The sequence below is a fragment of the Zea mays genome, chromosome 7 (genome assembly GCF_902167145.1).
Source record: "Zea mays cultivar B73 chromosome 7, Zm-B73-REFERENCE-NAM-5.0, whole genome shotgun sequence".
Taxonomy (NCBI): Eukaryota; Viridiplantae; Streptophyta; class Magnoliopsida; order Poales; family Poaceae; genus Zea; species Zea mays.
Window position 1 is genome coordinate 133025245 of NC_050102.1, and position 72089 is coordinate 133097333.

The 72089-nt window shown below is 46.0% G+C and overlaps 3 protein-coding genes and 1 long non-coding RNA gene across 6 annotated transcripts; 1 reads left to right on the plus strand and 3 right to left on the minus strand.

Moving 5' to 3' along the window:
- Positions 1–10126: 10126 nt before the first annotated feature.
- Positions 10127–11456, plus strand: LOC103632871 (uncharacterized). The gene is made up of 3 exons (XR_004851519.1): positions 10127–10786; positions 10918–10991; positions 11201–11456. It is a non-coding gene; the product is annotated as an uncharacterized lncRNA (long non-coding RNA).
- Positions 11457–13821: 2365 nt separating this feature from the next.
- Positions 13822–15869, minus strand: LOC100286078 (uncharacterized). 2 transcript variants are annotated; one of them, XM_008653364.3, is made up of 2 exons: positions 15452–15869; positions 13822–15293 (listed from the first exon to the last, which is right to left on the minus strand). In XM_008653364.3, the coding sequence occupies exon 2, from the start codon at positions 15238–15240 to the stop codon at positions 14185–14187; it is 1056 nt and encodes a 351-aa protein (XP_008651586.1). In that variant the 5' UTR covers positions 15241–15293; positions 15452–15869; the 3' UTR covers positions 13822–14184. The 2 variants fall into 2 exon arrangements, with proteins under 2 accessions (XP_008651586.1, NP_001152438.1); NM_001158966.1 differs by lacking the exon at positions 15452–15869 and having other exon boundaries at positions 13900–15429.
- Positions 15870–16853: 984 nt separating this feature from the next.
- On the minus strand, positions 16854–38801 carry LOC103634170 (ubiquitin carboxyl-terminal hydrolase 18). Of its 2 annotated transcripts, none has more exons than XM_020541292.3 (12): positions 38036–38801; positions 33919–34510; positions 33746–33834; positions 30113–30198; positions 29870–30032; positions 23824–23944; positions 23556–23713; positions 23147–23231; positions 22772–22984; positions 22413–22474; positions 21766–22304; positions 16854–17216 (listed from the first exon to the last, which is right to left on the minus strand). In XM_020541292.3, the coding sequence occupies exons 1-12, from the start codon at positions 38425–38427 to the stop codon at positions 17161–17163; spliced, it is 2556 nt and encodes an 851-aa protein (XP_020396881.1). In that variant the 5' UTR covers positions 38428–38801; the 3' UTR covers positions 16854–17160. The 2 variants fall into 2 exon arrangements, with proteins under 2 accessions (XP_020396881.1, XP_020396882.1); XM_020541293.2 differs by having other exon boundaries at positions 22198–22304; positions 38036–38759.
- LOC109940916 (uncharacterized) lies at positions 30212–33739 on the minus strand. The gene has a single exon (XM_020541294.1). The coding sequence runs from the start codon at positions 31376–31378 to the stop codon at positions 30860–30862; it is 519 nt and encodes a 172-aa protein (XP_020396883.1). The 5' UTR covers positions 31379–33739; the 3' UTR covers positions 30212–30859.
- Positions 38802–72089: the final 33288 nt, after the last annotated feature.

Sequence of the window (72089 nt, forward strand, 5' to 3'; positions counted from 1 at the left end):
CAAACTCTTCACCTTCGGGTTTCTCCAGGCGCACTCCGCTATAATTCACCGGACTGTCCGGTGTGCCACCGGACTGTCCAATGTACCAAGCGGAGCAACGGCTATTCGCGCAACGGTCGACTGCACAGTGCCTTGACAGAGCTATAGTTCGCGGCAGAAGTCAAAGCAGGCGCCAGAGGCACACCGCACAAATGAACAGTGCCTGTCCGGTGAGGCACCGGACTGTCCGGTGCACCAAGATGTCAGAGCTCCAACGGTCGAAACCGTCAGAACCCTAACGGTTGGGTGACGTGGATGGCACACCGGACAGTGTCCGGTGGCGCACCAGACTGTCCGGTGCGCCCATCGACAGCAGCCCTCCCCAACGGCTGTTTTGGTGGTTGGAGCTATAAATACCCCAAACCACCACACTTCAATGCATCCAAGTTTTCAGCTATTTGCATTCAATACAAGAGCTCTAGACTTCACTCCAAGACACAAACAAGAGATCAAATCCTCTCCCAAGTCCAAAATCACTCCAAACACTTAGTGACTAGTGAGAGAGAGATTTTCGTGTTCTTTTGAGTTCTTGTCGCTTGGATCGCTTTTCTTCTTCCCATTCTTGTTTTCAAGACACTTGTAATCAAAGCAAGAGACACCAATTGTGTGGTGGTCCTTGTGGGGTCTAAGTGACCCATTTGATTGAGGAGAAAAGCTCACTCGGTCTAGGTGACCGTTTGAGAGAGGGAAATGGTTGAAAGAGACCCGGTCTTTGTGACCACCTCAACGGGGAGTAGGTTTGCAAGAACCGAACCTCGGTAAAAACAAATCACCGTATCATCCACTTCATTTGCTTGTGATTTGTTTTCGCCCTCTCTTTCGGACTCGATTATATTTCTAATGCTAACCCGGCTTGTAGTTGTGCTTAAAGTTCATAAATTTCAGATTTGCCTATTCACCCCCCCCCCCTCTAGGCGACTTTCACCGCCGCGCTCGACGCCACCACGCCCTTGCCCGCCACGCCCTCGCCCTCGCCCGCCCGCCGCGCCCTCGCTCATCGCCGCGCCCTCGTCCGACGCCACCACGCCCTCGCCCGCCGCGCCCCTGCCCTCCGCTGCCGTGCACCCTCCACGTCGCCGTGCCTCGACCACCGCTGCCCCCACGCCGCCGGCGCCCTCGACCGCCGCGCCCTCGACCACTCTCCACCCTCCACGCTGCCACGCCTCGGCCGCCGCTGCCCCCACGCTGCCGGCACCCTCAACCACTGTCCACCCTCCACGCCGCCCCCTGCCCCCGCCTCCACCCGCCCGCGACCCGACCTCCAAGGTGATTGCTTGCTTCCGTTTTGTGATATTGTAATTAAAAACTTCTATGTTCTACGTGTATGATTTATATGAAATGATTAGGTTTGATATTGAGTCAAATTTATATACGTGTATGATTAGGTTAATATGTAGTCTTGTTGTGTTATCTCTCATGGATTGAATATATATATATATATATGTGATTGTCGGCCATCGTGCCGTTGATATATGCGTGGATGTCAGTCATCGTGCTGATACTTTTATTCGCAGGATTTCGAAACTTCCCCGTGCAGGGGAGGTACTGCCGAAATTTTCTATTGATAGGCTTCTGTTAGAGGATGGATGACCGTGAGTGGATGTACTGATACATCTTTTTATATGTGCTTATTTGTTTACTCTTAATTGCAGGTTGTTGGACAAATATTGTGGGCAGTTGGCTGAGGAGGAGGAGGGGGAGGAGGAGCAGGACGGCAGACGAGGCAGAGTAGGACGAGGCACAGCAGGACGACCTTGTCCAGCAACAGGCGGCGCAGCAGGACGACAACGACCAGCAGCAGGCCGACGACGAAGCTCAGCAGGCCGCCTCAGGTTCTGGCGCCTCAGGTTCGAGGAACGTCTACCTGCGAGGTCCCGCGAGTCTCCCTCAGCGTCCCATACTTTGGGACAGGCGGCCGCTGATTCGACCGAATGGGGAGAGGCATGTAACTTTATGTTCTTCATTCTTGTTCATATTATGTGTTCAAAAATCATAATATAAACTAATACTTTTTATTTATCACTTGGACAGGTCTTGGACGGTTGTGGATTATGCTAGGGGTCATCGTTGCAACCCCAATGGCATCCTCGGCCTGCTGTGCTGGGAACACTTCCCTGGACTGGTTGAGTATGCCGGAGTGACGGGCCCAGCCTACAGCTTCGACCACTACGTCGCCGCCCTCGATGCAGTAGACCGGGACGACCGGGAATTCAATAACAAGGCGGAGCGGGTGAAGCAAGAGCTATGGGTAAGTCTTAGTATAATGTAAAATATGTCACATTCGTTGCACATTCTTGAAATAATGTATGGATACATCGTTTTTATATGCATGATTTCTTCAGATGCGAGGCTGGATACGAGGGTAGGGCGGATGTGGTGGCCACCACGAGCTTTAAGAAGCTCGTCGTGGACATGCACTATGAGGCTCGAATCCAGGCCATCGTCAGCTACCACGGCTCCGTCCTTGGGGAGAAGGTGACCAAGCAGCAAGCCCGAACCATTTCGTTGACAAGGGACTAGTACCTGCAGGTAAAGTCATGCATGTTTGGTACCAGTACTCCATGCATGAATTTTATTTTATCTTCTCATGTGCACTTTACGTGTTTACTTTGTAGATGATTCCACAATGGTGCGTCGCACATCCTCTGTGCTGGGAGCAGATGGTGGATAGGTGGTGCTCGCCTGAGTGGGACGAGGCGCAAACGCTAGCCGGGAACGACGTCTGATGATGCAAGGTCCCTCCCACCACCAAGGCAGCCATAGCCTAGGCCAATATGCAGAAGCATGGGTAAGCCCTCTTTTTTATTTAGGTACATAGCACTGGATTAGATATTATTTCTAACTATCTCGTTGGTTTTCTTGCAGTCGGCGTCACATGGTGGCCAGCCTTGCTCCATCTTCTCGGCCTATGCTATGGCCCATAAGGGCAAGGCAACGTCCGACGTCACCTACAACCCGGATGACGGGCCCGAGGCCTACAACAACCCTGCCGTCTACAACCGCCTTTATGACTACACCGCCATGGCACGGGAGGTCCATGGCCCAGAATATGATCCGAGCACTGAGCAGATCGGCCCTGATTTGCTCATGAGGGTCGGAGGAGGCAAGAGACATGGGCGGTACTGGATTGCCGACAGGGCAATTGACTCGTCCTCCACTCCCACTCTGTCTCAGGTGCGGGCTCGAATCCAGCCATACGACCTCTGTGCAGGGACAATCTGGGGCGGCATCCAACAACCCTCATGGATCGCCCAGTCCATCGCCGCACCAGTCCAGTCGCCCACCTCGATGAGACTTATGTTATGACTTCAAAGACGTGAGAACTTATGAGATACTTGTGAGATACTTATGAGATACTTGTGACTTAAAAACTTCTTGGTAATGTTGTGTTTGGATACTTATGTTTGTGTTGGATACTTATGTGAGAACTTGATACTTATGTTTGATTTATGGTCTTTGTGTGATATGTGATGTATATGTGATGATATTTGTGATGTATACGTGATATCTGTGATGTATATGTGATATCTTTTGTTTGTTTGGATGGAATACAAAAAACAAATAAAAAGGGTGTATACTGGTCACTTTGTCGAGTGTCAGGGCCATAGCACTCGGCAAAGTACCAGTACCTAGGCACCGGTACATCTTCTTTGCCAAGTGTGGTGACCGTGGCACTCGGCAAAGAGACAAACTTTGCCGAGTGCCACAGAGAGCACTCGGCAAAGAAGCTGACAAAGGGACCCGCTGACGGATCCTTTGTCGACTGCTGGTCAGCAGACACTCGGGAAAGGTTACTTCTTTGCCGAGTGTTACCTAGGGCACTCGGCAAAGACGCCGTCTCCGTCACCCCGTCGTCGTGACGACGACTTTTCTTTACCGAATACTGCCTGACACTCGGCAAAGTCTGTGCCGAGTGCCCGAAAAAAGTACTTGTCAAAGAAGGCCTTGCCGATGTACTGTTTGTTGAGCCCTCTTTGCCGAGTGCGACACTCGGCAAAGCCTGAGCCAAGTGTTTTTTAGGCTTTACCGAGTGCTTCAGGCACTCGGCAAAGAGGTCGATTCCGGTAGTGAAGCATGTTGTAACATCAGGTCATGTCGTCGCTCATGAGTTCATCTCATGTTCTTTTGGGTAGTGAATTCATGTTTTTTTCTTGGGTGAGAGCTTTGGGCCGCAACAAGGTGGCCATGGTCTCTTGAAAATTTAGGACCGGGTCAGAGGATCGCGTGAAGGAGCTGCCGACTTTGTTGACATGGTCCTTACACGGTTGTACCACCCATGGTAGACACCCTGCCCTCTTTTAACCACGAGCAATGTGACAGCCTCGCCGCCGTTCCACGTAACCGCTGTCTAGCCCGTTATACCGCAGTAAATGTCCCTCACTAAAAAAACACCTCTAGTTTATGAGTCAGAAAACTAAAGAGAATTAGATAAAAATTATACTTATTTAATTTTAAATAAAAGAGGATTTTAATCTCTTTGGTTTCGTGGCTCTTAAATTAGCTCTTATTTTTACAATCATAACTCTTTTCTTCGTCCTCCTTGGTAAACAGCGTAGGGATACATTGACCGAGTAGACGAATATGAGACCCATAACATAACGTGACAAAGTTACAAAAAATTTGGTCATGTTCGAGACCCAAGAGTTAATTATTAGTCAGATAATAAATTGTTAACTATTTTTAGCTGAGTTAGAACAGTTAACAACTAATTAATAGTATTTAGGATAACTTGGTCCATTAGCTGATGTGTTCTAAACCTCTCAGTTAATTTTAGCCGCTAACTATTAATTTTAGATCATGTTCCAAACCTCTAGAATTAATTGTTAGTCACTTAATAAGTTGGTAGCTCGTTTTAGCTGAATTTAAGCAACTAACTACTAATCTCTACTACTAATTATGTCTCTATTGTAGGCGTCCACAATTTGCATGGCGCACGGTTCTGCCATCTCCCTCCGCGCTCCATCCGCGCTGCATCAACGCCCGCGGGTTCTGCCTCTCCCTCTCACTGCGCCGCCTGCCCCCGCCGCACCCCTCCACCTCGACCCTTCCCCGCCATGGATCCACCGTACCCCTCGCCCTGGCACCGCGGTTCCCCGCCATGGACGCCTTGGATCCACCTCCTCCTCTCCCCATCAATACGCCGCACACCTCCACCGCGCCCCCGTCCCCGTCTCCGGCGCCGGTTGTGGGGCCCACGCCGGCGGCAGTGAGGTCCGGGAGCGAGACCCCCACGGCGTCCCCGTCCCCGTCCCCATCCGCGCCCGGGACGCCCACGGCCGCGGCAGCGGCTCCCTCGAATCCCGCCCGTGGATCCCGATCCGGACGCGGAGGATGACCTCGATCCCGCGCCCGGCCGCGGACGCGGCAGACGCCCGCGTCGACGCATCGACCTCCAGATCCCGCCGAGCCTCGGCCGGCAGTGAGGTCCGGGAGCGAGACCCCCACGGCGGCAGAGAGGCCCGCGTCGGCAGTAAGGTCTGGGAGGGAGACCCACACGGTGTCCCCGTCCCCATTCGCGCCCGGGACGCCCACGGCCGCGGCAGCGGCTCCCTCGGCGCCGGTCTCACACACCGTCCCGCAGCGGATCCAATCACGCCTCCTCACCCTCTGCTGCCTCCTCACATCCCCTCTCCCATCGAATCCGCGATTCTGCGGCCTGGTGTCCACCCAGTTCCCCGCTCGCCGCCGATGAAGGGCGGCCGCCTGCACCCACCGGAGCCGTCGCAGACCCACCTCGCCATGGCAGCGGCGGCCGCGGCGCCTCCCATCCCCGCCCCTAACCACGCTCCCCTTCCATCCTCGCTCACTTCCAGCCGCCCCCATTCCCAGTTGAAGGAGCCGTCCAGGAACCGGGAACCCCATCACCGGATCAAGAGCAGCCGTGTCGCGAGGATGGTCGTTGCTGAGCTCTCGATGACCACCGATGGTGTCGGACCCCGCACCGTCGTCGGCACCGCGCTACTTGGCGTACTCGCTGCCGTCGAACCACCTCCCCGGAGAGGACATCCTCTTCTGCATCAACGTCGACCTCGAGGTCCACGCCAAGATGAAGTCTGCTGTCGTAGCGTCCTCGGATCCATGTCCACCACGTCGCAGACCAAGGCCGACCGGGCCAAGCTCGACGGCATGTACGAGTGCATCCTCTGCGCCTGCTGCTCCACCTCCTGCCCGTCCTACTGGTGGAACCCGGAGGAGTACCTCGGCCTGGCCGCGCTGCTCCACGCCAACAGGTATACCACCATCACCGCCACATCGCATCCTTTGTACTATGATGGATGACTGCTGGGTGGTGTATGCTAGATCTGTTTGTTGGTGCTGAATGATGTGTGATTGATTGATTGCATGTCATCCTCTGAATGTCTTGACGAACTGTTTGGTCCTTAGATGTGATGTTCCTATGTTGTATATCTTGCTAGCAGTAACACTCATGACAAGTGGTATCATGATTGAGTGGCTGCTGTGTGACTCTGATTTCATGATCTTAGTATCACAGATGAAGGAAATGTGTTGAATAGATAGATTACTTAGACATATTTAAAGGCATCATGGTTTTGATTGTTCTTCTGGTATCTAGCTTATGAGTAACAAATACATCACACTGGAACGTAGAGTCTTAAATTTATAGTGGATGTTTTGGTGAATCTATTCCTCTGATATTTTTTGGCAGTGGTGTGTTGAACTACTAGCACTGTCTGCTGATCTCATACAGTTATACTCCAACTTATGATTTATTCTGTGATGTACTGGCGTGGGAAACGAAACCATTAATTCTTGAGCGCCCAGTTCTAGGCATGAGAGGACCTACGGGAGGGTATTTTGTTTAGGTTGAGTTTAAGTTAAAGAGTTGAGTAGGATATTCGCCCCCAAATTTCCCCAATCATCATGTATTGTTGCTTTATAATTTGCTCTTAGAGTTATTGGTCAAGCTGCTTCTTGTATCTTGGAATGTGATATTATATTGGTTAATATAACAACCTACCCCTTTGAATTTTAAGGTGAACAGGGCTTCAGCAGGGACACTGGTTTAGCAAAGGAGGCGATACATTCCTTGTCTGCTTCAAAATCAAGTTATCCAATGGTTGATCTCACCCAACTCTTCATGACAGCTACCCAGGAAGGGAAAATATTAGAATCACAAGGTCAGATTCTCAGGGTGGTAAGCCTTTTTGTAACTTTGTCTCCTAACTTTGTCCCTTGTGTCTGGTAACCAATTGGACATCAAGCACTTAGGAGTTAGAAATATTTTGACGCAAAGGGCTCTCGTTGTTAATTATGGTGCTCTAGAAATATTAGATTATTTTCAATATATGTAGAATGCAAGACCACTCTAAATTATCGTGGTGCTAAGTTTCATCAGATCACTATCTATCCTTCTGTACAAGTGTATTACCCTGTTGTTCCTTATTAAATGAAATTGCAATATTCGCAACTAAAGTCAGTTATTTCTTCTTTGTCTTCGTGAATGCTATAGCTTAATGCCCTAATCTTTATCTGCCTCTTCTTAGATCTGCACTTCCATGGGCACCCGACGACACTAAATTCACAAGAATAAGAAACCCCCTCCACCTTAAGGGGTAAGACCATAGCTTCCATCGCTCTTTACGTTATGTAATATATTTGCATTATGCTAATTTGATTCACCATAATGCTTACCATTCATACTATTATGCTTGTTTTTTCTCTTTTGTAATCATCGAAATGGTCCACTTTTCAAAGTTCAAGCCCAACTTAATTTTAAAGCAAAAATGTAGCAGTACTTAAGGTTTCATCTGTAATTTATCAATGGATAAGTGAGTTCTATTGTTCCAGTTTAGAGAGACTCTAAACAATTTTAAGTATTTTGAAATTCTAGATGAGCTATAAATTTCCTACAAGATTATTGGGTTAGAACTTAGAAGTTCATGTGTAGGCATCACATCGGTGTGCTTTTGGGTTACCCACTTAGATGGATTGTCTGAGTCACTCATGAAAAATTATTGTGTACCATCGCAACACAGGATTTCTAAGTGTGCAAGCAAGCTAACTTGATCTATTTCTAAGCAAAATATTCTCCACGTCGGTCCGGTCGAGTGGGACTCACTGCAGGCATGCACGTTCCTATATGGCTCGGCGTCCGTGCCCAGGTGGCGGCGACTGCACCAATACTGGCAGAGTGGGCCAGAAGCCCTGCGCACACGTTGGTGATGCTTGCCGTGGACGTCGGCACCGGGTGCGGCCCCACAGTCGGGCTGGTGGTATGATGGCCGGGCCAAACGACGACTTCGACTAGCTTAGCGCCATGGTCTCTCGCGCCCCCTCCCTCGCGCCTCGATTGCCACGCCGCGGCATCCATCTCCACCTCGCCGTGGCATCCATGGCACTTCGCGCATCTTCGTCACCCTAACCATGCCCTTCCATCGTTGCGGCCACCTTCAATCCACAGCGCGGTTAGTCCTCGGCGAAACCAAGGAACCTATGGCTATTAAAGAAATCTGAAGAGACCACACAGACTACCCGTAGACTCCACCCCCATCCTCCTCGCATGTTCACCCTTCTCTGATCCAGTTGAGTGCACCAATCCTCAGTTTCTTGCATGTTCTGTCAGTTTCTTGTTCTATCAGTTTGGAGCATAGATTACAGATTCTGTCAGTTTCTTGTTCATATTTTCGTACTTGTTCGGGTGTTCTGTCAGTTTATTATTCATATTTTCATAATGTCTATGTTACAGATTACAGATTGGAGCACAAAGTTCTGATTGATTTCCCCACTTAAGGTGCATGAACTCTGTAATCCTTGGTTTCGTGATGCAGCTATAGTTTCGGGGTGCTGCCCTTGAACAATTCACACAGCTGCTCCTGTTTCGGGTGTTGTAGTATTGCTTGTCGACCTCCCTGTTTTAGATTTCATTTTTCCGACCATGAATCAGCTGAATTGTTATTTTTTTTGTTTGATCATGTATTGTTAGGTAAAGTAATCATGCCCATACCATTTAGGTTATTCTTAGCATGTAAGGAGCTTGTTGTTATTCTTAGCATAGCTGCTATGTCCCTTTTTATTTTCATTTCATTTACGCGCTCTTATTTTTCATTACCGTAGGTTCCTTTTACTTCCAATGACCCTAACCCGCAATTTAGAATTTTAGACTATGCTTCTAAACAGTTGTTTTGGTACTGATTCAACTATGGTCTGTGTTGTGGCCTCCATGGCCCTGCAGCCCTATCATGCGTACTTTGGATCTCTACAAATTTTGGATTTAGTCTGCTAGCTAACTGCTTGAACTTTATATATTGGGAGAAATAACGATAGCGCCATAGGTAAAGTAATCATGCAATTAGCTGGCAGTGTTTGTCGACCTCGCTGTTTTAGATTTCATTTTTTCGACCATGATTCAGCTGAATTTTCCTAATAAAACTAACACGATGGCTTTAATCAAAGAGATCGTTATTTTTGTTTATCATGTAGTGTTCAGTATATTCTGTAGGTTAGTACCAACTTTTTGTGTAAATGTGCTCCAGGTCTCTGGGTTTTTCTTGATATGTCATTTGTTGTTTTATATATAGGGTGTTAATGTCATTCATCCATTTCCCTGTTATAGAAACTTAGTGAATTGTTGTTACTCTTAGCATGTCTCTTTCTAATGTGACGATTGTTACTAATGTGACGACAATAATGAAATAACATGTCTTTTTCTAAACTATTTCTGATCCAGGAGAAGTTCTTCCCCTTCTCACAAAATCGCCCTCCCTGATGTGCCAAACCTTCTAATTTTGTATAACTTCTATGAATCCTTGAAAAAGCATTGTTGCTTTGTAACTGGTTGCATACACCTCATATTTTTTGGTCTTGGGTGCAGGACTGACAACTTCTGCGTTTGTTGGTCTTTATTTTCAGATCAAAGAAACTTCGTGCGTTTGTTGGCTGATGAAGGTTGTGCTGCTCTTGGTAAATTGTTGGAGCCACAAGATTGTGTAGCTCACATTCTTCTATTCATTGTCAATTTCTCTCAGGTACATTTCTCAGAGTCGCCTCTTAGTTTTGCAACTTGTTTTCTGTGCTTTTACATACATAACATATTCCCGATTGAGCTGTTACAGATGTGATCTAGGCTCATTTGCTCATTACTTTTTTATTTTGCTTGATCTGTTAATGAAATAAAAAGTACCCTGTCCTTAAGGTGCGTGAACTCTGTAATCCTTGTTGATTTCCGACCATGAATCAGCTGAATTGTTATTTTTTTTATCATGTATTGTTAGGTACAGAGTTCATGCCCATACCATTTATATTATTCTTAGCCTGCCCATACCACTTTGATTTCATTTTTCGTCCATGTTTTAGTTGAATTTTCCTAACAAACTATGGTGTTAATGCCATGGATGCTTGTGTGTATTGGTGGTTTGCTATTCTCACGTGTGGTTTCCTTGTGGTGTTGTTCTGAGGTCTACTTAACACTTTTGTCGTGGTTGTATGGTGTTGGGATTCACTAGGAGGTCTACTTAACACTTTTGTCGTGGTTGTATGGTGTTGGGATTCACTAGGAATGCGATCGTAGCGGGTCGGGCTCTTCATCACCAAGAGGAACACAAACAGAGCTCAAGTTTTTTTATTTTGCTCTGCATTATCTACTGCTTCTCCATTTGATAAGTAACCGATCAATTTTTTGAATATTTCGAGGAGTATTTCGAGCACATCGGAGGTGTAGGAGTTGGTGAACACCCATGATCTGGAGATGTTGCAGTTGGAAGGGTCCGGGAAGATTTATGCACAGGGAGTAAGTGACAAGCAATTGTTTTAGATGCTCCTGTGTTTTTTGCCTTCAGTTTCTTGATGTAGTTGTTGCCTAAATTTTTGTACCTTGTTCATCGTACTGGATATGCTACTTCATGTGGAGTTGGTATGTAGGATGATTATCACGAGTACTTCAAGCGCTCATTTGAGGAAGACATCGCTGCGCAAGTGCCTCAAGGAGTGGAATGGTGAGCCCCTGTCCATCTGCTGAACAGAGAAAATATGAGGAGCAAATGACTGCATTTTTAGTTAACCATTTTATTCCTAAATGACTGCATACTTCTCCCTTATCCATGTATTTAGACGTTTCTGCAATCATTATGCATACTCTCTCTTGTCTAATCTCTTGTAAAGAACAAGTTCCTTTGTGCCTGACATATTGGGTTTTGATTCTTAGGGGTTACAACTATTGATGGGGGGAAATCAGGCAGAGGAGGGCATGTTGACGGACCAAGTGGCGAAGCAAAATTTTCTAATGATTTTGAAGTTCACTATATTGGCAGTAGCTGATGATCCCTTCTGTGATAGACCGAGTAAACCAAGCAATTCGGGATATTCAACTCCACTTTGATGACTGTGTGTACCAGCATAAGATGTTGATTACAATTCACGACATATTTATTGTTGTTTATTTTTTATTTTTTTATTTTTCATATTATAGTGATGTTTGTTGTTCCGTATCTATGTTTTATACTCCCTCCGTTTCGTTTTAGTTGTCACTGGATAGTGCAAAATTGAACTATCCAGCGACAACAAAAAAGAAACGGAGGGAGTACTAACTTTTTTACTTCCGTTGCAACGCACGGGCATATACCTAGTAGTTGTTTAAGATGTATAGCTAACAATTAGCTAGTCTATTAGCTGACCTATTCTAAACCTTTCAGATAATTTTAGCGGCTAACTATTTAGTTATAGAGGTATGGAACAAAGCTTTCACCTAGTTTCTTTAAAAGATATTAATATTTATATATTAAATGTAAATGGTATGAAAAATATATTTTTTGTGAATCAGATAACGATTTCCTGTTATATAAATATTCATTTTTGTAGACTTTGTTGAAATTAGAATGGTCGTTTGACTCGGTATTAGTACAACTCTGATGTTTCCGGCACAATCACGACATGAAGTACTGTGATTTAATTTATTTTTATCACATATTATATAATACATAGTCTATAAAAATTCGACCGAAAACCGCAACCGACGCAATGGCCTAGATTCATTGTGATTTCTACAAGGTTCCAAGTTCCAACCAAACAGTACGACGATAACACATCAGTGTTCTGCTGGCATCGCCACCGGTCTGTGGCCCCAAGAGAATGGGTTTATGCACCAAAGCAGACCTGATAGCTATACCAAGGTATGAACAGCTATAAAAGTTAGGCCAACAACTATGGAGAAAACTGCTCTGCACATGACTATACAAAGACCGTGTTAAGCTATACATGCTCGTCTCTAAGATCTTGTTTAAATGCACTAAACTTGATAGTTGCTAAATCACTATTAGCTGCTTTTTTTAGCGGGTGATTCAAATATCCTTACATAATAGTTCAGCTAACTATTAGCTACACCATCATGATTATTAAAATGTCGTTTAAACGACGATTAAGCGTCGTTTAAACGCTAAAACATGATTAGCGGCTAAAACGTCCGCTGTTTTACAAAAAAACGCGTAGAACGTCTGTCCTAGACGTTTAAACGCCGTTTACACGTCGGAACGTCCGTTCTGGACATTTTCGCTGTTATTTGGACGTTCTGCGCGCATATCCACTAGTGGGCCTTAATGGACCTTTACCTAGCTGCCAGGCGCCAGCCATCGCGCGCTCCAGCTATCGCGCCCAGACAGCCGCCATCACGCGCTCCAGGCCAGGAGCCGCCATCGCGCCAGACGCCGTCGGCTGCCCTCCAGGCTCCAGGTATGCTGCCGCCCGTTGGGCCCCCTCCTCCCTCCTTAGTCCTCCCTCCGCCCTCCAGGACCCAGGTATGCTGTCGCCCGTCGGCCGCCAGCCCGCCCTCCAGATCCAGTGAATGTCCTCCCTCCGCCCTCCAGGACCCAGGTATGCTGTCGCCCGTCGACCGCCAGCCCGCCCTCCAGATCCAGTGAATGTGTGATAAACTGCTTGGTATATGGAGCAGCTCATATGATCCCTTGGCTGCTGATGTTCATAATCCCACTCATATTGAATAATCCCACTGACCACTCCTAATCCCTTGCTGCTGATGTTCATAATCCCTTGGCTCCTATGATCCACTCCTAATCCCTTGCTGCTGATGTTCATAATCCCTTGGCTCATATTGAATAATCACCACCACTCCTAAGTCCTAATCCCTTGGCTGCTGATGTTCATAAACTGCTTAGCTTAGTATAACCAGTGTGATAACTGAATAATCAGCACCATTCTACTGTGTGTTGCAGGCTAAAGTGTGGCAGTGAACTCAACTTATGTATGAACTTATTCTATATTTGAAATTCTATATCAAGTCTGAAAAGACGTTTCAACGTTCGTTTAAACTTTTAAACTTTGAAAAGTTGGTTCATAACGTTTTAACGTTTTAATAACCATGTACACCATCAGTTATTTATTTCTCGTCTATTAGCTGTTTCAATCCAACTAAAATTAGCTACTGGTTAGCTAGCTAATTCTACTAGCTTTTTAAATCATCTAACTATTAACTCTTTCACATTCAAACATGCCCTAAATAGAGTGCATTCTCTTGTTCATAGTCTTCAAAGATAACTTCTAAAATCTTTTTTAACTATAGAGTCATTTTCTCTTCTATTTATTTTTTATATTACTTTTTATACTTTAGTTAATGGCATAAGCAAAAACTATTATATATATATATATATATATATATATATAAAATATTTGAGAGTATTTCAAATGAGTACGGAAAATGGAGTAAAATATGTCTTTAATATGGTCATTTGACGTACAGAGTATGTGCGGTGTTGAAAATAATGACATATATATAACGTACAAAATTTTTAAAGAGGTAAAGAACGGATATAGATGAGCGGTATGTTACTTATCGCCTAGTTTTAATTCAGAAGTGAGTGAAAAAACATCAAATAGTCGCACGTTGACACTAAATTTCACTGTCCCAGTCCGGTTAATTAGATTTCAATCACCGAAAAAGATCACAAAAACTCACGCGCTGCTTGTTACAACTTACAAATACTACGGAGCAGTTTGAAAGAAACCAATAGCAGCAGTGTGCGATCTTGTTGTAATGTAGAACAACGAGCAAAGAGAGTGTTAAACCCTAGGAGCAGCTAAGGTCAATGTAGATGGAGCGCGGGAGCGCGCACCGTCGAGTCACTAACCTGCTTACATGTAGTGAATGCAGTGGTAGACGCGTGATCACCGGGCGCGCGCTCAGTAAGGCGGCGGCGGCGGATGCGGCGCGCGGTTCGGCGGCGGCCACATCACGTCTTGCGGCTGCGGGTGGCAAGCGGCGTAGATGGGTGCAGCCGGTGGGCCGCACGGCTCCACAGACGGCGCTGCGGAGGCAAGGTGCGGCGCGGGCTTGCGTCGTACGACGTGAGGGCGATGACGCTCTCGCGGCGGCGGCTCCACGGGGACGGGGTGCTGGTGGCCACCTCGGTGCTCGTCCGCCGGGTCGCCGCTGCCGGCGGAGAGCGAGACGGAGACGGAGACAGACGCGTCGTCGTCCGCTGGGAGGCGGTGGAAGGTGGGGTTCGTGAAGGCGGCCGCGACGACGACGACGGTGGACGCGGCGTACAGCGGGCCCGCCACGGCGCCGCCGACGATCTGCCCGTGCGGCCCAGCCAGCGAGATAGAGAGGCACGCGGCGGCGGCGGCGGCCTGCGGCGCCACGGCGGAGATGGCGGGGGGAAGGAACGTGGCGGAGATGGAGAGGATCTCGTACTGCCCGTGCAACATGATGGCGGTCGGGGCGCCGCCCCCGCCGCAGGGCATCGGATGGCGGAGCGACACGTTAGCGACGGCGCCCGTGCCCGCGAGCACGCAGATCCCGAGGTTCCGCCGTGCCGCGAAGCGCGCGAGCGCGTCGGCCACGTCGCAGCCGCAAGGGATCTCGATCACGTGGGGCCGCATGGCGGCGGCGGGTTCCGCCTCCCGCGTGATCACCACGGGTGGCTTCGGCTTGTTCTTGGACCCCGGGGGGCGGCCCCTCCGCTTCTTGGACAACTCGATGCTCGCCCCGTCGCCGCCACCCGACACCGACACCACCAGTGCCCCACCACTGGCGGGCTCCTTCTGCTCGGCGCTCAAGCGGCTATCAACCTCATCGGAGAAGCGCTCCAGCTTCTGTTGCTCACCGTGTCCGCCGTGCTGCTGCTGCTGCTGGCATGGCGGCGGCGGCGGCGTGCTGAAGTGGACGGGCGGCACGTCCATGCGGTCTTGGTGGTACAGGCGCTCCTGACTCATGTCTGTTTTGCCAAGCGACATGAGGAGCTTGGTCGCTAGAAAGAGAGACAACACCAGCAATCGAGCGGTACAAGCTGGAAAGATGTGGCCGCGATAGTGAGAGATGGAGATATGAAGAACACGGGCGGCGGTAAGTGGCGATGGCAGCTGCGAGATGAGAGAGGTCTCTGGACTTCGGTAGGGGGGCGGGATAAGAAAGCGATGGGAGAGAAAGATGAGGATGGCACGGTACCTGGAACAGAAACAGGATGAGCAGGGGCGTCGACGTCGAGGACGAAGGGTAGGCGGTGCCTGCTGCTGCTGCTAGTGAGAGCGTGATCCTTTTATCCTCTTGTCCTTTCATGTATGCCCTCTATTTGCCTGGACCGGACTACCCTAGGGCCTAGTCCCTCTATTGTCCTTTCATGTCTGCCGCTCTGCCCTCTATTTTCAAAATCCTAATTTACACACCTTAAGTTAATTTGAAAACTTAAATCGAGTGGATTTGAGTTTCTAAACCGACCCTTAGAATTGCAGATGCTGTGTGCAACAGGAAACAGACGGAGCAGGGGCCAGGAGGGCAGGCCGCAGAGCCCCACTGGCCACGGCCGGCCACCGCAACGTCCGCTCCGCCCACCCGCAGGTCGCAGGCGCTGGCCCCGACGTCGTCAGTTTCCGGCGGCAATGCAATGCAATGCAACCGGAGCGTGCCTCGAGGTCGAGGGAGGGATTCATGGCGTTGTTGCCCTGCGGCGCATCGGTTCTTGCACCAGGGACCCGCTGCCCGAGACGATACGTACCCGGCGTGGAGATTCGTCAAGGCGTGGGCCTGACGCAGGCGGGATCCGGTCTGGGCTGCCGCCCATGCCCATCGCGTTGATTCATAGTCCGAGGCCCGAGGGGGGTGGCTGGAACGCGCGCGCGCCGGCGTGTATCATGCGGTGCAAGTGCAACAAGCAGCTGGGGCCGCTGGGCGGTCGATCGATACGCAGCCGGGCGGCGGAGACATGACATGGTCCACGTCCATCTGTTCTGAACACACGCTCTGGCCGGCTACAGCGGCGCCGCCGTACGCTGCAGCGGGCTCACGCACGCACGCGACGACCGAGCCAGCAACCAAACAGTACTAGAGGGGCCCGCCGGATGGCTGGAAACGCGCAATGCAATCATCAGGTCGGCGTGCAGGTGCACTGCACGGACACGACAGGCAACCGTCCGACCCTGAATCATGAATGCCGGCGACGGACGGGACGCGATGGATCGGCCAGCGCTAGCCGAGTGGGATTTACCGGACTGCCCATGCCGCAGGCCTACTCGCGCCGTAGCCTGCCTCGCACTGTAGCAGCTGCTTGGAGCTGGCAGTCTGTCACACAGCCACACAGTCACAGGAAGGGTCAGCACAGTGCACGGCGCGTGGAGTTGCATTTGGCATTTGCTCACCTGAACAGCCGCAGGCTGGTCTCACATGCACGTCTTCTGGCCGTCTCTCGTCATCTGGGCTGGTCCTGCTCCCTGCTCCTGTGTGTGCCACTAGCTGCCACAATGCACACAAACGGCAGGTGTCTATCTCTTGATCAGGCCTAAAAGGGGAAGGGGGGCTGAGTCGTCTACACTTCACGAATCATTCACGACATAGAATCACAGACCTCAGCTGCTGTCACGGTCAAAAGTTAACTTCCGCTTCCTCCACAAAAAAAGTTTTACAGCCAGCAACAGCAACCAGTATCTTGCCATGCACCATCAGAGAGAGAGAGAGAAACAAAGAGAAAAAGAAAGCACCACGGGCATGTCATCAAAACGTCTCGCGCTCATCAGTCTGAGCATTATTCTGCACCTGAGTTTTTTGGTATATATATATGTAAGTATGTTTATCGAGGGATTCAGTTCTCTTCAAGTTTTCTTCTTCAACCAACCGTTCGACCCTGACGACGTACGGTAGGCCTCCAGGCTCCAGCTCTCTAGCTAGTACATTGCTTCATAACTCTCCATCTGCTCCTCCCAGATTGGATAAAGCCCACCTGCAAAACATTAGGCTTATTAGCTTCATCAATTAAAAAGTTAATTAATACATTGTAATTACAGAGACATACAGCAGGATATATAGGTGGCATATCCATGAAATTTGTTCAAGTAAAAACAAGAAGAGAGAGAGAGAGAGAGATAGATAGATAGATAGATAGAGAGAGAGAGAGAGAGAGAGATGTACTATAACATAAGAAGCGCCGCCACACATGACATATAGTAGCCCCTGACGACCCCATTATTCTAACAACCCCTAACACAACCCTAGCACTCTCCGGTCGACGTACCAAAGTAGGTCAAGCCTTTTGACGTCGTACGTCTAGCTTTCTGAGCATGCAGACCATTCACGATTTTTCTTATAACAATAAACTAGTTACACAGAATAAAAACACACACAAGATGCCTTTCAAAAAAAAACACACACACACACACAAGAGAATACTATATATATGAAGACTTCTACACCCACAGATATCCACTACATGTTCATATAGTACATACTTATATCGTCCTCTAGTCTGGAGCACATGCATGTCCAGTAGTGTAATTTCAGTGTGACAGACCTAAACATATAGTATATATCCATGCATATTGGTGTGGTGGTCATAATGAAACACAAATGAAAAGCAAGATTTTTGGGTATTATAAATGGCGATGTGTGTTTCAGGAATAAAGAGACAGATAATGTCCAGTCTTTCAATAATATGATCACCTAACAAAACTAACAAAACCTTACATGCAATAAGAGGAACATGCTAGATCGATAAATAGCTAGCATTACTCAGGCAAGGGGGTTCACATGAAATAACTGGGGCTGTGAAGAACTCCATGCAACCAAGAGATCACGACTAAAGCCATGTTTGGAAGCTCGGTAATTTTGGAGTATTGGAGCGATACTATGGTATTTGGTGATACTGTGGTATTAGAAGCCAATAGACCGGTGTTTGGTTGGTACCTGCAAAACATAGTTTTAAAAACCATGGTCTACCCAAAACTATGGTATTTATGGAGTTTTGGAAACTCCACTCTGGACCTAAGTTTTCTTCTGTTCTGTCTACACATACTTTGGTTTTCCAAAGGAACCAAACAGTCTCAGTTTTAAACAATATCGTGGTTTTGCTGTGGTAAAAAAGTAATATTATAGTATTTGTGTCATGTACCATAATAAACTATGGTATTTAAAACTATAGTATTTGAAAAACTGCATCACCAAACATGTCCTAAAATGGTTTGATCAGTTTTAAAGAAAAATGAATATTGTTGGTTCTACAATCATTGGATCCAATCCCAACCAAACTTACTGGTATAAATATCTACATTATTGAATTGGACTATTCCATCTTCATAACCCATAAGATCACGGGCAAAGTCATTCACCTAGTTAGCTATGCATTATTAATTACATATCAATATTTACTTAAAACATGCAGAATTCAAGCCATTGTAGATAAGAAATAAATCAAGAATAAAGGTTCATTGCAAACAAACCATGGGTCAATGTAATAATCAAAATTTTACCTACACATATCTGTCATGCATGAAAGGCTAAAAATAAAGGGACCAAAACTATACATGTCAATATTATGAGAACCAAATGATGGAGAACAATACTATATTGAGGGGACTAGGATTGTATATGTTTACTGGTTTTTCTTTCAAAATCATGAAAATCTATGAAGCACAATGGTGAGGAAAAATAATTGCAACCTTTGCTCAAAGTGGGATGTAATGGTTAATTACATTACACATATATATGATTTTAAGAGAGAGTGGCCAACTACCCCCTCCCCTCATGCCCAAACACACGCACATGCACAAAAAGTATCTTCCTATGAAGTATTTGCAATATTAATTTGGGCAACATTATCTAAAAACAAATTATTGCACCAAGGAAAAATCCTTTTCAAAATTATATTTATAGCTTTCAATATTGTTTTCTACAAAGTGAAATCATTTTTGACGTACATGGCTAATCATGAATTCAGTATTAATAAAATTCAATCAAAGTTCAGCTAGGTTGATTCCATGGATACTAAATGACACATGCTTTTGATATATATGAGCTTTTCCTCACCAAGCCATTGCAAAGATGAAACCTAACATCATTGATTGTTGAATATCACTTCCCTAAATGATAATTATGGCATGTGAGCATTTTAAGAACCTAAATCTCCATCACTAGCATATGAAAACTAGTTATTAAAAATGTGTTATTCGATTTCATCTATGTATGTTTAAAAACATTTTTCTAGCATGTTGCAATGCAAAAGGCTTTTGAAAGCTACATTAGTTAACATAAAAATTGCATGCCAAACCTAGAAAATCCAATTTGTTGAATCATGTGTGAATGACACTGAATAGTTTTGCATTTAAAATATAGAGGGCTTTGTCATAATCGCACATAACACAAAACAAGAGCACTAAGTGTACAATGTGATCAGTGTTGTCATAGACTCATAACCATGACAGTTGTCGATATAATTGAATAATACCATTTTAATTTTATTTTAGGGTGAAACAATGTCAAATTATTTTTTCTTTACTTTCTATCTAAATGTAAAAATACCTTTATATTATTTAAAAAGTTCTATGTTGATAGGTTTTGAGATGTAGCAAAAATGTTGACAACTTTAGAGTTTGAGATGCTCACCTAGTACATGTGCAATTGTGCATTATTAAACAAATTTGAGGATGTAAATGCAACATCCATTCAAATTTTGGCAGCTCAAAAAAAAGGTATCTAGACATGCAAGTTACATGAATTTGGTTGGGAAATTTGAAAAATTAAGGGTATGTTTGGAACTAAATTATTTTGTAGTTTATAGGCAATACTATGGTTTATAGGAGTAATAGAGTATTTTTTTTTGTCATAATGTGTTTGCATGTATTTCTAAAAACCATGTTTTTAAAAACCATGATATACTAGATAGTAGATACTATAGTATTTTTTTGTAGAGTATTGAAAACTCTATTCTAACCCAAAGTTTTCGTTGACATGACTAGCTTTTGCCTAAATACCATGGTTTACAATGTTGTATCCAAACAATAGATATTATTTTAGAGCTGGCCAAAATTATAGTATTACTATAATAATTATAAAGTTATAATAATACCATGTTTTAAGAAACATTATTACCAAACAAACCCCCATGTTTTGTGCGGTTGTAGATGCATGACTACTACACACCAGGGCTCAACTCTTATGCCTACGTTTTGAAAAAAAAATAGTTGTGTGCATTCCTGGTAAGTACAGAGAGGCCACAAGTACGACAATAAAAAAAAAGAAACACTCTTGTCTTTTTTAAAAATAAGCTTTAGTTTTTAGAAACGTTTTGAAGGTTTTATATTTTAAATAAAAAATAGACAGATGTTAGAGCACATGTTTAGAGATCTAAATGCTTAACCTAAACAAATGTTAGGAACTGACATCTTAAAAGGCGTCATGCATCATGTATGGAACTGTCAGCTTAAATGTTGAAATACTTGACCTTACGCTGATCGCAAAAAAAGGCCCTAACGTGTTAGAGCATAGATTTGCCTACAGCATGTACAAGAATAAGGAAAGAGATGCACGTTAGAGCTTTGAAGTGACATGCATGCAAATGAAACGAAACGAAACGCCTTCCTCAGACTCCAGCCAGCTTTAGTCAGGCTGAGAAGTGAGTGCCATGCATGCAATGCAAACGCAACGAAAAGCCTTCTTCACAGACTCCGGCCTGCTTCAGTCGGGCTGAACAGGCCGTATGCTGTATGCAGTCAGGCCAGCTAGTGAAAGATTTCACTGATGGGCCGACCGTGATTGTCCCCGTCCTTGTAGGTTTATTGATACATACTGACCTGACTTAAACTAACGAAGATCACGGCGGGAGCAGAGCGATACGAGTTTCTTTGGGGGTGATTAATCAGTCAGTATCTAGTGCAAATCCCCCGAGCCTGCAACGTCGTGCAAAATACTGACTCCTTTCTTTTGCCCAAATTTCAAGAAATGAAGTAGCCAGATAGTGGTCAGCATGTTCAGTGCCTTCCAAATGTGTCTAGCCCAACCGCTTACAACACGACAGAAAGAAAAGCCGACAGTGACAAAAAAGCACACTTCGGCATTTTGGCATGGTTCTTTGAATTTATCTTTTCTTTCTCCCGGTCTGCACAAAGGTCAGACCATCACACTCGGTGAAGACGTTTAGATGATCGAACACTACTGCTTCTCTTTTTCTTAAAACCATTTTGGAAAAAAAAAACAACAAATTTGCCCGACCTTGACACTTGACAGGTTAGAGTAGTTTGCTACAGACGCCAATCGAACTCCCTATATGAACCAATCCCCCATCCCCCTCCTCTTTTTTTTTTCAATTGCAATGGCGTAATCATACATGATGAATAATTAATCTCTCTACGAACCCAAGCCCGAGCCCAAGCCCCCTTGTATCCTCTCCCTAATCGACCTTATATAAAAAAACGCCCGCCCTGTACTCCTCCGCTGCTGTGTTAATTTACAGCTACTACCGAAACTACGGTTACGACGACTACTACTGCCCTGATATTTACCTTGATCGGCGTAAGAGAAGGATGGGGTCTCCCAACCGCCTACGGGAGCCCCTCCGCCAGCCTGATACCCTCCCTGGTACTGCCGCGCAAACTTACCTGCCTCATCCATGTCATGACCCGAAGAGCTAGGGTTCCAGCTAGACCCTTGCCGCAAGTAACTCTGATTGTCTCCCTCGGGCACAACCGCTGAGCTTACCACCGGGCACATATAGCCCGAGGTTCCAAAAATGCGGTCATACTCCATGCTGGATTTCCCGGCACTGTCAGTGCTGTCGCTGCTGAAAGTGCAGCTTGACCCTGCATCAGAGCTGCTGAACAGCGAGGAGCTGTTGCTTCCGCTAAAGCAGGGTGCTACCGGGTACGATGACGTGTCAGATGTACCCAATGTGTATGTAAGGTTGTGGACCGCATCGTCCTTAGACAGTTGCCCACCTTGGTGCCTGCTCCGGTACCTGCCTCCTCCCGAAGGGAATGATCCTGAACGTGCCATCTGCTTGGGTTTCTTAGCGCGTGCAGAGGTTGGGGCACGCGGTGAACATCTGTTTGAATTATAGTTAAGACGACATCATTTAAGACAGTCAACAGAATCAATATAACGACATGCAGGACAACAAAGCTGACGTAACTGAGAGCAACACAGTATTTACCTTGCATAGAGCAGCATGTATGCACATCTTGACAGGACTTTTTGGACAGACACAGGTTTCACCTACAGACATCATTGAAGGCTATTGAGCTGGAAACATTAGTTCAAGTGGCACATGGCTTATCGTTCTTACATCACCAAATGATTGTATCCATACAAGTAGCCTTTTTCCATAAAAAATGAACCAAAATTTATCAGGATTCCAATGGAAGGTTCCTTCGATGATTAGCAAAAATCCAATTGCATGCAAGGGAATTATTGAATGGAAAAAAAATGATAGATGCTATAACATTGTACCATTTTAAATTCTACCAGTATGCAATACAATGTTACTAGGCAAGTTTAGAAAGTATTGTTTACCTTGTTATCGTCCATCTCGTGCCACTTCCCTTGGGAATCCTTGACATAACATACATAATGACCAGACACAGTTGCATTCCTAACATTGCGGTGGACAACCACAGCATATAAGCTGTACACAGGACTAGAATCATCTGTTCTACACATATACTGGGACAAATTTAAGTGCTCTGGGAACTTGACAGCCTTGCTGATCTTGCCAAGAACACCAGACTGTTCAACAAAAAAAAAAGGATTTGCAGTGAAAGTAAACACTATGATGATGTATAAACTTTGATCCAAAATTAACACAGGAAAAATACTATCCAGACAAAATTAACAATAGCACATGATACCTTAAGCGCCAAGGAAATAACCTAAGAGTGTTAATGGTACCTGATATCTTTTCAGTGCAATTGTCAATATATTTGGGGCCTCTAATATAGTCAACTTCTTTTGGGCACGCTCGTACGAATTACATCTGGTGAAAGTAAATAAATTCAAGATTTTATATAGAAGCAAAAAAAAGGATCAGGTGAGGTATGATTAGGTCAAGCAGATTAGATGAGTAGTCAGTGCTAACTAATGCGTTCATTTCTTAAATAAATCTCAAGTAATGATACCAAGTGATCACCAAACTCAACCCCTACAACAAATGAAGTAAATTGACAAATACTTCAGTTCAAGATCAATTGCTGATTAAGGTCCTTGACTGTGCAACGTGATATATGCAAGCAACATTATAAAAATTCAAGTGCACACTATAAGCATTTAGAGAAGCTACAAAATTATGGAGGGAACCTACCTGCTACAATGGTACCTATTATCACCGTCTAAAATTTCTGAAGATGTAAACCGACGAAGTGCACCATCAAGGGTACTGATATCCCCATCTATTTCAACAGTTAAATCCAAAATACGCTCACTGTGTTTTGAAATGACCTGACACTTCGTACATTTTATCTAGAAAAAAATGGTTAAAACAATATAAATATGCATTTTCATTAGATATTCAATGCTCCAGTACAAATCTGTAGGGCAGGGAAAGGCTGAGTGATCTGCATGAAGAAAACCTTAGATCGCAGATAACCCCCAAATATAAACTGCACCAGAGTTGTTTCTTCAGCTAGCTGCTGGATACCATTTTTCTTGGCTTCCTCCATGCTAGCAGATTGCATATTATCAATTGCATACCTGTTAAAACTTATCATTCAGAGCCGTTTTATGAAATGGGAAGATCTGACCAAATCATTCATTAATACCAATTAATGGGATGTTTTGGATCACCATTTGCTACCAGAAAACTAGCAAACAGTTTTGTTATAAATAGATACCAAAATTGTTCCAGAGTAGCCCGAACCAGGATAATCGCTTGTGTCTCCTCGCACACCATCTAGAGTCGGCCACGTGGCACATTTACTGGTTGGTTAAGGACCCGCGGTCCAAACTGTAGAATAGTGAAACCGAACCCATACCCTAAACAGGGTTGGGAGTAGTATTAATAGGGTAAGTAACTGGGCCAGGCCCATTACACTGGGGGTATGATGGTCATTACAAGGTGAACACCACAAACCCTAGACGGGTAGTCTAACACCCCCCCGCAGTCACAACTCTATCCTGTACAGATGTTGAGACTGGATCGAAAGTCTAAAAAGACACTCGACGGTAACCCCTTGGTGAAGATGTCGGCGAACTGAAGCGTGGTGGGGACGCTGAGAACCCGAACGTCACCGGCAGCGACACGCTCGCGGACGAAGTGCAGGTCGATCTCCACATGCTTCGTGCGCTGATGCTGCACGGGGTTGGTGGAGAGGTAGACCGCGCTGACGTTGTCGCAGTAGACGAGGGTGGCACGCTGAAGGGGACTGTGGAGCTCGTGGAGGAGCTGACGCAGCCAGGAGGCCTCTGCCACGCCGTTGGCCACGGCACGGTACTCGGCCTCAGCGCTGGAGCGAGAGACGACGGGCTGACGCTTGGCGGCCCAAGAGACGAGGTTGGCGCCCAGGAACACGGCGTAACCGGAGGTGGACCGGCGCGTGTCGGGACAGCCAGCCCAGTCAGCGTCGGTGTAGACCACGAGCTCCGACGTCGGGGACGGTCGGAGGAGGAGGCCGTAGTCGAGGGAGCCACGGAGGTAGCGCAGAATGCGCTTGAGCGCGGTGAGATGGGGCTCCCGCGGAGTGTGCATATGCAGGCACACCTGCTGGACGGCGTATGCGATGTCGGGCCTGGAGAAGGTGAGGTACTGGAGCGCGCCGGTCAGGCTCCGGTAGGACGTCGCGTCGGCGACCGGAGGCCCGTCGTCCTCAGAGAGCTTCGCCTGAGTGTCGACAGGCGTGGAGCAGGGCTTGCAGTCAGACATGCCAGCCCGCTCCAGGATGTCGATGGCGTACTGGCGCTGGTGGAGGAAGAGACCCTGGGGCCGACGCTCGGCGGTGATGCCGAGGAAGTGGTGGAGGGGCCCCAGGTCCTTCATCGCGAACTCCCGCTGAAGGGCGACGATCGTGCGGTGTAGAAGGTCGGCGGTGGATGCCGTGAGCACAATGTCGTCGACGTAGAGCAGGAGGTAGACGGTGTCGTCGCCGCGCCGGTAGATGAACAGGGACGTGTCCGACTTGGCCTCAACGAAGCCGATGGAGGCCAGGTAGGAGGCGAAGCGACTGTACCAAGCCCGTGGCGCCTGCTTAAGGCCGTACAGGGACCGGTTCAGCCGGCAGACCAGATCCGGACGGTCGGCGTCGACGAAGCCGGTGGGCTGGCTGCAGTAGACAGTCTCCGTCAGAGTGCCATGGAGGAAGGCATTCTTGACATCTAGCTGATGGATCGCCCAGTCGTGGGAGAGGGCGAGGGAGAGGACGGCGCGAACAGTGGCGAACTTGACGACGGGGCTGAAGGTCTCGTCGTAGTCCACTCCGGGGCGCTGTGTGAAGCCCCGAAGGACCCAACGGGCCTTGTAGCGGTCGAGGGAGCCATCCGAGGTCAGCTTGTGGCGAAATAGCCACTTGCCGGTGACCACATTGGTGCCTGGTGGACGCGGCACCAGGTCCCAAGTGTGGTTGGCCAAGAGGGCCGCGTACTCCTCCTCCATAGCCCGACGCCAATGTGGGTCGGCGAGGGCAGTGCGAACGGAGGAGGGCACCGGGGAAGCGTCGGGTGGGGTGCTGGACGTGGTAGCTGCCAGGATCAGCCGGTCGACGGGGCGGAGAACGCCAGCGGCGCGCCGAGTCACCATCGGGTGGACGTGCCCGGGGTCGCGGTGGATGGCGACCGGGTGGTATACGGAAGACTCGGAGCGCACCGCCGGGACGTCGAGAGCGTCGGGTATGGTCGGCTCGCGACGGTGATAGACGGCGGTGGGGTCGGCGAATCGTGCCGCGCTCGTCGACGGGCCCGAGTCGGGATGTGCCGAGGAAGTGGCGTGGCCACGGCGATGGTAGACGAGGGCGGGGTTGGCGAAGCGAGCCGGGGTCGACGGGGCCGCGCGTGGCGCAGGCGGGGTCGACGGGGCCGCGCGTGGCACAGGCGGGGTCGACGGGGCCGCGCGTGGCGTAGGCGTGGTCGACGTGGCCGCGCGTGGCGCAGGCAGGGTCGACGGGGCCGCGCGAGGCGTAGGCGTGGTCGACGTGGCCGCGCGTGGCGCAGGCAGGATCGACGGGGCCGCGCGTGGCGCAGGCGGGGTCGACGGAGCCGCGCGTGGCGCAGGCAGGATCGACGGGGCCGTGCGTGGCGCGGAAGAGGTCGTAGTGGCCGCACGAGGAGCAGGTAACGGCGCAAGACGGGGAGCTGGAGGTGGGGGAGGAATCGGATCGGACTCGAGGAGGGAGTCAAGATCGGTGGGTGGGGTGGAGCCAGCAAGGGGAAACATATCTTCGTCGAAGATGACATGACGAGAGATGATGATGCGGTGGGAGGTGAGGTCCAGACACCGGTACCCCTTGTGGTCAGGGGAGTAGCCAAGAAATAGACAGCGGGTGGAGCGAGGAGAAAGCTTATGTGGAGCGGTAGCGGAAGTGTTAGGGTAGCAGGCACAGCCGAACACGCGCAGGTGGTCGTAAGAAGGGGCTGTGCCGTACAGGGCAAAGTGAGGTGTAGGGTGGCTCACCGCCTTCGAGGGAAGACGGTTGAGGAGATGGGTGGCAGTATGAAGGGCCTCTGCCCAGTAGGTGGCAGGGAGAGACGCCTGAAAGAGAAGGCAGCGGATCATGTTGGTGGTGGTGCGAATCATGCGCTCGGCCCGGCCGTTCTGAGCAGAGGTGTAGGGACACGAGAGACGCAACTGGACGCCGTGAGTGAGGAAGAAAGAACGGGAGGCGTTGTTGTCGAACTCGCGGCCATTGTCGCACTGCAGGGCACGGACCGGGCGCCGAAACTGGGTGGATACCCAGGCGAAGAAGTGAGTGAGGGTGGTAAACGTGTCGGACTTCAGCCGAAGGGGGAAAGTCCAAAGGAAATGAGAGTAGTCGTCCAGAATGACCAGGTAGTATTTGTAGCCGGAGAGGCTAAGGACAGGAGACGTCCAGAGATCACAGTGGACAAGATCAAAGGCCTGAACAGCCCTAGACGTGGAGGTGGAAAAAGGAAGGCGGGAGTGACGACCGAGCTGACAAGCATGACAGAGGCGCTCAGAAGAGCCCCGAGTATAGGATATGTCTGAGTGGCCGGCAAGCTGGGACATGACGTCAGGTCCAGGATGCCCGAGGCGACGGTGCCAAATGGCGGAGGAGGTGGTGGTAGTAGCAAGAGCATGTGATGTGGTGGTAGTAGTAAGTACAGGAGATGAGGCTACTCTGGTGTGGGGAGTGGAGGGCAAGTGAAGAGAATAGAGGGGGCCGGAGCTGTCACAGCGAGCGAGCACAGCATGTGTGGGAAGGTGGCGTATGGTGAGGCCCCAGGGGTCAAACTCCATAGAGCACTGGTTGTCACTAGTGAAGCGACGAACCGAGAGGAGGGGATGAGTCAGTCCGGGAGCAACAAGGACGTCGTTAACGCAGAATGGTCCTGGAAGAACCGATGTACCTACTGAGGTGACCGGGAGGGTGGAACCGTTGCCGACGACGATGGAGGTAGGATGTGAGGGGTGGGATGGATGGGAGTGGAGTAACGAATTAGTGGTGGGGGTAGTGTGGAAGGAGGCCCCGGAGTCAACTACCCAATCGGTGGTGTTTCGGGGAGGTGGAAGTGGCGAAGGAACTGTGTGAGCGGAGAGGGCCAAAGAAGATGCATTAGGAAGTGAGGGAGATGACACGGGCTCAACCGCTAAGGAGGCGATCGCAGCACGTGGGAAGACAAGCGGTCCAGGCACGTGACGGCCCGCCTGAGGGTGGAGCTCGACGCAGTCCTGGAGAATAGGGTTCCAGGCGGGATCGAAGGACACGAACATGCCCTGGATGAGCTGGCCGTCGTGGAGGAGTGCACGCACACTCACGAGAGCAGCGGGTGAGGTAAAGCTCATGTATAGCGGGGGTGACATCATGAAATCGGTGAGGGTAGAGACACCACTGGTGGGAGAAACGCAACAGCGCGAGTAGCAAGGAGGGAGTAGCAAGGAGGGAGGGTGAGGGGACGACCACAGGGCGCGCGCGGATGGGAGCTGGAGCCGACGGCGCACGACGGCAGGGAACAGGGGGCGCGGTGGGGAGAGCACGCGGCAGCAGTGCCTCCAGTACGGCGCCGGGCGCGGCCGGCTGGAGCAGCGGGCGGGTTTCGTCGGGGTCGCGGCTCCACGGGCGCGGGGCCTCGAGCCAGACTGCTGGGCAGGGGCGCAGAGCAGTCGGTCGGGCGCGCGGACGGCTCGCGCCTGGGGTTGCTCGGCGGCGCAGGGAGCGGCCACGCCGGTGGCTGGGGAGCCCTGCGGGCGGCCGGCGGCTGGAGGGAAGTCGGCGGCGGCGGCTGGGTAGCGGCCACTGAGCACGCCGGCAAGTCGGGCGCGGCGGGGCTCCAGGCGCGCGAGTCTCCGGTCGCGGCCTGGCGCGGTTGGGACAGGGGCTCCAGGCGCGCGAGTCTCCAGTCGCGCGGGTGCGGCGGCAGCGCAGGTCGCTGGAGTGCGCGGGTGTCGCGCGCGGCGTCGGGAGCGGCGGCCCTGGTGGCGGGCGCGGCTGCGGGAGCGGCGGCCCAGGCGGTGGTTGGCCTGGTCTCGGATCCGGCGGGTGCAGGGGTTCCTGGGCGCGGATCCGGCAGCCCAGGCGGCGCCCGGCGGTGGGGAAGGAGAGAGGAGAAGAGGAGCCGGCGGCTGGCGGCTGGGAGGGAGGAAGGAGAGGGTAGCCGGCGGCTGGGGCAGGGGCCGGCAGCTGCAGTGGAAGGAAGACCTAAACCTAATCTGATACCATGTAGAATAGTGAAACCGAACCCATACCCTAAACAGGGTTGGGAGTAGTATTAATAGGGTAAGTAACTGGGCCAGGCCCATTACACTGGGGGTATGATGGTCATTACAAGGTGAACACCACAAACCCTAGACGGGTAGTCTAACACAAACACCGACAGTCAGATACTAAATTATAGGGAAGAAAATTAAAGAATAAATATGAAGAGTTCCCTTTCCAAAGGCAACAAAGTATGTTGCTAGGGAATACATCAGTTCTTGTTTCAATAAATAGCCCCAGATAATACTCTCGGTCACAGTGATATTATATGTTTAGCAACCAAAAAAATCAACAATAAAAAATCAGGTGTGTAATATTTTCTGTTCAAAGATTACAAGAGTATACTGAGTTACTGACCACGAAAGCAACAATAATAGTTTGGTAAAATACCTCTTAAGGGTTTCCCATTTATAGTATATTAGTAAAGGGCAGACCTATTGCCGGAGGTTCTCACATGAGTCAGTCTGGGGAAAGGAATAAACCAAGGCAAGCCTTCCTCCCGCAAATGCGGAGAGGCTTCTTCAAACCCGCGACCTAGTGGCTTAGTGAGACAACTCTCACCATTGCACCAGGCCTGCCTTTCGAGTTATAGAATATTAGTAGGTAAAATAATCTTTCAATGTGCTGTGCATGAACAAATCAACTGAGTTTTCATGAATTAGGTATGCAATCAACAATATTATGCGAAATAGCATCAATAATTCAATATAATATGTGCTATATGTTCTAGGCAGTTAAATGAAAAACAAAATCTCACCTCATAAATTCATGGGCATCCTCTTCCTCGCCCTGGCCAAAACTGACCCCAATCTCATTCAAATGATATAGTATTCCAGTAGGTGATACTGGAGATTTTCCTTGTTTGCCCTCTATCAAGACCTTTTCCAACTCACACATGAAGCACCATTCAGTTTTAGAACCTAGAAAAATACAAAAGTGTTACACTAATTAGCCAAAGAACAGAATGTAACAAATAAAATGCAGAACAAGTATAAATTACAATTTTGTGAATGATATCCTTCTAAAAGATATGCCGTAAGTGGCCGGGTAAATGCCAAGCACTGAAGAATAGCATTTGCATAGCAGCTGCAAAGAAACAAAGGTAGAAATGTTAGGCAAAGAAAACAGCATTAAGTGCCACGCTAAAATTCCACAAAGAATTTCCATTTAATAAAGGGCCTAATATATGCGATTATAAATTTGTTACTGTAACATGTTTAGTACTATAAAAAAAGACAAACTCAGTGCTGGAAGCTGCCAGTCCAACCTGAGTGGGATCTAGGGAAGTGATAAACCGAGGCAAACCTTCCCCCGCAGATGCGGAGAGACTGCTTTGAACCCGCAACCTAGTGACTTATAATGCAGTATAATTCATTAGACATGATGCAAACAATATACAATCTCCTGAGAAGAGACAACATTTTTTTGGATAACAAAACTTTAAATCAACACAGGGAGAAAACTATATAAAGTGTCGTTATCACAAAAGCCCGGAAACTAGTGTCCACCACTACTGTCATGCATGTAGAACACATATTGTGTTGGAACTAGGGTTACAGAGGTAGTACGAGTGGTAGGTTTGAGGTCTAGGAAGTAGGAACAGGACCCTGGCGCTTGGGCGCCGCCGTCCCAGGCTTTAGGGCTGCTAGCAGGGGTGGCGTGGTAATATTCACGTAATGAACCCTGGACTTGGTCGGCCACTCTGCCTCGCAAGCTTGCTCGGCGGGGACTTGGTCGGTCGCTCCACCTACTTCGGGTACCCTGTCCCCGAGTACCTGACAGCGCCCACGGTAGGGTGATGGTGTGCAGGAAGAGCATCCTCAAGGAAGCTGTGGATCGGGGATGGGGAGTGTGGGAAGGCAATCTGGTGGATGGGTACGAACATGGTTGACGCAGGTGGCACCAAGACGGAGATCGGCGATGGAAGGGGTGTCGTGGCAGATGGGAAGGGAACAATGGTGGTGGTAGTGGATGGCGTGGCGGTGGTGGGAAGGGGGTAGCCACCATAGCCTGACATGTCATAGGGGAAAGTAGCAGCACTGGTGGTGGCAGAAGCTGAAGGCGACGGTGGTTGCAGTGTCTTGCTGGACATGCCATTGATGGCGGCGGTGAGGGCGGCGAACTGCTGCACCATTAGTTGTTGGAATGCCATGAAGTCCGCCTGTGAAATTGGGCCGATGGCAGTAGCCCTCGCATCAATAGTTGTGGCGATGGTGGAGGTGGTGGGTGGTCCTAATCCCGGCGGCACATCGTTAGAACCTGGCATCTCCGATACCAGATTGTTGGAACTAGGGTTACAAAGGTAGTACGAGTGGTAGGTTTGAGATAGACCTATTCAAACGTCGGGTCGGGTTTGGATCTGGTCAAGGTCGGGTCGTGGGCCATTTATCATGGCCCATACCCGACCCGTGCCTAGTGTCGGGTCGGCTGTGCCTCCGTGTTTGACGTGTTGGGTCGGGTTTTTTGGCTTTGGGTCGGGTTTTTTTCGAGTTGGGTCGGATTTTGGATCAAAAATCGCGGCCCGTACCCGGCCCGTGAATTATTACGGGTCAAAAATTATGGCTCGTACCCGCCCATTGCATTGGTCGGGCCAGGCCGGGTTTTTTTCGGGCGGGTCGGGTCGGGTTGGTCGGATCGGGTGGCCCATGATCAGGTCTAGTTTGAGGTCTAGGACAAGGAACCCGATGCTTGGGCAGTGGCGGCCCAGGCTTTAGGGCTGCTGGCATGGGTGGCGCGGGACTGTTCACGCGATGAACAGTGTGCGGGTAAATAGCATCGCGGATGAACAGTACCTCGAATGAACAATACACTGGTAAACAACGGATGGGTTGGGGGAAGCACGGGCGAGATACTTGGCTGCTTGGTTTATTCCTTCGCCTACACTGGTAAACAACGGATGGGTTGGAGGAAGCACAGGCAAGATACTTGGCTGCTTGGTTTTCCTGTTTTCCTTAGCCAAAAGGGGCAATATATATGGCTGAGATAGCAGCCTCAAACTCTATCTAAGACTAACAACCTGATCTTAACAAACTCTATCCGTTCTAACAAACTCTATTCGATCTAACAAACTGAGCAAACTAACAAACTATATCCATTTTATCTTGTGGTTGCGACGACGGTATGGGATGTCGGTCATAACATATTGGAACTCAATCCCCAAGCTGCTTTGGCTCAAAACTTGAAACTAAATTATTGTTGAAGCATCAGTTTGAACACATAATCCTATGGTGGCAATTCCATGTGGATAGTTTTATTTTCATCAGTGATTCTGGTGTCAGTTTCTCCATAGCAATTGCCTAATCTGATTTAAACCATCCTTGTGAACACAGTTTGAATGGAAGTGTGTTAACATGTGTTTGAGAAAAAAAGGAGTGTTAACATTTGTATAATATAATTTGCTAGCTCCCATGGGTATTTGGAATTCAGTAGAGGAACAATCATATTGCAGCCAATGGTGTACAATCATACACAAACACTAGCACAACCGTGTCATCGTCATTGTAAAATTATATTACATGGAATCTTTCTGAATGAAAATTTGAGTCATGTATCTTCCGTATCCATGGTACAGTAGAAAAAGCACTACTACAGATAAATTACATTAAGATAACATCAAATTCATAGAACCATATTCATATTAATACAACTTACAAGGAAATTCAAGCATTACTGACTAATGTGCAGAGCTGCAGTCTGCAAGCCTATTATTAAGTTACATGTATCAACCACTTCAACTCAAAAGTTTAAGCTAATAGAGAGATATGAACAATTCACTTATATTATATTCAAATACTCCCCCTCACGTTGAACCTCTCTTGGGTGTTAGACGTGGAATAGGAGCGAACAACAAATATTTTTATTTAATTGTGCTAAATAGGATTCAAACTTGAGACCTCTAGCTCTGATAACCCAAAAGCCTAAACTGGTAAAAAGAAGTGGACAATTCACTTATATTATATTCCAACATCTAGGTATTCACTACACTATAAGCACTACCAGCTTAGTTATGTTCCTCTAAGTTTATAGTGTGTGTTCTGGTTCAATAACTATATTATTATATTGTGCTATACAAATGCTAATAGGCTCTCCATTCATAATGCAATGAGAATCAACCAAAACTTAGTAATGTGCAAACATTAACATTAAATGCATTTTAAAAGCCAGCGATACCATCTCATTTATTTCTTCTCAATTCTCATCTGTATTCATTTGAATCCCACACTTCAGCATATTCAATGAATACATGAAACACATCAATAAAGTGAAGTACATGCAAAGTACGATAGAATGAAGTGAAAAAATGGCCCAGCTCAGGGATTAACACATCAATAAATTCTATGAAATGTGTTCGATAAAATATAGCTAAAAAATCCAGCCCTTCAAACTTTAATGGAAGAAACAAATTAATTAGTTTCAGAATGTGTTTTAAGGAAACATTACAGAAGTAATGCAAATATTAACACTCTCCAAATGAGCCTATGCAGAACCACATAATAGAAGCAAAATTATGTTCATTTACATATAGCATATGTGTAGAAAGATAGAAAGAAATTGTGGCACACATCAGTTAGGTTATACACCTCAAATAATATGGTTCATATATGCAATTATAACTGAAGCATTAATCACTTACCTATTCCCGAGGTTGCAAAGACCAAATGGGTGCAATTCCAACTTGTTGAAGCTGTAGAGCTCAACAAATTTTTTGTATGCAAAAACCGTCTGAGAAATTTGGATAATCATTAGGCAATGTGATTGTATCGAGGTATGCTTTAATGATTATTTGAGCTGCCCAGTTCTGTTTACCGATTCTGTTGGATAATTCCTCGCAGCTATTGTAGTTGTTTGTTGTCTGGCATAATTCTTCTCTGTTGATGAATTATGTGGCATCAAACCTGAGCTCTCTGGCCTAGCACAGGGACCAGGAGGATCATCTTCTCTTTTAAGTTGGTTACTTGCCAAACAATATGTACCACTTTGAGCGGAAGGAACTTTGTCAACAGCTGGCATGCATGGCAATTTTCTTAAGCTTTCATGGTTTTCTGTGCCAAGAGCTTGCTTGTTGGATTGCTCCGGTTCAGGTTCCAACCCAACATGCTGGTCATGAGCAGGACAAGAATTTTCATGAACAGTGCCATCACAAACTTTGCAAATTTTACTTGAAGTTGAAAGCTTCGAATAATCAACAGATTCTGCCTTCCCAGTAAACTGAGAATACAGCATGTCTTTATTGTCATCACAAATTTGGTAGGTAGTGGATGCCCCAGAGGGCATATCCTTAAGCCCTACTCCAGCCATAACATTTTCAGGTGTATCATCTTGTGTGGCACCATGACCTAGAGGATGGCATTGATCTTTGTGGCCATTTCTCCAGTGATCTATCTGACATTTTAAGGTGCTGCAACCAACAAGAAGGAAGTTACTTAAAAGAGTGGAGTACAAGACTGCAAGAAGTTACTGAAGTAAAACAATTCACAAAATAGAGCTCTCTGATTCCACACATAAAAAGAAGTTACGGATGTACCCTTTTGAATAAGCGAACTTAAATCTGATGTCGTATAATGTATGTTACATTATAGGAGATAAATGCATCAAATTTGTGAAACAGAAGTCCTAATGCCTAAGAGAGCTGGTTTCAGGTTTCATTTCTATGAAAGTAGCTGGATATACCTTTGAAAGAAACATTGCTAGTATAAGCAGCACAGTTCAGTGACTAGAACAATTTGTGCATGCACTAATCGCTATAGTGAACTTGAGAACATAAATTACCTAGGCTTCACCTTATAGTAACACAAGAAATATTGTAAGACAAACATAACCGGGAAATATAGAGAAAATTTGCTCCTCAACAAATATAGTAACTCAAAAAAAAAACCTGAAAATATCATTATTTCATTTGATACGCTCCTACCTTGTTGGAATCACTCCTCGCTAGGTGGTGTTTATCTCAAACACTCACGGACTAACTTTGGTGTACACGTACATTTAAGAACAGAATTGCACAAGCTAACAAACTTTTTTTGGTCGATGTCTGCCTCTGCCAGCATGACGTTTTTCCTTTCATTTATAGACTCAAGAGTACATGCAATAGATAACAACCGGCCAGCATCCCACTCAGCCGAGAATGGCTCCATGATCATAATCTAATGCAAGATGCATACGACATGCAAGCCACACGCTCTACCATGAACTCACTTCGTGCCTTGACTCCTCCATCTCAACTATGAGCGGGTCTCATGCCATTTTTCCATGCTCTTCGGCCACTTCTCGCTCACCATACCACCACTTCATATGGCAATGTCATATCGCACAACATATCAGCTAGAACTTAACTAACCTATACGTATCTCACGTACACATCTCCTGCTAGAATGTGACCTACTCTTACACTAGCTAGCTACATGTAGAATGGAATACAAACATGCAACCTTGCCAAGATTAGTTCTAACAATTTCCCCCTTAATCTTGATTCTCCAACCTTGAACAACTTTAGAAGAGTAGGTTTGTAACCTTGCGCAAATAAAGCATTTTTCTCCTTCCCCTTTTCTTTCTTTGGACATTCCCAAGCATAATATCCATAATCTTGACAATTGTAAAATTGTACCTTGCTCTTGCCTTTGCGTCCTTCGCCACAGCCACGCCCACGACCTTGCACTCTTGCCATGAGGAGTTGTTCTTCTACTTGGACCACCCGTCCCTTGAGCAGGTCTTCATGCGCCTTTATTGATCCAATGGCCTCCTTCGTGGTCATCTTGTTGATGTCATTGAACAACACCATCGACAAAGCAAGTAAGCAACGTTGATAAACTTGGTGGAGACAACTCGCAACAGCTTCTTCACAACGTACTTCTCCATGGCATCTTCGAGCTCACGAATCCACGCAACAAACATCATGATCTTCTCCACGAAGTCATCCACGGACTCTGCATCATCCATCTTGAGATTATCAAAATAAAGACACAAGGATTGGATCCTTGCCTCTCGGATGCGCTCAATGCCCACATGCATGGAACAATGTAGCCCACACATCAGTGGCGATCTCCTCCACAACGTGTAGTGGTGTCTCGTTGTCCCCACATGCATGGAACAATGTAGCCCACACATCAGTGGCGATCTCCTCCACAACGTGTAGTGGTGTCTCGTTGTCGACAGCTTGGAAGATGATCGATAAGGCCAGTTGGTCCATGCCATCATCAACGGCCTCAGCAGCCCCACGAACAACAACACCCCATGTGTGGTTAGTTCGCAGGATGTACTTCATCCTACCGGGAGCGGGAGCCTCCCCGTCGTCATTGTCGCTGGGTTGCCAAAGCCACCACTCGACTTGGCTTTGCTCGATGAGGACTCGTTGTCGCTTGCTTGGCAGTGTGTATAGCCCTCCGCCCTTGCTACTGTCATTTGACATATCCATAGGATCGCTAACTCGCTCTGGTATCAATTGTTGGAATCACTCCTCGCTAGGTTGTGTTTATCTCAAACACTCATGGACTCACTTTGTTGTACACATACACACAAGAACAGAATTGCACAAGCTAGCAAGCTTTTTTTAGTCGACGTTTGCATCTGCCAACACATCGTTTTTCCTTTCATTTATAGACTCAAGAGTACATGCAAGAGATAACAACCGGCCAACACCCCACTCAGTCGAGAATGACTCCATGCTCCTATACTAATGCAAGATGCATACGGCATGCAAGCCACACGTTCTACCACGAAATCACTTCGTGCCTTGACTTCTACTCCATCTCCACTATGAGCGAGTCTCACGCCATTCTTCCATGCACTTCGGCCACTTCTCGCAGCACCATACCACCGTTTCATACAACAACATCGCATCACACGACATATCAACTAGAACTTAACTAGCCTATACATATCTCACGTACACATCGCCTGCTAGAATGTGGCCTACTCTTACACTAGCTAGCTGCATGCAAAATGGAATACAAACATGCAGAAACATATGGATCAAGATTAGTTCTAACATACCTAACCTTTTTTTAAATGAAAAACAATAAAAAATGCAATTCTTAAGACACTGTGGACCCATGCATCACACATCTGTTTCGGGCAGTTGGAGAACTAGTAGCATGCAAGGTACTCCTAAAGGTGGAAAACAAGATCTTCCATTGAAATCCAACTTCATAATTGAACAAATTGACAGTTGACATTGGCTCAAATATAAGCAATCCAACACTGAAAATCACACAGATGTCTTGCATAATTCAAATTACCCATGCTTAAAACTTTGCAACCCCATAATATCGAAGTATAGATCATTGCAACATATATACAGACAAAAAAGGTAGCCTCAACTTCCTAGAAACTGGTTTTGGATGTTAACTCATCATTTTATAAAATGGCTGAATTGTTCAACTTGTACAGAAATGTAGACAAAAATTGAACCACCTGTCCAGCGTAAATTTCCAAAATATGGGAATCACTGCTCAATAAATGAAGACAAGATTCTGCTAATGCATGCCAATTCTAATGTAACTTATATCTGAAAACAGCATCCACGTTCAGAATCCGTTGGGCCTAAGTAGGCACTTGTAAATGAAATAGCTGGTGAAATAATAAGTTTATCTTAAAAAATTCAAACACAAGTATCAGAGAGGCAATTGCTGCTTTCGGCCTATTCTTGCTGAACAAATAATTTGTAGAACAATAAGCAGTCGGGGGTAACCAGTACTCTGTCACGCTTAGGACAAAAAAATGATCGGGGGGAACAAACAAATCACACTATAAGTCCACTGATACTGTACTAAGTACCAACCCCTACAAAGCACCAAAACTCCCTAGTGCAAAAATCAAGAGCTCATCGCGCAATGTAGCAACGTATGAATCAAAGAGGAAACAAAAAATTCATCGCCAGAGAGAGAGAGAGAGAGAGAGAACAAGAGCATGACGAGAGCTCACTGACCAGTACTTGACACTCTTGCATCGCTTGCACCGGAGCGTCGTTGGCTTGGAGCACATCGCACAGACGCCCTTCCCCGCCGTAGGGGAGGCCACCGTCGCCGCCGCCGCCGCCGCCGCCTCAGCCATCACCTCCTTCGGCGCAGGAGGCACCTCCTGCGCCGCCCACAGCGAGGGTGCCTCCGGCAAGTCGGACGAGCGCACAAACCCGCCGTACTGCCCGTAGTAGTAGGCCTCCTCCCTCGCGATGGTCTCCTCTTCCGCCGCCGCGAGCAACGCGAGGCGGCGTACCTCCTCGTTCCGCGCTTCCATGCGCTGCAGCCACCTGGTGGCCAGCGCTCCCAGCGCTACGAGCGCCAGGGCGGCCACGAGCGCCACCGCCTTGGGCACCTCCATCCCCGGAAGGTCGGACTCTCTGAGTCCAACCTCACTTCAGTGGATCCTCGCCGAGCATAGCAGCAGCCTTGCCCCGCAAGCGCGCGCCGCCGCCCGCGGTGAGGAATGGGGGTGAGGGATTTAGGGTTCGACGGGGCGCCCCCCTCTCGCCCTCGCCCCCTTATGATGGCCCGGACTGGTAACGGAAGACGCGGAAGGCTCCGGAAGGCGGCGAGGGGGGCTGCCGCGCGTCGGCGTCCGTTTCCGGGGCTCTCCAGCCCAGAGAGGGTGGCGTGAAAACGCGAGGGGGGGAGTAGCCGCGCGGCGCGCAGGCCAGAGAGCCTCAGAGCCCCAGCGGGGAGTGCGGTAGTAACGGCTGTATTTTCCCTTTCGGCGCGTCGCGGAGCGAGCGAGCGGCAGCCGTCAGGGCGAGGGGAGCGCGCCGCTAAGCATCGGGTTCCCCCGCAGCTGATGCGGGCCGTCCGATGGCCTGGCAACGGCGGAAGGAGCGGCGGGAAACTATACAGGGGTGGCTGCCCGTTGGTTCCCGGCCATCGCGCGAACGGCAGAATTAACAGGGTTGATCGTTTGAATGGCGCTGTAGCTGTAGAGTGTGTAGACTGAACAGAATTGCAGAATTAGAATTTTCTTTTTGATTTGATGAGGGAATTGCAGAACTAGAATTTGCTTTTTGATTTGACGAGGGAGTTGCAGGATTAGAATTTAGCAGGCCATTTTTTACTCCAGATAATAGTTAGTAGTCCTTTAATGCTTCCAAAAATGCAAGTGATATAATCAGCATTGTTTAATTGACTACTAGTGATGTGGAGTACAGTAGCACTGTATTATTACTCTAAGATTTGAGCAATCATCGTTCATTTTGTGATTTGGTAGAATAAGTCTAGGTTATTAATACGTCCAAAGATTTGCATATCAAGCAATAAAGGAGCGCCAGTAAGTTTAGCAATCTTGGGCACAATGTTTGGTTAAACGAGGAGATTATTTGAACTAGTGATTGACGTGTTTGTTTATTCACGAACACAAAGTTCTCGATGGGCATCCCATAGGGGAAAAACATCAGTTTCGCATCAACGTTGCAAGGTCTTTCTTCATTGTTCGTCAGTAGATGAAGAAAAAATGAATTTCATCTTTTTAAGGGCGTGACATCATATCCTAATATATTTCATAATATTTTAACCCTACATGAAAGCTTCATATGTCTAACATAAGACCATGATCCTAGATCCTAGGTAACAATTGATATGAATTACTCTTTAAATGATTTGAAGTTCAAGTGGATTGAGAATAATGTGAATAAGTCCACCTTGCACAATTCATCAAATTACTCAATTGATATTATAGGCTTCATCCTTTACAACATATTACAAATCTTGTATATATAAGTACATGTTTTGTATATTCTGGTAAGATTATAATATCACAATCCAATGTTGTTAGGCAGAAAAATAATCCTAGAATCCTGATCCTTCGAAGTCTTCCACAGGTAAGATCAACTGTAATATTGTGTTTTCTAATAGTGTTATTTGTGAGAGATTGATTTCAAAGTTGCTTCCCATTGGAGTTTGGGTGCTAGGAAGCACCATCTTAGCTCGGGTGCTTGCTTTTGCATAGAATGTAATAAGCATAATAGTGTTTCTTTGTGTCGTTGTCATTTGACCATTATAGTTGTAAGTAGCCATTGAACACAGGAGCAATCAACAAGTAGCAGAGCTCAACAAGTAGCAATCGTAAACATACATACAACTCTAAACACCAACCAATCAAACCACAACCTCCTCCAAAGAAACAGTAAATGAGAAATTCCCATGCATGAGCCAAGCCCTTTCCACCCTTCAAAATCATCTTCTCAAGAGCAAGGAGACATAGGCAAACAATCGACCATAAGATACCAACCATCATAGTTTAGGTCTATTTTTCCTTTGTAGCTCCAATCTAAGTTTCCTAGAAAAATAACCATTATGGTATGCCTCCATACTACCATCCATATAGAGGGTATCATCTTGGCCTTCTATATGAAGCCGACTTCAACTTTCCTCTTCGAGAGTGTTTGTAATATGAGGTCAACTTGAATGTCGTGGTTTCTAGAACAGGGGACTATAAGATTTGTGTTCGGCAGGGGTGTTAGCACGGACTCACTCCGAATGGTGAGCTACGGGGGGGCTCTAAGGTGGACCTGAGGCGAGTCGGTTATACTGGTTCAAGCCGGAGCCCTAGTCTAGTGCAGTGCTGACAGTAGTATTGCTCAGAACGTGTTACAACTAGGTGCTTGTGTGAAACTGTGGGATATATGAATGTCTTTGGATGGGGGTTGTCTTTCCCTTTTATAGCTCATGTGTATACGTTACAATGAGAACTTGTATTCTACTAGGGAGCAGTTCGACCTCCTGCTTCTGAGTCTCGTAGCCCATGTGGTCTCATCTGTTGGGCCGTGCTTCTGAGCCTCGTACCCCACTAGCCCCTATGGAGTCGTCTGTCGAGGCGTGCGTTGCCGTACCTCTGGTATGGCGTTGTGTCCCGTCCACCTTCCGATGGGTTCTTGTAGCTACTCCGAGTTAGATGTGGCGGTGTTTGATGGGTTTTGTTGAGTCAGCTCATGCGTGGCTTCGGGATGTCTTCAGTACAACTTCGTCTTCCATCATCCCCTTAGCATCATCTTTCATCATGCGTAGGCGTATGCCTGGTACGACGTATTGCCCCGTCCCCTCCAGCGTATGGGTCACTATAGAGACCGCGTTGTTGAGGCCCTATGGATGGGGTCTTCCGGTCTCATTGGTCAGCGAGGATACGTATCCGACGTCGTGCTTGATAGAGACCCTTCGGTACCGCTTCCTTTGTCTGAGCATGGCTTGGTGATGTCCTATCATGCCGACGTGGCTCGATGGTACTAGGCCGGCTCTTCCATTCAGTAGAGGTGTTCGTCCGAGAGCCGATTGTCGTCTTGTTGGGTTGCTCGGCGGGCAGGATGGCCGGTAACCCCGCCTCGCTGCGTTGCTCGGCGGACGGTTTGGTCGACAACCCCGCCTCGTCAGGTTGCTTGGCGGGCGGGTTGCTCGGCAGCCTCACCTCGCTGGGTTGCTTGGCGAGTATTTGCTTGGTGGTCGAGCTGGTCGGCTTGGCAGGCCATCCCTAGGGGCCTTTTGGACCTTCACGCCAAGCTATTTGGCAGGTGGGCCGCCCAGTTCGTGGGCCGTCTTTGGTAGGCCTTCGAGCCTTATTTTGGGTACCCTGTTCCTAGATACCCAATAGCAGCCCCCGAGCCTTTATGTGATTTCTTAGAGTTGCGTAGAGGCTTTTCTTGTGCGGTTACTCTTTTTGGTGCGCGCAAGCGCATCTGTTCGATGTTGCCCTCGAGCTCCCGAGTAATCCATGTGGAATGCTCAGGGGTTTATGCAGTGTAAGGAGCGGACCCTTTCCTATGATGGTTCACCACACACTGCTCGTGAGTCCATCGATATCTAAGGCATGAGTGAACAGTCTTCGTCACCAGTTGAGTACATGGCTTATAGCCACAGTGATGTAAATTTTGGTATAGATACATTTATATCTCCTACACCAAAAGCAACAAAGTATGAGCAATCAAAGATAGAGTGATGCTATTAATAGTGAAGAAAATAAAGTAGCTCATATGAATTAGAGTGAGGAAGAGGATCTGACATGAGTTAGTGCATGATTGCATAATTTTGTTAACTAAATGAAGGGCAATTAATAAAAGAGTGAAACCTATGGAGGAGTATCATGATAAAGTTCAATGACAGACCAGAAAAAAGAGATGGTCGTAGCATGCAAAAACAACCACATTAAGACAAACAAGCTCATAGTTCATTTCAATGGGTGCTAAATTAGAATAAAGTATGTAGAGTGGAAAATATAACGTCTAAATCATGGGAAAAGCCCATGTAGCTAACATAAAATAAGTAAATGCCAAATCATCCACACAATAGTACTAGTAAAGAGTGAACATATATAAGCCCCAATTTAATGATTGACAGTTTTGGTGATTGGTAAACACAAGTGTTGTGAGCAATGTGTATTTTGTTGTGGTATTTGTTGACACTTAATATTCAAGATAGATAAATTTGCATGTGCACGAATGTTAAGGGAGTCTTCACCTAGGAGTATGTATCAAATGTCCCCATGAAACATGATGTGAACTAGTTAATAATTAAGGTCATCCAGAGATAGAGCAAGGATAAAGGATAACGAGGAGTAAAGATGCTATGTGTGACTTCTATGGCACTAAGGAAAAATTAAACAAGATGATACCACACTATTTTACTTTGGCCTTTAGGGCACAACCCATCCACCAACCAAAAGGTTATTGAAGTAAACCACAAAGAGTCTTATGCTTTAAGAACTAGCCCGAATGTCATGGAATACATAGGATGGATAACTATCACCAAAAGATTATGCTCACTTACTCCATTTAAAAACAACGATGTTTTAGGATTCGTATTTAACTACTTAAAACTTTGACTAATGAGTATACATTACCATTTTCATGTTGGGCTTGGAAAGTGATGTTAGTACTTATTTCAAAAGTGTCATAAAAGTATATGATTTTCATTCTATAGACTTATATAGTAATGACAAATAATAGTCAGAATACAAACCAATTGATTTGTTGATTTAAGACTAGAAAATGTTAACCTTTTGCCAAAATCTTCTTCTATGGAAAACTTTGGCTCATGTGTTACCGTAACACATGTCCATCTCTCTATCTATATCTATATTTATATCTATATCTCTATATCTATATCTATCTATATTTATATCTATATGTGTACTTGTATTTGTATATATGTATCTGTAACTATATCTATATAACATATGCACGCTAATGCATATGTTCATACACACACAATCACAATCACTCCTATAAAAGTGCTAACACCATCTACCTCTATGAGCACGTACAAAAGACTAACTTGTCAAATAATTCCATAAGACCAAATGAATGTGAGAAACCAAGCCAAGTCAAGGAACAAGTTACAAACATAACCGACTGAGCTGAACCCAATTCAATTGTCTAATATTGAGAATTGAGTGAAAGAGAGAATACTAATGTATGGTACTCCCTCCACTTCTAATATAGATTGGGAAATTTTTCTATAAGGCTACTTTGGCCATTAATTATTTTTTACAATATATCATCAATTGCTACAGAGATAATGTCATATAAAAATATTGTTAAATACATTCATATGTTTAATCATACATATAATTTGACAAATTATCAGTCATAGAAGATTGACTTTTTAAAACCTAATAATACGCCCTATGAGACCGCAGAATTAGATTTTTCTTTTTGATTTGATGAGGGAGTTGCACAATTAAATTTAGTAGGACTTTTTTATTCTAGATAATAGTTAGTAGTCCTTTAATGCTTCCAAAATTGCAAGGGATAGAATCAGCAGTGTTTAGAGCACCTAGAGGGGGGGGGTGAATAGGTGATCCTGCAAAAATCAACTCTAAACAACACAAACTTGGTTTATAACAAGTGTTAGTGAAAATTGAAGCCAAATTGTTGTGAGTAGAGATGGAGAGAGAGAGAGGGGAACTCTTCACTTGATTGCTCCTTTTAAATGTGCATCAAACTTAGGAGCAATAAGACAAGTGAATATGAGAAATCAAGAAGTCAACAATCGCAATAAAGTAAATGGGTAGTAGACATAATGATTTATCCCGTGGTTCGGCCAATGCCTACTCCACGTTGTGGTGACCTTCTTTGGTCAAGGGCTGCACTCAACCCCTCTCAAGTGATCCAAAATAATCAAACTTGAGTACCACAGTTTTCTTTCTTATCTCAAATCCCCTTTGTGAGGAATCTCCACAAGTTGGAGTCTCTCTCACCTTACACAAATGATCTTTAATCAAAGCACAAGAGTAAGGGGAATAGCAACACACACAAAAGTACAAGTGCAGCAACACCACACACACAAGCAAATGAGAGAACGCAAGAATCAAAACAACAGAGTTTCTCTCAAGAAAACGCTCAGTTCTCTCTAGAATGAGTCAAAAGAGTGGTTGCGTTGAATCGGAGTTTCAGTGTGCTCTTGGTATGCTTTTGTAATAGCTCCATGCTCCTAGGGGGTCCTTTTATAGCCCCAAGGGCCAAAGGAGTTGTTTGTCCTTCATTTGGAAGGCTCTAGTTGCCTTCTGTCCACGGGTGCACCCGACTGTCCGGTACACACCGGACAATGAACAGTGTGCGATTCTATTCCTTTCCCGACGAAGCCGACCGTTGCCAATCATTGGCCTCATGGCACATCGGACAGTCCGATGTGACCTGGTGACCGTTGGCTTGGCTGACATGGCCAGCGCTGATCGCGCGGCCGACCGTTTGCCAGGCACGCGGCTGGCACACTGGACAGGCCGGTGAATTATAGCCGTGGTGCCTCGGCGAATTCCCGAGAACGACCTATTCACCGCCTGACCATCCTAGGCACCGGGCACTGTCCGGTGCACACTGAACAGTCCAGTACTCCCCAGACTGGTGCAAGTTTGGCCAAATTAGCCAAACTTCTTCACTCCAATTTGTCTCGACTTGGAGAGTTTCCTAGCACTTAGATAAACATAGTAGGCAACTTAAAACAATTTACCAAGTGCTGGATTCATACCTTTGTTCCTTCAATTTAATAGGATTTGCAATATACTCCTATATTTCTCAATTTGCCTTTCTTTATACCTATGCTCATACCCATAGTAGGCATGTTAGTTCAAAGTGATGTGTTGGACACTTAATCACCAAAACACTTAGAAATGCACAAGGGCACATTTCCCTTTCAAGTGTTTAATTGACTACTAGTGATGCAGAGTATAGTAGTATTGTTCATCTAAGATTTAAGTGACCATTGTTCACTTTCTGATTTGGTAGAATAAATCTTGGTTATTAATACATCCAGAGATTTGTATATTAAGCAATAAAGGAGCGGGTACATGATGAGATTATTTGATCTAGAGATTGATATGATTGTTTAGTCACGAACACAATGTTCACAATGGGCATTCCATATAGGAGAAAACACCAGTTTCGCATCAACGTCGAAAGCATTTTCTTCAATTCAATAGTTGAAGAGAAAAAAGAACTTCATCTTTTTAAGGGCATGGAAATGACTTCACGTCTCCTAATATATTTCATAATATTTTGACCCTACATGAAAGCTCCATACGTCTAACATATGATCATCATCCTAGATCCTAGGTACAATTGATACGAATTACTCTTTAAATAATTTAAATTAAGGTGTATTGAGAATATTATGAATAATTCTGCCTTAGAAAAGGCATCAAATTAAACAAAATTGATATTATAGGTTTTATCCTTCAAAACATATTACAAATCTTATATATATAAGTATATATTTTGTATAATATGATAGGATTCTCATATCACAATCCGACACCGATAGACAAAAAACAATCATAGAAATTAGAATCCTAGTCATTCAGACTCTTTCATAGGTGAGAGCAACTACAATATTATGTTTTCTAGTGTCACAAGAGAGATTGCTTTCAAGGTTGCTTCACATTTGAGTTTAAGAGCTAGGAAGCACTATCTTAGTTGGGGTGCTTGCTTTTCACACCTGATGGTATAAACATAATAGTGTTTATTTGTGTTGTTGTCAGTTGACCATTGCAGTTGTAAGTAGCCATTGAACATAGGAGTGTTCAACAAGTAGCAACCGTAAACATACATACAACTCTACACACCAATCAATCAAACCACCACCTCCAAATAAAACTTAGGGCTTGTTCGTTTCGCCGTTAATCCATGTGGATTGGGTGGTATTGAGTCAGTTTAAATCCATAGCAAGTCAAAATCCATCCCAATACATACCAATCCACATGGAATCGAAATAACCGAACAAGGCCTAAATGAGAAATTATGATTCATGAGTCAAGCCCTTTCAACCCTTCAAAATCCTCTTCTCAAGAGCAACGAAACACATCCAAAAAACCACCATAGGGTGCCAACCATCACAGTTTAGGTTTGATTTTCATCTATAGCTAAAATATAATTTCCTAAAAAAATAAGCATTATGGTATGCCTCCATACTACCATCCGTATGGAAGTTTTTATCTTGGCCTTCTATATGAATCCGCCTTCAACTTTACTCTTGCCGAAGTGTTTGGAATATGAGGTCAACTTGAAGGTGTTTAGCCTTCATCGCTAGTCAAGTATACCGAAAGCAAATGATCAATCAAAGATAGAGTGATGCTATTAATAGTGAAGAAAGGAAAGTTGCCCATATGAATCAGAGTGATGAAGAGGATCTGACATGAGTTAGGGCATGATTACATCATTCTATTAACTCAATGAAGGGCAATTGATAAAAGAGTGAAACCTTTGGAGGAGCATCGTAATAAAATTCAATAGCAATATCAAACTAGAAAAAGAGATGGTCATGGAGTGCAAAAACGACCACACTAAGCCATACAAGCTCATAGTTCATTTCAATTGGTGCTAGGTTATAGTAAAGTAGGCAGACAGTTGAAAAACTAGCATATAAATCATGGGAATGCCCATGTAGTTTACATAAAAATAAGCAAATGCCAAACCATTTACTCCATACTACTAGTGGAGAGTGAACACATATAAGCCCCAATTTAATGATTTGGATTTTTGGTGATTGATGAACAAAAGTGTTATAAGTAATTTGTATTTTGTTATGGTACTTAATATGAAATATAGATAAATTCACAAGTGCACGGATGTTAATGTAGCCTTCACCTAGGAATAGGTATCGAATTTCCCTGTGAAACATGATGTGAACTAGTTAATAATTAAGACCATCCAAAGATAGAGCAAGGATAAAGGATAACTAGGAGTAAGAGGATATATGTAACTTTTATGATACTAAGGAAAGATTAAACAAGATGATATCATACTCTTTTACTTAGAGGCACAACTCATCCTCCAACCAAAAGGTTATTGAAGTAATCCACAAAGAGCCCTACACTTTGAGAACTAGACCGAATGTGATTCACGTAGGATGGACCACCATCACCACCTACCAACTATCATAAATTGTACGTGAGGCTAGCTGTAAATCTAGGCAAGGTACAATCTAAACAGTATATTTATGTTGTGGACTCACTACTCTAAAAGAGTGATGAAATTATGTTACTAAAAGATCTATTAATGTAGATGCAAGTACTTCCCACTTTGTACACTATATTAGGTAAGATTATGATCACTTACACCATTTAAAAAAAGTTATGCTTTAGGATCCCAAGTTAACTACTTAAAACTTCGACTAATGATTATGCGTTACCATTTTCATGTTGGGTTTGGTATTTGAAAGTGATGTGAGTATTTGTTTCAGAAGTGTCATAAAAGTATATAATTTCTTTATATAGCCTTCTATAGTAAAGAAAATAATAGTTAGAATTCAAACCAAATGATTTTATTAATTTAAGACTAGAAAATATTAACTTTTTGTCAAAGTCTTTCTCTATGTCAAGCTTTGGGCTCGTGTGTTACCATAACACATGCCCCTCTCTCTATTTATATCTATATCTTCATCTGCGTCTATATCTATATCTACATCAATACATATATATACTTGTATTTGTATATCTGTATCTATATCTATAAAGCATATGCACACTAATGAATATATTCTTGTACACACACATGCATAGTCACTCCTACGGAAGTGCTCACACAATCTATCTCTACGAGCATCTACAAAAGACTAACTCGTCAAATAGTGCCATAAGATCAAATGAATGTGAGAAAATGTGCCAAGTGAAGGAACAAGTTACAAACGTAATCGATTGAGCTAATCCCCATTTAGTTGTCTAATATCGAGAACTGAGTGGAAGAGAGTAATGTGTGGTGATATAAGGATTTGGAAATTTCTCTATAAGGTTACTTTGATCATTAGCTACTTTTTATAATATATCATCAATTGCTATCAAGTCAATGCCATATAAAAAGGATTGTTAAATACATTCGTACGATCAAGCATATAAGATTGACCTTTCTCAACCTAACAATATGACCCATGAAAATAACTAGAGGGAGTTGAGCAGGGGACATGGCTTTGAGCCTAACCTATTTGTACTAAGCCATTGTTTGATTTAAGGCTCATCCTACCATGCAGTGGAGCTAATCCATTGACATTCTTGACTATCTGAAAGTCGCCTAGAGGGGGGTGAATAGGCGAAACCTAAAATTTATAAACTTAAACACACACTAAGGCCGAGGTTAGCGTTAAAATTAAATCTGAGTGCGGAAGATTGTTTCTCTTGCTAAAAGTTGCTCAATAGATGCGAATGGCATTTGGGAGCAAACTCAAATCAATATTAGCAAGGAAACTTTAGAGAGAGGAAAGAGGGAAAACCAAATCAAATGGAAATCAACACAAATGGACACGGTGATTTGTTTTACCAAGGTTCGGTTCCAAAGAACCTAGTCCCCGTTGAGGAGGCCACAAAGGCCGAGTCTATTCCAACCCTTTCCCTCTCTTAAACGGTCACTTAGACCGGATGAGCCTTCTCCTTAATCAATCGGGTCACTAAGACCCTGTAAGGACCACCACACAATTAGGTGTCTCTTACTAGCTTTACAAACACTTAGAAATAAGAATGGGAAGAAGAGAAGGCAATCCAAGCAACAAGAGCGCAAATGAACACCAAAACTCGCTCTCCCTCTCAAGTCACTAAGTGGTTGAGTTGATTTTGGGACTTGGAGAGGATTTGATCTTTGGAATTGTGTCTTGGAGTGAATGCTATTGCTCTTGTATTGAATGAGGATCTTAGAAAACTTGGATGCTTTGAATGGAAGTGGTTGGGGGTATTTATAGCCTTCAACCACTTCCTAGCCGTTGGCTGACTTTGCTGTCGATGAGCGCACCGGACAGTCCGGTGGCGCACCGGACAACTATTGTTCATTGTCCGGTGCGCGCCACGTCAGCGCGCCCGTTGGGGTTTGGAGCTGTTGACCATTGGAACCCTTTGTCTTTTTGTTGCACCGGACAGTCCAGTGCCACACTAGACATGTTCGGTGACCTCTAACTTCTGCGCTCTGACTTCTGCGCGACATTGTTCATTATTGTTCCCTTTTGTAGTCGACCATTGGCACGCAGTGTCCGTTGCTTCGCTGGCTCACCGGACATGTCCGTTCACACCGGACAGTCCGGTGAATTATAGCGGAGCGCGACCAGCGAATTCCCGAGAGTGGCTAGTTTCTTTGCGCCTGGGGTGCACACCGGATAGTGTCCGGTGCGCCACTCGGCAGCACACTCCCATGTCTTGCTCCAAATTTGATTGGTGTCCCCAACTGAATTTCTTTCTTGGTTTGTGTTGAACCTTATGCACCTGAGAGAAATGATATCTAGACAAACTAGTTAGTCCATATGGTTTGTGTTGGTCGTCAACCACCAAAATCGATTATAGGAAATGATTAAGTCTATTTCTCTTTCAATCTCCCCCTTTCTGGTGATTGATGCCAACACTAACCAAAGCAAATATGAAGTGTAGAAATGTAACTAGTTTGCAATTGAGATAGATGTGCATAGGTTACTTAGAATGAAACCAACGAAAGACTTTATACATATGTCTAAGAATGAATGGATTGCTTTTCTCTTATTTAACATTTTGGACCACATTTGCACCACTTGTTTGTTTTTACAAATCTTTTCGAAAAGTTTTTCAAAATCTTTTTCAAATAGTCAAAGGTATAGGAATATGATTGCAAGAATCATTTTTAAGATTTGAAATTCCTCCCCCTGTTTCAAATGCTTTTTCTTTGACTAAATAAAAGCCCCCCTGAAGAAATTCTTGACAGCACATTAGTCTTAGCCTTGGTACAAGAAGAACGAGAAATATGCATTTGTACCATATGAAAGAGACATGATCAAAGGTATATGAATTAGCTATGTGTGCAATGTTTCAATCAAAGTTCTGAGAATCAAGTATATTTAGCTCATTCCTAAGTTTGCTAAAAGTCTTCTCATCTAGTGGCTTAGTAAAGATATCAGCTAATTGGTTGTGGGTATTAACATAAGCAATTTTGATATCCCCCTTTTGTTGGTGATCTCTCATAAAGTGATGCCAGATGTCTATGTGCTTAGTGCGGCTGTGTTCAACGGGATTATCCGCCATGCGGATTGTATTCTCATTATCACGTAGGAGAGGGACTTTGCTCAATTTGTAGCCATAGTCCCTAAGGGTTTGCCTCATCCAAAGTAATTGTGCACAACAATGGCCTGCGGCAATGTACTCAGCTTCGGCGGTGGAAAGAGCTACTGAATTTTGTTTCTTTGAAGCCCAAGACACCAAGGATCTTCCCAGAAACTGACAAGTCCCTGATGTGCTATTTCTATCAATTTTACACCCGGCATAATCGACATCGGAATACCCAATTAAATCAAAGGTAGATCCCTTGGGATACCAAAGCCCAAACTTAGGAGTGTAAATTAAATATCTCATGATTCTTTTCATGGCCCTAAGGTGAACCTCCTTAGGATTTGCCTGGAATCTTGCACACATGCATACAGAAAGCATAATGTCCGGTCGAGATGCACATAAGTAGAGTAAAGAACCTATCATCGACCGGTATACCTTTTGATCTATGATATTACCTCCCGTGTCGAGGTCGAGATGCCCATTGGTTCCCATGGGTGTCTTGATGGGTTTACCATTCTTCATTTCAAACGTCTTAAGTATGTCTTGAATGTACTTAGTTTGGCTGATGAAGGTGCCCTCTTGGAGTTGCTTGATTTGAAATCCAAGGAAACACTTCAACTCCCCCATCATTGACATCTCGAATTTCTCTATTATGATTATACTAAACTCTTCATAAGATGACTTGTTAGTAGACCCAAATATAATATCATCAACATAAATTTGGCAAATAAACAAGTCTTTAGCAATAGTTTTTGTGAAGAGAGTGGGATCGACCTTTTCGACTTTGAAGCCATTAGTGATAAGGAAGTCTCTCAGGCATTCATACCATGCTCTTGGGGCTTGCTTGAGCCCATAAAGCGCCTTTGAGAGCTTATACACATAGTTAGGGTACTCACTATCTTCAAAGCCAGGAGGTTGCTCAACATAGACCTCTTCCTTGATAGGCCCATTGAGGAAGGCACTTTTCACGTCCATTTGATAAAGCTTAAAGCCATGGTAAGTAGCATAGGCAACTAATATATGAATTGACTCAAGCCTAGCTATGGGTGCATAGGTTTCATCAAATCCAAACCTTTGACTTGTGAATAACCTTTGGCAACAAGTCGGGCTTTGTTCCTTGTCACCACACCATGCTCATCTTGCTTGTTGTGGAATACCCACTTGGTACCTACAACATTTTGGTTAGGACGTGGAACTAAATGCCACACCTCATTCCTCGTGAAGTTGTTGAGCTCCTCTTGCATTGCCACCACCCAATCCGGATCTCTTAGTGCATCATCTATCATGTATGGCTCAATAGAAGACACAAAAGAGTAATGTTCACAAAAATGTGCAACTCGAGATCTAGTGGTTACCCCCTTGTGAATGTCACCGAGTATGGAGTTGATGGGGCGATCTCTTTGAATTGCTTGGTGGACTCTTGGGTGTGGCAGTCTTTGATCCCAAATTTCTTGTTCATCTTCCTTGTCTTCATTGTCATCTCCCCCTTGATCAATGTCCTCTTCTTAAGGTGGCTCATTGTCTTTGTCACACCCGATTTTGGAAGGTAAATCGAATGCGAACCATGTACGTGCCAGGATCAGAAACTCACGTACATAGCGATTACATAATTGGACATCATCACACAATGCTCGAAATAAATAGCGGAAAGGTACTTAATTACATCAAGATGTCCAAGGCATCCACAGAGTCTAATACATAACCATTGTTCAACATAACTATCAAAGTGCGGAGAAACGAAACGTAGATAATAAGCCTACACAGGCAGCTCACTGGGGGTTTGCCACTAAAGTAAACTAAAACTCATCGTATTCTTGGAACTCCTCGAAGTCCTCCATGTTGCCAGCATCACCTCCAAAGCATTGAGTTCAGTGGGGACAACCTGGGGTGGGGTGGTTTGTAAAGCAAGGGTGAGTACACATCAACGTACTCAGCAAATGTCCCGTTTGGCTAAAGTGGATGAGTTGTATGTGGGGTTGAAGTTACGCAGTTGCTTTTAGTTAGTCAAGTATTTATCATTATTAGTAGAGCCAAGTTTTAGTAATAAACCTAGTTATTACCTGAAAGTACTTCCTCAAAAGAGGAAATACCAGAGATCAGATTTATATCATCATTGTTAACCATCATCATAAAAGTATCCAAAGTTCTTCTAATCAAAGAGGATCCCAAGGCTTCTCTTAACCGTGAGATCGACTGATATACCAGTTTCTAACACTCTGCAGAGGTTGCACACTTTACCCACGAGTCGTGATCCCTTTCCAGCCTGGGTTGTACAGACCCGATCTTCACTACCAAGGTGAATGGCCAGGGATACACTATGTAGCCTTTACAAAGACTCCCCTGGTGCATAGCTGCTCATTAGGTTTCGCCAGTCATACAAACGTAGTACACCTCCCCAAGGTGGGTGACTAACAAAACCAAATCGAATGAACCTCTGCACCCCAACCTTGGCAAAGCGAGCACTACGCCCCGGCCCCCATTGACGGCCCTCCGGCAAAGCCAACTACACCACCAAGTTCATCTAATTAATCAGCTAAGGGCGTCCCATTCCACCCTCATGGTTGCACTGTTATCCTGGGTGGTAACTCCATGAACAGGTCCTTACGGAGAGGTACTCAGGGAAAATGGCCCGAGCCCCCTAAAATACCACAATATCATCATCAGGATAACATAATCGTATCATAAATGTTCACATCATGTTCATTGATTAAAGTTAAGGCAATAGCAAAATGATAACCATGATTAACCCAAAAAGGTAGAAAAGGATAAGGTAAATACAAGCTAGTCAATCCTTAGGTTTCATAAAGTAACGCGGGACACTGAATTATAAAGTATGTAGGACATAATAGGTCAGAGGACACTTGCATTCACCAGGTTGTTGCTCAGGAAGGTCTCCAACAACACACTTAGGAACCTCAGACTGCTCGTTGTCTAAATAAAGCGAACATGCACTCAATACATTTGGAGAGTACAAATGAACAGCACACCAAACATGTACAAACATAGGGATACATCTCAAAGGGCACAATACTAAATAAGGGATAATGAGTTCAAAGTATATCATAAACTATAACATAAACTAACTTCATTTGGAAAATAGATTATTACTTCTCTAAGTGTTACCCACAAATACATAACATAGTTCAATCCATTTTATTATGACCTAAAAATTAGAACAGAGATGAATTCATGTAATACACATTATTAATCTCACAAGCTTAAACATGTTTAAATCTCTATTGTTCTCCTTTTATTTATTTTATTAAATAAATAAATCTACAACTACCTTAGTTCATACTTAATCATAAAAATTAGAATGTGCAGACAGTAAATGAAACTATTTTATTTAAATAGAGAATAATCCTATGAACATTTTGCAATTTGAATCACTAAATTTGGAGTTCATATGCAAAAGATATGAAATAAACAAGTTTGGGAATTCAAAATATGAATTTAGGTCTAATTCTTTGAATATTTAAAAGTCCAGGGTTCAATCTGCAAGAATATAGGGGTCTGCGCGCGAAAACCAGAGACGACGGGTTTATTCTAAACAAACCGAGGGTTTCTTACGCAAAACAACCACGCGAAGGTGAAAGGGAATTAGGCTTACACCTAGTTCCTAAATAATTTTGGTGGTTGAATTGCCCAACACAAATATTGGACTGACTAGTTTGCTCTAGTGTATAAGTTATACAGGTGCAAAAGGTTCACATCTAACCAATAAAAAGATCAAGTGTTGGATTCAATAAAGGAGCAAAGGGGCAACCGAGGGCACCCCTGGTCTGGCGCACCGGACTGTCCGGTGTGCCACCGGACAGTGAACAGTACCTGTCCGGTGCACCAGGGGACTCAGACTCAAACTCTTCACCCTCGGGATTTCTCGGAAGCCGGCGCGCTATAATTCACCGGACTGTCCGGTGTGCACCGGACATGTCCGGTGCTCCAAGGAAGCTCGGCCTCCTGAACTCGCCAGCCTCGGGTTCGCGCGGCAGCCGCTCCGCTATAATTCACCGGACTGTCCGGTGTGCACCGGACTGTCCGGTGTGCCAGCGGAGCAACGGCTCCCTGCGGCGCCAACGGCTCCCTGCGGTGCATTAAATGCGCGCGCAGCGCGCGCAGACGTCAGGACTGCCCACACCGGTGCACCGGACATCAAACAGTGCATGTCCGGTGTGCACCGGACACCCAGGCGGGCCCACAAGTCAGAAGCTCCAACGGTCAGAATCCAACGGCAACGATGACGTGGCAGGGGGCACCGGACTGTCCGGTGTGCACCGGACTGTCCGGTGCGCCATCGAGCAGACGCCTCCAGCCAACGGTCATGTTTGGTGGTTGGGGCTATAAATACCCCAACCACCCCACCATTCATTGCATCCAAGTTTTCCAACTTCTGACCACTTACAAGAGCTAGGCATTCAATTTTAGACACATACAAAGAGATCAAATCCTCTCCAATTCCACTCAAGCCTTTAGTGACTAGCGAGAGAGATTTGCCGTGTTCTTTTGAGCTCTTGCGCTTGGATCGCATTCTTTCTTTCTCTTTTGCTCTTGTGATCAACACTCAATTGTAACCGAGGCAAGAGGCACCGATTGTGTGGTGGCCCTTGCGGGGAAGTTTTGTTCCCGGCTTTGATTAGAGAAGAGAAGCTCACTCGGTCCGAGGGACCGTTTGAGAGAGGGAAGGGTTGAAAGAGACCCGGCCTTCGTGGCCACCTCAACGGGGAGTAGGTTTGCAAGAACCGAACCTCGGTAAAACAAATCTCCGTGTGTCACACTTCATTATTTGCTTACGATTTGTTTTGTGACCTCGCTTGCGGACTCATTTATTGTTACTAACGCTAACCCCGGCTTGTAGTTGTGTTTATATTTGTAAATTTCAGTTTCGCCCTATTCACCCCCCCCCTCTAGGCGACTATCAATTGGTATCAAAGCCCGGTGCTTCATTAGAGCCTAACCGCTCGAAGTGATGTCGGGAGATCACGCCAAGAAGGAGATGGAGACCGGCGAAAAGCCCACTACAAGCTACGGGAGCACTTCATCGGAAGAGTCCCGCACCAAAAGGAGGGAGAAGAAGAAGAGCTCCTCCAACAAAGGGAAGGAGAAGAAATCTTCTTCTCACCACAAAGAGAAGAAGGAAAAATCTTCTTCCCACAAGCCGCATCGGAAAGGCGATAAGCACAAGAGGATGAGGAAGGTGGTCTACTACGAGACCGACACTTCATCAACTTCTACCTCCGACTCCGATGCGCCCTCCGTCACTTCTAAGCGCCAAGAGCGCAAGAAGTATAGTAAGATCCCCCTACGCTACCCTCGCATTCCTAAACATACACCTTTACTTTCCGTCCCATTAGGCAAACCACCAACTTTTAATGGTGAAGATTATGCTATGTGGAGTAATTTGATGCGATTTCATCTAACCTCTCTCCACAAAAGAATATGGGATGTTGTTGAGTATGGTGTACAGGTACCATCAATAGGGGATGAGGACTATGACACGGACGAAGTGGCCCAAATTGAGCACTTCAACTCCCAAGCCGCAACCATCCTCCTTGCCTCCCTAAGCAAGGAGGAATACAACAAAGTACAAGGATTGAAGAACGCCAAGGAGATTTGGGACCTACTCAAGACGGCGCACGAAGGTGATGAACTCACCAAGATCACCAAACGGGAAACGATCGAGGGGGAGCTCGGTCGCTTCCGTCTTCGCCAAGGGGAGGAGCCACAAGACATGTACAACCGGCTCAAGACCTTGGTGAACCAAGTGCGCAACCTCGGGAGCACAAAATGGGATGACCACGAAGTGGTTAAGGTTATTCTAAGAGCTCTTATTTTCCTTAACCCCACTCAAGTACAATTAATTCGTGGGAATCCTAGATATCCACTAATGACCCCCGAGGAAGTTATCGGGAATTTTGTGAGTTTTGAATGCATGATTAAGGGCTCCAAGAAGATCAACGAGCTTGACGAGCCTTCCACCTCCGAGGCGCAACCGGTGGCCTTCAAGGCAACGGAGGAGAAGAAGGAGGAGTCTACACCAAGTAGACAACCAATTGACGCCTCCAAGCTCGACAACGAGGAGATGGCCCTAATCATCAAAAGCTTTCGGCAAATTCTCAAGCAACGGAAGGGGAAGGACTACAAACCCCGTTCCAAGAAGGTTTGCTACAAGTGTGGTAAGCCCGGTCACTTCATTGCAAAATGTCCTATGTCTAGTGACAGTGACAGGGGCGACGACAAGAAGGGAAGAAGAAAGGAGAAGAAGAAATACTACAAGAAGAAGGGCGGCGATGCCCATGTTTGTCGGGAGTGGGACTCCGACGAAAGCTCAAGCGACTCCTCCGACGACGAGGACGCCGCCAACATCGCCGTCACCAAGGGCCTTCTCTTCCCCAACGTCGGCCACAAGTGTCTCATGGCCAAGGACGGCAAAAAGAAGGTAAAATCAAGGTCCTCCACCAAATATGAAACATCTAGTGATGAGGATGATGATAAAAATGAGGAGGATAACTTGCGCATTCTTTTTGCTAACCTTAACATGGAACAAAAGGAAAAATTAAATGAACTAATTAGTGCCATCCATGAAAAGGATGATCTCTTGGACTCCCAAGAGGACTTCCTAATCAAGGAGAATAAGAAACATGTTAAGGTTAAAAATGCTTATGCTCTAGAAGTAGAAAAATGTAACAAATTATCTAGTGAGCTAAGCATGTGCCATGACACTATTGCCAACCTTAGAAATGAAAATGCTAAATTAATTACTAAGGTAGATTCTCATGTTTGCATTGATCCTAGAAATGATAATGTTGATTTGCTTGCTAGGATTGATGAGTTAAATGTTTCCATTACTAGCCTTAGAAATGAGAATGAGAAACTAATTGCTAAGGCTAAGGATTTTGATGTTTGCAATGCTACTATTTCCGACCTTAGAACTAAAAATGATATGTTGCATGCTAAGGTTGTTGAACTAAAATCTTGCAAACCACCTACATCTAATGTTGAGCATATTTCCATTTGTACTAGATGTAGAGATATTAATGTTGATGCTATCCATGATCACCTAGCCTTAATTAAAAAACAAAATGATCACATAGCTCAACTAAATGCTAAGATTAGAGAGCATGACTTAGAAAATGAAAAATTTAAATTGGCTAGAAGCATGCTCTATAATGGGAGACGCCCTGGCATCAAGGATGGCATTGGCTTCCAAAGGGGAGACAATGTCAAACTTAATGCCCCTCCTAAGAACTTGTCTAACTTTGTTAAGGGCAAAGCTCCCATGCCTCAGGATAACGAGGGTTACATTTTATACCCTGCAGGCTATCCTGAGAGCAAAATTAGGAAGATTCATTCTAGGAAGTCTCACTCTGGCCCTAACCATGCTTTCATGTATAAGGGTGAGACATCTAGTTCTAGGCAACCAACCCGTGCCAAGTTGCCTAAGAAGAAAATTCCTAATGCATCAAATGATCATGCCATTTCATTTAAAACTTTTGATGCATCTTATGTGCTTACTAGCAAATCCGGCAAAGTAGTTGCCAAATTTGTTGGGGGTAAACACAAGGGCTCCAAGACTTGTGTTTGGGTACCCAAAGTTCTTGTATCTAATGCCAAAGGACCCAAAACAGTTTGGGTACCTAAAGTCAAGAACTAAATTTGTTTTGTAGGTTTATGCATCCGGGGGCTCAAGTTGGATACTCGACAGCGGGTGCACAAACCACATGACCGGGGAGAAAAGGATGTTCTCCTCATATGAGAAAAACAAAGACCCCCAACGAGCTATCACATTTGGGGATGGAAATCAAGGGTTGGTCAAAGGTTTGGGTAAAATTGCTATTTCACCTGACCATTCCATTTCCAATGTTTTTCTTGTTGATTCATTAGATTACAACTTGCTTTCTGTTTCCCAATTATGTCAAATGGGCTACAACTGTCTTTTTACTGATATAGGTGTCACTGTCTTTAGAAGAAGTGATGATTCAATAGCATTTAAGGGTGTGTTAGAGGGTCAGCTATACTTAGTAGATTTTGATAGAGCTGAGCTCGACACATGTTTAATTGCTAAGACTAACATGGGTTGGCTCTGGCACCGCCGACTAGCCCATGTTGGGATGAAGAATCTTCATAAGCTTCTAAAGGGAGAGCACATTTTAGGACTAACCAATGTTCATTTTGAGAAAGACAGGATTTGTAGCGCATGCCAAGCAGGGAAGCAAGTTGGCACTCATCATCCACACAAGAACATAATGACGACTGACAGGCCACTGGAGCTCCTACACATGGATCTATTCGGCCCGATCGCTTACATAAGCATCGGCGGGAGTAAGTACTGTCTAGTTATTGTGGATGATTATTCTCGCTTCACTTGGGTATTCTTTTTACAGGAAAAATCTCAAACCCAAGAGACCTTAAAGGGATTCTTGAGACGAGCTCAAAATGAGTTCGGCTTAAGGATCAAGAAAATAAGAAGCGACAACGGGACGGAGTTCAAGAACTCTCAAATTGAAGGCTTCCTTGAGGAGGAGGGCATCAAGCATGAGTTCTCTTCTCCCTACACGCCACAACAAAACGGTGTAGTGGAGAGGAAGAATCGAACTCTATTGGACATAGCAAGAACCATGCTTGATGAGTACAAGACACCGGACCGGTTTTGGGCCGAAGCGGTCAACACCGCCTGCTACGCCATCAACCGGTTATATCTTCACCGAATCCTCAAGAAGACATCATATGAACTCCTAACCGGTAAAAAGCCCAACATTTCATATTTTAGAGTTTTTGGTAGCAAATGCTTCATTCTTATTAAAAGAGGTAGAAAATCAAAATTTGCTCCTAAAACTGTAGAAGGCTTTTTACTTGGTTATGATTCAAACACAAGGGCATATAGGGTCTTTAACAAGTCCACTGGACTAGTTGAAGTCTCTTGTGACGTTGTGTTTGATGAAACTAACGGCTCTCAAGTAGAGCAAGTTGATCTTGATGAGATAGGTGAAGAACAGGCTCCATGCATCGCACTAAGGAACATGTCCATCGGGGATGTGTGTCCTAAGGAATCCGAAGAGCCTCCAAGTACACAAGATCAACCATCCTCCTCCATGCAAGCATCTCCACCAACTCAAAATGAGGATGAGGCTCAAAATGATGAAGAGCAAAATCAAGAAGACGAGCCACCTCAAGATGATAGCAATGATCAAGGGGGAGATACAAATGATCAAGAAAAGGAGGATGAGGAAGAACCAAGACCGCCACACCCAAGAGTCCACCAAGCAATCCAACGAGATCACCCCGTCGACACCATCCTCGGCGACATTCATAAGGGGGTAACTACTCGATCTCGGGTTGCTCATTTTTGTGAACATTACTCTTTTGTTTCCTCTATTGAGCCACACAGGGTAGAGGAAGCTCTCCAAGATTCGGATTGGGTGGTGGCGATGCAAGAGGAGCTCAACAATTTCACGAGGAACGAGGTATGGCATTTAGTTCCACGTCCTAACCAAAATGTTGTAGGAACCAAATGGGTCTTCCGCAACAAGCAAGATGAGCATGGTGTGGTGACAAGGAACAAAGCTCGACTCGTGGCCAAAGGGTATTCACAAGTCGAAGGTTTGGATTTTGGTGAAACCTATGCACCCGTAGCTAGGCTTGAGTCAATTCGCATATTATTGGCCTATGCTACTTACCATGGCTTTAAGCTCTATCAAATGGACGTGAAAAGTGCCTTCCTCAACGGACCAATCAAGGAAGAGGTCTATGTTGAGCAACCTCCCGGCTTTGAAGACAGTGAGTACCCTAACCATGTCTATAGGCTCTCTAAGGCGCTTTATGGGCTCAAGCAAGCCCCAAGAGCATGGTATGAATGCCTAAGAGATTTCCTTATTGCTAATGGCTTCAAAGTTGGCAAGGCCGATCCTACACTCTTTACTAAAACTCTTGAAAATGACTTGTTTGTATGCCAAATTTATGTTGATGATATTATATTTGGGTCTACTAACGAGTCTACATGTGAAGAGTTTAGTAGGATCATGACACAGAAATTCGAGATGTCGATGATGGGGGAGTTGAAGTATTTTCTAGGATTCCAAGTCAAGCAACTCCGAGAGGGCACCTTCATTAGCCAAACGAAGTACACTCAAGACATTCTTGCTAAGTTTGGGATGAAGGATGCCAAACCCATCAAGACACCCATGGGAACTAATGGGCATCTCGACCTCGACACGGGAGGTAAGTCCGTGGATCAAAAGGTATACCGGTCAATGATTGGTTCATTGCTTTATTTATGTGCATCTCGACCGGACATTATGCTTTCCGTTTGCATGTGTGCAAGATTCCAATCCGACCCTAAGGAATCACACCTTACGGCCGTAAAACGAATCTTGAGATATTTGGCTTATACTCCTAAGTTTGGGCTTTGGTACCCTAGGGGATCCACATTTGATTTAATTGGTTATTCGGATGCTGATTGGGCGGGGTGCAAAATCAATAGGAAGAGCACATCGGGGACTTGCCAGTTCTTGGGAAGATCCTTGGTGTCTTGGGCTTCAAAGAAGCAAAATTCGGTCGCTCTTTCCACCGCCGAAGCCGAGTACATTGCCGCAGGACATTGTTGCGCGCAATTGCTTTGGATGAGGCAAACCCTGCGGGACTACGGTTACAAATTAACCAAAGTCCCTTTGCTATGTGATAATGAGAGTGCAATCAAAATGGCCGACAATCCCGTCGAGCATAGCCGCACTAAGCACATAGCCATTCGGTATCATTTTCTTAGGGATCACCAACAAAAGGGGGATATCGAGATTTCTTACATTAATACTAAAGATCAATTAGCCGATATCTTTACCAAGCCACTTGATGAACAATCTTTTACCAGACTTAGGCATGAGCTCAATATTCTTGATTCTAGAAATTTCTTTTGCTAAGCTTGCACACATAGCTCTTTTGAATACCTTTGATCATATCTCTCTTATATGCTATGACTAATGTGTTTTCAAGTTTATTTCAAACCAAGTCATAGGTATATTGAAAGGGAATTGGAGTCTTCGGCGAAGACAAAGGCTTCCACTCCGTAACTCATACTTCGCCACCACTCCGAGCAACTCTCTCTTCTTCAGGGGAGAAATGAGCATCAAGGAAAAGGACTTCATCCTTGGGGGAGAGAGTAAAAGCTCAAACGCAAAAGGACTTCGTCTTTGGTATAATCTTAACTCACTTATTTATGACCAAAGGGGAAGATTGCACACCGAGGGCTCTAATGATTCCGTTTTTGGCGATTCATGCCAAAAAGGGGGAGAAATGAGCCCAAAGCAAAAGGACCGCACCACCACCACCAAATTCAAAAACTTAGTGCTTTCCAAAAGTCTTTATCATTTGGTATCCTATTGTGTTCAAAAGGGGGAGAAAGTAGTATTTCAAAAATGGTATATCAAAACCCTCTTGAACACTAGGAGGTGGATCTCTTTTAGGGGGAGTTTTGTTTAGTCAAAGGAAAAGCATTTGAAATAGGGGGAGACAATTTCAAATCTTGAAAATACTTTGCAAACTCTTATTCATGTACCTTTGACTATTTGCAAAAGATCTTTGAAATGGATTTACAAAAAGAATTTGCAAAAACAAAACATGTGGTGCAAACGTGGTCCAAAATGTTATATAAGAAAGAAACATTCCTTGCATATCTTGTAAGTAGTTATATTGGCTCAATTCCAAGTAACCTTTTCACTTACATTATGCAAACTAGTTCAATTATGCACTTCTACATTTGCTTTGGTTTGTGTTGGCATCAATCACCAAAAAGGGGGAGATTGAAAGGGAATTAGGCTTACACCTAGTTCCTAAATAATTTTGGTGGTTGAATTGCCCAACACAAATATTGGACTGACTAGTTTGCTCTAGTGTATAAGTTATACAGGTGCAAAAGGTTCACATCTAACCAATAAAAAGATCAAGTGTTGGATTCAATAAAGGAGCAAAGGGGCAACCGAGGGCACCCCTGGTCTGGCGCACCGGACTGTCCGGTGTGCCACCGGACAGTGAACAGTACCTGTCCGGTGCACCAGGGGACTCAGACTCAAACTCTTCACCCTCGGGATTTCTCGGAAGCCGGCGCGCTATAATTCACCGGACTGTCCGGTGTGCACCGGACATGTCCGGTGCTCCAAGGAAGCTCGGCCTCCTGAACTCGCCAGCCTCGGGTTCGCGCGGCAGCCGCTCCGCTATAATTCACCGGACTGTCCGGTGTGCACCGGACTGTCCGGTGTGCCAGTGGAGCAACGGCTCCCTGCGGCGCCAACGGCTCCCTGCGGTGCATTAAATGCGCGCGCAGCGCGCGCAGACGTCAGGACTGCCCACACCGGTGCACCGGACATCAAACAGTGCATGTCCGGTGTGCACCGGACACCCAGGCGGGCCCACAAGTCAGAAGCTCCAACGGTCAGAATCCAACGGCAACGATGACGTGGCAGGGGGCACCGGACTGTCCGGTGTGCACCGGACTGTCCGGTGCGCCATCGAGCAGACGCCTCCAGCCAACGGTCATGTTTGGTGGTTGGGGCTATAAATACCCCAACCACCCCACCATTCATTGCATCCAAGTTTTCCAACTTCTGACCACTTACAAGAGCTAGGCATTCAATTTTAGACACATACAAAGAGATCAAATCCTCTCCAATTCCACTCAAGCCTTTAGTGACTAGCGAGAGAGATTTGCCGTGTTCTTTTGAGCTCTTGCGCTTGGATCGCATTCTTTCTTTCTCTTTTGCTCTTGTGATCAACACTCAATTGTAACCGAGGCAAGAGGCACCGATTGTGTGGTGGCCCTTGCGGGGAAGTTTTGTTCCCGGCTTTGATTAGAGAAGAGAAGCTCACTCGGTCCGAGGGACCGTTTGAGAGAGGGAAGGGTTGAAAGAGACCCGGCCTTCGTGGCCACCTCAACGGGGAGTAGGTTTGCAAGAACCGAACCTCGGTAAAACAAATCTCCGTGTGTCACACTTCATTATTTGCTTACGATTTGTTTTGTGACCTCGCTTGCGGACTCATTTATTGTTACTAACGCTAACCCCGGCTTGTAGTTGTGTTTATATTTGTAAATTTCAGTTTCGCCCTATTCACCCCCCCCTCTAGGCGACTATCAGAAGGGGTATCGGGCTCCCTCAACTGTCAGATCTAAAGCCAACGACTGAGATTAGATCTGCGGTCAAGGGCGCGCGCGCGGGGGCGAGTGCTGACGGGCGGGCCAGGGGCGTCAGCGACAGAGGGGGAGAGCGCACTGACCGAGCAAGCCCAGCGCTAGGGGACTTGGGCGCTGACAGGCGGGCCAGGGGCGCAGGGCGCGCGTGCGCGAAGTAGTATTCCGCGATCTGGGTCGTGCGATCAAGATCGGACGGGGGAGATCAGACCGGGGGGTTGAACGGATGCGGGCGGCGCTGCTCCTCTCCGCGGCGGTGAGGTCGCCGGAGTTGAGGCAGGCGCGTGCTAGGGTGGCTTCGGGGTCGCGGGGATTGGGCAGAGAGGGAGAGAACGCCACGGCGAACTCAATGGAAGGGAAGAGGCCATGAATCCGTGGGCAGAGAGGGGAGAACGACAGGGAAAAGGTCTCGGGCGGACAGGAGGAACTCCGGCGAGGCATTCCGTCCACGGGGAGGGGTTTTAAGGCGCTAAGGCCTGGGCTAGCTTCAGCAGAGGTAGAGGCACTTTAGGATTAACGTCGGGGAACTAGACCGGGCTAAATCGTCCGGCCACCGCGCGAGCACGACGAACCGCCACGGCCGAGCACCGGCGATGCCAAAATTGGCCAAGCACAGAGCGAGACTAGGGAATTTGAGCATGGCTGCACGGGCAAAGGTGTCTCACCTCGGGGCGAAGCTTGGGGAGGCTTGGCGTGGTCTCCAGTGAGCTGGATGGTCGGGAACGTGGGCGCGCGTCTCCAGCGGTGTCTGGCGGCGAGAGCAGAGCGCGAGAGAGGGCGGTGCTGTGCGAAATGAGGCGGGGGAGGGAGTGCGGGCACTGGCAGGACTCTAAGAGGGGAGCTGGGCGTGTGGGCGGGCGTCGTGGCCGAGAAATCCGGCAACATGCGCGAGTGCGCACTCGCCGGTCCACGGCGGGCGCGGGGAGGGCGGATTTGACAGGGAGGGTCCACGACGCAGAGAGAGAAAAGGGGGCACATGGGGCAACGGCTCAGCAACTGGCGAACTGGGCCCGCGAGGCAGAGAGAGAGGAGGAGTGCACGGTTGAAAAAACCGGCGCCGACAGGTCGGCCCCAGTGGGCAGCGAGCGAGAGAGGGAGGGCGCGCGGGAGAAAGAGCTGCCGCTGACAGGCGGGGTCCGCCTGTCAGGCGGTGCGGGCGCGCGGCCTAGCTGGGCCAAGCTGGGCTGGTTTGGGCTGCTTTCTCTTTTTCTCTGGATTTTCTAATTCCTTTTCTATTTCTTTTCTATAGGGTTTTCAATTCCAAATTAAAATTAGGTTTCAAATTCAAATAAATTCAAACATGTGCAACACTTCAAAGAATGTTTTAAGCTCAGCATGATGCAACATGTCATGACTCATAATGTTTTGGCAAAGATAAATAATTAAATCCCCCTAACTTTAAGTTAATTCTACTTAAAAGGGAAAAAGGGTGAGAGAATCTAGAGAGAGATGGAACTTAAGGTGAGAGAGAGAAGAGTAACACATGAATTTGGGTGATAATTAGAAAGAAATTTTATATCCCCAAATTCAGGGTGTTACAGATCTATCCCCCTTAAAAGAATCTCGCCCTCGAGATTCAGGGCTGGCTGGAAAAGAGCTCATGGTACTTGGCTTTCAAATCATCCTCTCGTTCCTAGGTTGCTTCTTCTTCTGAGTGGTGATCCCATTTGACTTTGCACATCCTGATGGTACTTCTCCGAGTGACTCGATCTGCTGTCTCCAGAATTTGAGTTGGATTCTCAATATAAGTTAGATCTTCTTGAACTTCAAGATCCTCTGTTGGCAACTGCTCTTCTGGCACTCTCAAGCATTTCTTCAACTGAGATACATGGAACACATCGTGAACAACAGACATATTCTCTGGTAAGCTGAATTGATAAGCCACTTCTCCACGTCTTGCTTGAATCTGATACGACCCAATGTATCGAGGTGCTAGCTTGCCTTTGACCCCAAACCTTTTGGTTCCTCTGATGGGTGACACCTTCAAGTAGACATAGTCTCCCACTTCAAAACTGAGTTCCCTTCTTCTGGTGTCAGCATAGCTTCGCTGTCTGGACTGTGCTGCCTTTAAATTCTCTCGGACCATTCTGATGTTCTCTTCGGCTTCAAGCAAAATATCTAGATCGAACACCTGTCTTTCACCAGGTTGGTCCCAATGCAATGGAGTTCTACAATTCATCCCATAGAGTGCTTCAAATGGTGACATCTTTAGACTGGCCTGATAGCTGTTGTTGTAAGAGAATTCTGCATATGGTAATCTCTTGTCCCAACCTATCTTGTCTTGCAAAGCACAAGCCCTCAACATATCTTCTAGAATCTGATTGGTTCTCTCTGTTTGACCATCTGTCTGCGGGTGATAAGCTGAACTGAACTTCAAGTGTGTGCCCAAAGCTTCATGCAACTGCTGCCAAAAATGAGAGGTGAACTGAGTGCCTCTATCTGATACTATCTTCTTCGAGACGCCATGCAAGCACACAATCTGAGACATGAATAGTTCGGCTAACACTACACTGTTGTAGGTGGTCTTGACTGGTATGAAATGGGCCGCCTTTGTCAAACGGTCCACTACTACCCAGATGGAGTCATAACCAGTACGAGTGCGAGGCAAACCGACTATGAAATCCATTCCGATCTCATCCCATTTCCAATGAGGAATCTGCAACGGTTGCAACAAACCTGCAGGTCTATGATGTTCTGCTTTAATCCTCTAACAACTGTCACATACATCCACATACTCTGCTATCTCCCTTTTCATTCCATACCACTAGAATTGATAGTCGCCTAGAGGGGGGGTGAATAGGGCGAAACTGAAATTATCAAAAATAATCACAACTACAAGTCGGGTTAGCGTTAGAAATATAATCGAGTCCGTGAGAGAGAGGGTTCAAAACAAATCGCAAGCAAATAAGAGGTGTGACACACGAATTTGTTTTATCGAGGTTCGGTTCTTGCAAACCTACTCCCCGTTGAGGTGGTCACAAAGACCGGGTCTCTTTCAACCCTTTCCCTCTCTCAAACGGTCTCTCGGACCAAGTGAGCTTCTTCTTCTCAATCAAACGGGAACAAAACTTCCCCGCAAGGGCCACCACACAATTGGTGCCTCTTGCCTTGGTTACAATTGAGTTTTGATCACAAGAACAAGTGAGAAAGAAAAGAAGCAATCCAAGCGCAAGAGCTCAAAAGAACACGACAAATCTCTCTCGCTAATCACTAAAGCCTTGTGTGGAATTGGAGAGGATTTGATCACTTGGGTGTGTCTAGAATTGAATGCCTAGCTCTTGTAAGTGGTTGAGAAGTGGAAAACTTGGATGCAATGAATGGTGGGTGGTTGGGGGTATTTATAGCCCCAACCACCAAACTAGCCGTTTGGTGGGGCTGACTGTCGTATGGTGCACCGGACAGTCCGGTGCACACCAGACATGTCCGATGCGCCAGCCACGTCACCAAAGCCGTTGGGATTCGACCGTTGGAGCACTGTCTTCTCGGCCCGCCTGGATGTCCGGTGGCGCGCCGGACATGTACTGTAGAGTGTCCGGTGCGCCAGTATGGGCGTCCCTGACTTCTGCGCGCGCTGGCACGCATTCAATGCGCTGCAGGTAGCCGTTGGCGCCAAAGTATCCGTTGCTTCGATGTCACACCGGACAGTCCGGTGTACACCGGACATGTCCGGTGAATTATAGCGGACTAGCCGTTGCGAAATCCCGAAGCAGGCGAGTTCCTTGGAGCACCGGACACTGTCCGGTGTACACCGGACAGTCCGGTGTACACCGGACAGTCCGGTGAATTATAGCGGAGCGCCTCTGGATTTTCCCGAAGGTGACGAGTTTGAGTTGGAGTCCTCTGGTGCACCGGACACTGTCCGGTGGTGCACCGGACAGTCCGGTGCGCCAGACCAGAGGTGCCTTCGGTTGCCCCTTTGCTCTTTTGTTGAACCCAATACTTGGTCTTTTTATTGGCTAAATGTGAACCTTTGGCACCTGTATAACTTATACACTAGAGCAAACTAGTTAGTCCAATTATTTGTGTTGGGCAATTCAACCACCAAAATTATTTAGGAACTAGGTGTAAGCCTAATTCCCTTTCAATCTCCCCCTTTTTGGTGATTGATGCCAACACAAATCAAAGCAAATATGGAAGTGCATAATTGAACTAGCTTGCATAATGTAAGTGCAAAGGTTGCTTGGAATTGAGCCAATCTAAATACTTACAAAATATGCATGGATTGTTTCTTTGTTTTTAACATTTTGGACCACGCTTGCACCACATGTTTTGTTTTTGCAAATTCTTTTGTGAATATTTTTCAAAGTTCTTTTGCAAATAGTCAAAGGTAAGTGAATAAGATTTTGCAAAGCATTTTCAAGATTTGAAATTTTCTCCCCCTGTTTCAAATGCTTTTCCTTTGACTAAACAAAACTCCCCCTTAATGAAATCCTCCTCTTAGTGTTCAAGAGGGTTTTAAGATATCAATTTTGAAAATACTACTTTCACCCCCTTTTGAACACAATGAGATACCAATTTGAAAATCATTAGTTTTTGAAAATTAGGTGGTGGTGCAGTCCTTTTGCTTTGGGCTAATACTTTCTCCCCCTTTGACATGAATCGCCAAAAACGGATACTTTGAGTGAAATATAAGCCCTTAAAATTACTCTCTCCCCCTTTGGTCATAAATGAATGAGTGAAGATTATACCAAAGATGGAGTCCTTTTGCTTGGTGCTCATGCTTTCTACCCAAAAAAAATTGGAGAGTTGCTTGGAGTGACGGCGAAGGATGAGTTACGGAGTGGAAGCCTTTGTCTTCGTCGAAGACTCTAATTCCCTTTCAATACACCTATGACTTGGTTTGAAATAGACTTGAAAACACATTAGTCATAGCACATGAAAGAGATATGATCAAAGGTATATAAATGAGCTATGTGTGCAAATCAACAAAAGAAGTTCCTAGAATCAAGAATATTTAGCTCATGCCTAAGTTTGTTAAAGGTTTGTTCATCAAGTGGCTTGGTAAAGATATTGGCTAATTGATCTTTAGTATTAATGTAAGAAATCTCGATATCTCCCTTTTGTTGGTGAACCCTTAAAAACTGATACCGAATGGCTATGTGTTTAGTGCGGCTATGCTCAACGGGATTATCCGCCATGCGGATTGCACTCTCATTATCACATAGAAGAGGAACTTTGGTTAATTTGTAACCATAGTCCCGCAGGGTTTGCCTCATCCAAAGTAATTGCGCGCAACAATGGCCTGCGGCAATGTACTCGGCTTCGGCGGTAGAAAGAGCGACCGAATTTTGCTTCTTTGAAGCCCAAGACACCAAGGATCTTCCCAAGAACTGGCAAGTCCCCGATGTGCTCTTTCTATTGATTTTACACCCCGCCCAATCGGCATCCGAATAACCAATCAAATCAAAAGTGGATCCCCGAGGATACCAAAGCCCAAACTTAGGAGTATAAACTAAATATCTCAAGATTCGTTTTACGGCCGTAAGGTGAGCTTCCTTAGGGTTGGCTTGGAATCTTGCACACATGCATACGGAAAGCATTATATCCGGTCGAGATGCACATAAATATAGCAAGGAACCTATCATCGACCGGTATATTTTTTGATCGACGGATTTACCTCCCTCGTCGAGGTCGAGATGCCCATTGGTTCCCATGGGTGTCTTGATGGGTTTGGCATCCTTCATTCCAAACTTGCTTAGAATATCTTGAGTATACTTCATTTGGCTTAGGAAGGTGCCTTCTTGGAGTTGCTTCACTTGAAATCCTAAGAAATACTTCAACTCCCCCATCATAGACATCTCGAACTTTTGTGTCATGATCCTACTAAATTCTTCACATGTAGACTCGTTAGTAGACCCAAATATAATATCATCAACATAAATTTGGCATAGAAACAAGTCATTTTCAAGAGTTTTAGTGAATAGAGTAGGATCAGCCTTTCCGACTTTGAATCCATTAGTGATAAGGAAATCCCTAAGGCATTCATACCATGCTCTTGTGGCTTGCTTGAGCCCATAAAGCGCCTTAGAGAGTTTATAGACATGGTTAGTGTACTCACTATCTTCAAAGCCGGGAGGTTGCTCAACATAGACCTCTTCCTTGATTGGTCCATTGAGGAAGGCACTTTTCACGTCCATTTGATACAGCTTAAAGCCATGGTAAGTAGCATAGGCCAATAATATGCGAATTGACTCAAGCCTAGCTACGGGTGCATAGGTTTCACCGAAATCCAAACCTTCGACTTGGGAGTATCCTTTGGCCACAAGTCGAGCTTTGTTCCTTGTCACCACACCATGCTCATCTTGCTTGTTGCGGAAAACCCACTTGGTTCCTACAACATTTTGGTTAGGACGTGGAACTAAATGCCATACCTCATTCCTAGTGAAGTTGTTGAGCTCTTCTTGCATCGCCACCACCCAATCCGAATCTTGTAGTGCTTCCTCTACCCTGTGTGGCTCAATAGAGGAGACAAAAGAGTAATGCTCACAAAAATGTGCAACACGAGATCTAGTGGTTACCCCCTTATGAATATCGCCGAGGATGGTGTCGACGGGGTGGTCTCGTTGGATTGCTTGGTGGACTCTTGGGTGTGGCGGTGAAAGGGAAATGTGCCCTTGGGCCATTTCTAAGTATTTTGGTGATTGAGTGCAAACACAAGGGCCTAAATGTGAAAATATGCTCATGGATGAACAAAGTGTAAATCACAAGTAAAGGTATGTTTCTAAGCCTTAGTACATTAGTTTTGTGTACTAACATCTTGTCTAAGTGTTAGAAACAGGAGAAAGAAGAAAAGAAAAGAAGTGGAGAGTGGCTGTGTACAGCCAAAGGCTGCTTCGGGCTGGGGCACCGGACTGTCCGGTGTGCACCGGACAGTGTCCGGTGCGCCAGATCAGCGCAGCGCAAACCAGCCGCTCTCGGGTTATTCTCCGGCGACTTCGGCTAAAATTCACCGGACTGTCCGGTGTGCACCGGACTGTCCGGTGAGCCAACGGTCGGCCAGGGCCAACGGTCGGCCGCGCAATCCGCGCGGGACACGTGGCCGAGCCAACGGTCGGAAGACGGCACCGGACTGTCCGGTGTGCACCGGACATGTCCGGTGCGCCAACAGCGCCAGATCTGCCAACGGTCTGCAACGGTCGTCTTCGCCGTTTAAGGAAACAAATCGGGCACCGGACAGTGTCCGGTGTGCACCGGACTGTCCGGTGCCCCCGACGACAGAAGGCAAGGATGGCCTTCCGGATTTGCTCTCAACGGCTCCTAGCTGCCTTGGGGCTATAAAAGGAGCCCCTAGGCGCATGGAGGAGATACACAAGCAACCTTTGAGCATTCTTGATCATCCACACTAAGTCTCTGCGCATTCGTTTGTGTTTCTAAGTGATTCGAGCTCTGTTCTAAGTGAGAACTCTGAGATAGTCTTGTGAGCTCGATTCTTGGCCGTGTGCGTGTGCTTTTGCTGTGGATTTGTGTGTGTTGCTTCCCTCCCTTACTCTGTGTTTCATTTGTGATCATATACTTGTAAGGGCAAGAGACTCCAATTTGTGGAGATTCCTTGCAAACGGGATAGTGAAAGGAAAACAAAACACCGTGGTATTCAAGTGGGTCTTTGGACCGCTTGAGAGGGGTTGATTGCAACCCTCGTCCGTTGGGACGCCACAACGTGGAGTAGGCAAGCGTTGGTCTTGGCCGAACCACGGGATAAAACCACTGTGTCACTCTGTGCTTGATTGGATTTTTGTGGTTATTGTGTTTTGACTCCTCTCTAGCCACTTGGCATAAACTGTGCTAACACCTAATCAAGTTTTGTGGCTATAAGTTTGAAGTTTTTACAAGATCACCTATTCACCCCCCCTCTAGGTGCTCTCAATTGGTATCAGAGCCGTTCTCTTCACAAAGGGACTAACCGCCCGAAGAGATGGATCCTAAGGGGAAGGGTATAGTGATCAACGACAAAGAAAAGGAATCCTTCGTCAACGAGCCGAAGGACGATAAGCCTACCGACTCCGGCTCGGGCCAAAGACGGAAGGAAGGGAAGAAGAAGAAGACCAGGCGCATCAAGGAGATCGTCTACTACGACAGCGACGAGTCTACTTCTTCCCAAAAGGACGAGGACCACAACGACTACGAGAAAAGAAAACCGGTTAATTCGAACTTTTCTTTTGATTACTCTCGTATTCCGCAAAGTTCACATTCTCACTTGCTCTCCATTCCACTCGGCAAGCCCCCACACTTTGATGGAGAGGACTACGGATTTTGGAGCCACAAAATGCGTAGTCACCTATTCTCTCTCCATCCTAGTATATGGGAGATTGTAGAGAGTGGAATGCATTTTGATAGTTCGGATAGTCCCATGTTCATT

Excerpts from the sequence above, each read along its gene's own strand:
- LOC100286078 (XM_008653364.3), bottom strand. The coding sequence starts at position 15,240 with ATGTCGCTTGGCAAAACAGACATGAGTCAGGAGCGCCTGTACCACCAA.
- LOC109940916 (XM_020541294.1), bottom strand. The coding sequence starts at position 31,378 with ATGCCAGGTTCTAACGATGTGCCGCCGGGATTAGGACCACCCACCACC.
- LOC103634170 (XM_020541292.3), bottom strand. The coding sequence starts at position 38,427 with ATGGAGGTGCCCAAGGCGGTGGCGCTCGTGGCCGCCCTGGCGCTCGTA. Across the intron at positions 30,199-33,745 it reads CTTTGCAACCTCGGGAATAG|CTGCTATGCAAATGCTATTC; the intron begins GTAAGTGATTAA and ends GTTTCTTTGCAG. Across the intron at positions 30,033-30,112 it reads AGGATATCATTCACAAAATT|GTTCTAAAACTGAATGGTGC; the intron begins GTAATTTATACT and ends GTATTTTTCTAG.